This window comes from Lissotriton helveticus, chromosome 3_1 (assembly GCF_964261635.1).
Source record: "Lissotriton helveticus chromosome 3_1, aLisHel1.1, whole genome shotgun sequence".
In the NCBI taxonomy this organism is placed as follows: Eukaryota; Metazoa; Chordata; class Amphibia; order Caudata; family Salamandridae; genus Lissotriton; species Lissotriton helveticus.
In genome coordinates, this window is record NC_136061.1 from 455,209,324 (window position 1) to 455,281,412 (window position 72,089).

General features: G+C 45.1%; 1 protein-coding gene across 1 annotated transcript; it reads left to right on the forward strand.

Moving 5' to 3' along the window:
* Positions 1 to 18,681: 18,681 nt before the first annotated feature.
* LOC144824617 (gamma-crystallin M2-like) lies at positions 18,682 to 34,161 on the forward strand. The gene is made up of 3 exons (XM_078683671.1): positions 18,682 to 18,709; positions 20,539 to 20,781; positions 33,682 to 34,161. Exons 1-3 carry the CDS (start codon positions 18,701 to 18,703, stop codon positions 33,955 to 33,957), a joined length of 528 nt encoding a protein of 175 aa, XP_078539797.1. The 5' UTR covers positions 18,682 to 18,700; the 3' UTR covers positions 33,958 to 34,161.
* Positions 34,162 to 72,089: the final 37,928 nt, after the last annotated feature.

Here is a 72,089-nt window from a genome sequence, read left to right on the forward strand (position 1 = left end):
TTCCAATAAACTGTTGACTAGCAGGTAGCCCACTGTACGACCTGATTAATGAGTCATTATCACACTGTTGTTAACAGGCATAGGTGTCTCTGTCTGCAGAGGCACTGCTGGGCTCTCACTGTCTACACAGATTTGGGTGGTAGTAAATATGTCAGAAGCCTAAGCAAGCCAAGGAAAAAAAGTAGCGCACATTAGGATGCTCACACATCGGGACACCATGGAGTCTGCAGCCTGGCATCTGATTGAGCCCAGTTTTCTGCTCAGCTCGGCTGCCGAGCTATCCCTCAGTGCCAGGGATCCAGGAACTATATTCTGTACAAAGATGGCTACATTCAGAAGTATAGTCAAGGGGAAATTCTGTCCTACATTAATGGCAATATATTTCCGTCCTGTAATGACATGCAAACACAAGGTCTTGACATACTGCAGGCATATCGAATGGTGATTAAAACCATTGACTCCCTACAGCAACAGGGTCGGGATTTCAGCAGCATAAAGGATGCTAAAAATACATTCATCAATTAGGCAAACGAAAAATTGGTTCAGTGTGATAGCGAAATTTTGATTTAAGTTGACTTCCCAGAGGTTCGAGTACGCAGGAAGAAGATGATGCCCGGCGAAACTGCTACTGATGAACCCATCAGGTCAGCTACTGATAAATACAGGATAGAAGTTTATAATGCTGCAATGGACAAAGTAGTTACCAGCCTGCAAACTCGATTCACAACTCATGGCCAGTTGTTTGCAGATTTGGCATGCCTGGACCCCAGAAACTTGAGAGACATCCTCCAGAACTTTCCCCAAAATGCTCTTCAACAACTAAGTGGCTTGTTAACTAGATTTGATCCGGAAGCATCTGTTGAAAAACTGCAGCATAAGTAGCTTGATTTTGCATCTAAGTGGAGCAGACTAAAACTCAGTATTGAGGAAGACACAGTATCATCGAAGAAGTTGAAGATGAGCAAGACTTAAACACCCATTATCTTAACTTTGAGGATGAGATAGTACAGTACACTAATGTTGGACAAAAAAAGTGTAAGACTTGCAAGGACTGTATTGCTTGCTGCTATTGTTTATTATTGCGTTATAACCTGTACAGTAAAGCCTACACTTCTCTTTTTAATGCCTATAAGTTGGCATTGACTCTTTCCTCCTCTCAGGTGGCTTGTGAAAGATCTTTTTCTAAGCTCAAGTACATCTTGAATAAGCTGCATAGTTCTCTCTCTCAGTCACGTTTGGAAACCTTTATGCTTATGTCTGTGGAAAAAGACGCTTTAATGCGAATAAACAATGAGAAAATCATTCATCTTTTTGCCTCCAAAAGCAAATTGATGCAAGGGATGTTGACACTTTAAAATGTCAGCTCAAGTTACCACATTTCTAAGCTGAGCACTTCTAAAAAAATATTTTCTTTGATGGTTGCACTCTGGACATGAAAAGCATTTTACTTTTGCACGTTACCGTCAACAATTTGAGGGCCATTTATAAATATCAAACAATGCAGTGCAATAACCAGAGTTGACCTCCTTGCGTTAGCTCTGTTTGAGCCTGCTTTGCACCATGCACACACCTTTCTACCATAGTGAAAGGCTGTGAGCATTATGTCTAGCGTAGGTTTTGCACTGAAACAACACGTAATATCCATCCACTACAAAATCCTACGCTTAGGAAGAGTTTAAAATGTTTTCTGTACTTTATTTGTGCTGTACTTTAGAGCATACATGCATTCTTGGACAACCTCAAGAAGGCGTCAGCTTTTGTATTAAAGCCAGGTCTACCTTTGTTAGTAGGTAGGGCTTTACATCAAAACCCAAGGGTGGTTGCTTGGGGACTTGCTCCCACATCTCATCCGTGAAACACCCTCTTGACACAAATTAATGCAAAGTGCAATTAAATATAACACTTGTTTGAGAAGAAGTATGTTATTATGTTTTACAGTATATCATATTAAGGATTTGCTACTACAGGCAGGTCATGTTAACTGTTTACAATGTCAACATGCCCACAATCTTAATGTTCTGCACTGTTGCACTTTACATAAGATGCTTTATTTTAGTACTGTTTACAAAACTCAGGATATAAAAATAATTTAATGTTTGCACATTGTCTTGTACACTTTTTACTCTGAACCTTTGCACAATTGTTTGAAGATAATTGCGTTTTTAAATGTATTTATGCAATTTTATATGAAGAATAAATTGGTTATATTTAAATTCACGTTTCATGCTCGACATTTCATTTTTAGTGTTCTCTGTGGGAATGTCTGTGATTTATGACTGGGTATCCTGGTGCTCTATAAGGTAATCATTCACTATGCTTTAAAATGTAATACAATCTAATATGTAATGAAAAATGCAATGAAAAATGTAATGAAAAATACTTTGTTTTGGCCTTTCTGTCTCCCAAATTTTCTTGGGGGGGAGAAGTTCAACCCCCCAAACTCCCCCTAGTACTGGTTGCTCACTGTGCTTGCTCACTACACACCATGTGGGGGCAGGTCTCACTTTTACTTTGTTCTCTCTGATTCACTCCTTGTGTCTATTTTTGGTGCTCTCTGAAAGAATGTCTATGGGTACATCTGACTGGGTGGGTAACCTGATGTTCTTTAAGGTCATCATCTACTATTTACTGTTCTTTGAAAGTTGATAACATTTGAATATGTAATGAAAAATGTGCTGTAAAATTCACTATTTTGGTCTGTCGTTTTCCAAAATATTCTTGGGGTGAGACAACCCCAAGGAGCGGTCGGACTGCCTTACTACGCGCCGAACGGGGGCTGGTCTGGCAAAATTTGTCAGGGCTGCTTTCAGTTCCCAGTCGGGCCCTGGTAGACCTATCAGAAATTCCAACAACGCACTCGCACTTTAAGGATATTGTGAATAAGGTCATTAAGAAACTTTCCCCGACTGAAGAGAAAGCTGACTTTGCACATAGGAGCCATGCATGGATAACTCTGAGCAGCTACAAATCATTTGGGCCGCAACGTGGCTGACAGAGAATTGCGGGAAAACATGCAGGATATGCGGGTCGGAAACAAGGATATAGAACATCTTATTTGCTCCTGCATCAGTTTAAAAGAGGAAAGAGCAGGCCTCTTAAAAACCCATTTTATTGAACGAGGTATACGAACACGTAGACAGGTAGTACTTGCCTGCTTCTATCCAAAGGTCCAGCAACAAAATGGAAAGTTAGTTAAATTCCTGCTATTAGTAGCAGCAAAGCAAGCACCAGTGGCACCTTGAGGAAGCGTAAAAACAACAAAAGACCTTATTCCTACATAATTGTAACATGTGGCCTAGAGCATGATGTAAACTGTTCAGTTTTTTTTAAGATTACTCATTTGCATTTTTTAACACATAAGAGTTTTACCAGAGTGCTTTTTGAAAATGTTTAACTAGTCAAAAACTGTCTATCAGAGTGCACCTTTTGTAATGGTTTTAATTAATCAAAAACAATACATTCTCTACTTACTTACTTAGAGTCAACCCGCTTGGGGACAAAAATGTTTTTTTGTTGTTATTTTGGCGCATATCTGTTGAGGATCCATGGTTCTTGGCAAAAAAGATTTTAAAAACAAGCACTTTTTCCAGCCTTTGTTTTTTTTATACCCCCTGGGTGGGCCAGGTCCCAGGAGGGAGGAAATATATATATTGCGGGAAGAGGGCAGGCATGGGCCACCTCCTCGTTCCGATTTTGGTACAGGGGCCAAACCCCCAGGATCCCAGCCTTATAAATATTTGGGAGGGGCATGAAGCCCCCCCTCTTCAGGGCAATTTCAGCCCTGGGATCTTGTCCCCAAGGGGCCCAGCCATAATAGTAATGGGGAGGTAGACCATGCAGACCACCCTCACCAGGCTGATTTTGTCACCGGGGATCCCCTACCCGGGCCAGATGCAAATAGAAAGGGTAGGGACCTCCCTCCCAAAGCCATTTAGGGCCCTAAAGACCCCATCACCCATGGACGGCTCCTTCTACATCCTGGGGTGCCACCTCCGCGACATAGCAGTGTCCCTGCCAGCACTGGCTCGGGCCAAGAAACCTGTCTTTGCACTCCCTTGGCAGGAGTAATTGAAAAGCTCCAGCTAAGTGTGACCAAACACAAAGTCCTCTCTCAGCTGGCAGGAGCTTTAAAATGCTCCAGGCAATTGGAGGCGGACCTCAGATCTGTTTCCCTGCCTGCAGTGATGAGGGAAGGTAAACAGATCTGAATATTGCTCCCGCATACAGGGAGTAGCATTTTTAGCTGCTCCTTGTGGGTGGGATCAATGGTGGCTCCAGTGGATGTGAGGACCCGATTGGGGCTATGGGGCTCTCCCCGCAGCACCCAACGAGTATTCAGTGGGTGCCCTAGGTGGGCTCCAGGTCACTCAGCCTTTCTTGGCTGAACCTCGAGGATGGGGTCCCTGGAGTTGTAATCTGCCCAGTGAAGGAGGCCATGCAGCCCCCTTAAGTTATTGGCAAAAGGGTCAAGTTGGGGATAGGGTCTCTAGGACCAGAATAGGCCCTGGTGGGGGGCTGCGTGTCCCACCTCCTGCTCTATTATTTGACCACACCCCAGGAATAGGGCCCCCGTGGCCAGATTGGCCCAGGGAGGGGGGGTGCACGTCTTTTCCCCCTTTAAAAAGGTGGAATGCATGGGGAGGTTGCTGTCCCTAGCTCAAAATTGGCCCGGGAGAGAGGCTGTGTGCCCCGTCCCTGTTTACAATATGGCCAGGCCCTGGGAGATACGGTCCCCCGGGGCGAAAATCAGACCCTGGAAGGACGGATGTGTGCCTCCATCCCCAATAAATCCAGTTTTGGGTCCTAGAGATGGGGTCCCCGGTGCCAAAATTAGTCCGGTGAGAGGGGGCATGACCCACCCTCTCCCCAAAAAATTAGATGGAGTCTCTGGGGTCAAATTCCGCCCAGGGAGGGGTACGCGTGCCCTCCTCCCCACTAAATGTGCCAGGCCACAGGGGATGTGGTCTCAAGAAATAATCCTGGGAAGGGGGCAGTTTTGGTGGCCTTTGTGGAGTTCGCCACAGGGCCTAGCCGTGAGTTGCCTCAATTAATAATAACTCATGTCCTAGCTTAACTATAACTCACACCATTGCCATGCACTGCTAATGACTCCACATTTTATATCACTCATAACATCTTCTATGATATCATTGATAATATCACTGCAACATCTTCTGTAAAATTATTGATGCGAAAACTGTGCATGGGGCATGAATTATAGTCACGTTACGGTATAAGTTACACTTACTTGAAATAACTAACTATAAATGCTGAGTTTCTATGGTTTTGTGCGTGTAAAATCTGAACTTCACTATAATGCCCCTCTAACCTTTGGTTTTGCAGTGAATTTATACATTTTTTAAATTCTATTTCCTAACTAGAACGGCCCTTTAAGCGTTGTTTTTTTTAGTGAACATATATATATATATATTCAAAACAGAGTTCCCTCCAGGAAAGAAGGCCACACACGGCAGGTTAACTCCTTTAATCTGGGACAGCATCCGCAAACAGCCTGGCGCTCCTGACACATATAAAAGCCAAACGCGTTTCGGGCGTAGTCCCGCCCTTGATCACTGGCTGAGAGGAAATCAGTAGCTCTGTGGATGCTCCATGGCTATGCTTCGCCCTGGGCAGCACCTTCTTTCCTGGAGGGAACTCTGTTTTGAATATGTGCGGCCGCCCTAGCCGCTAGAAGGCCCCACTGCTTAACCAGCGGGATGACTGCACCGGTGACAAAGAGGTGCAGCTGATACGGCGGGTCCGGTCTGTGGATGCTTCATGGCTATGCTTCGCCCTGGGCAGCACCTAACACACCCACTGGGGTATATTGAAACATTTGGAGGTACTGTGGCGCCCACTGAGGTTTAATTTAAATAGTGAACTACAAAGACCAACATGCTCTGCACGTACGCCCACTGGGGCGGGGACATTAAAATGCGCGTAATTCACCAGAGCTACTGATTTCCTCTCAGCCAGTGATCAAGGGCGGGACTACGCCCGAAACGCGTTTGGCTTTTATATGTGTCAGGAGCGCCAGGCTGTTTGCGGATGTTTTGAATATATATATATATTCACTGAAAAAACCATAGGTTATAGACCATATATAGTTAGGAATTAGCATTTACAAAACCTTGAAAATTCACTGAAAAAACCATAGGTTATAGACCATATATCGTTAGGAATTAGCATTTAAAAAACCTTATTTTACCCACACAAAACCATTGAAATTCCATATATAGTTAGTTGCACTAACTATATATCGCGCACCCGCAATCCACTGCTGATGATGTCACATATTACATCATTCATGACATGGTCAGTGACATCACTGATGACATCACTGATGACATCTCAAATGACATCACTGATGACATGACTGATAACAACATCCAGTGATTTTTTGTTTCTGTACAGTTTAAATATGTCTTACATATTGAAGAATGAGTGGATGTGTAAGTGTCTGGACGAAGGATTTAGTAGGTGCATGACTGACTGTATGAGTGAGTGATTAAATGTGTCTCACTGAGTGCATGGGTTAGTGACTAAACTGTCTTAATTTGTGCATCATTATGTCTGTTGTTCTGTAAACTGCTGCATGTGTTCATCAGTAGCTATATGAGTAACTATATGGGTTATTGATTGATTGCCCAAGTATTTGTATGGGAGACTGAGTGTGTGTGTGGCTGGCTGGGACCTGTGTGACTCTGTGCAGATCAATGTGTACTTGTATCAATGATTGTATAAGAAGGTAAGTATGTGTTAGTATATGTTTGAAAATGTAAGGTGCTCTATGTTTAACTGTATAGACAAGAAAATGGAAGTGTCATTGATTCTTTACAGGACTGACTAGGTGTGTGAGTAACTCCATGGATGAGTGGCAGACTGTGAGTGTCTGTATAGGTGTATGAGTGCATATGATAGTGTTGTAAAGATGAGTGATTGTATGTATGAATGATTGTATGGGTGAATGAGTGAAGGTGTGTGTAGACGTAGGAATCAGTGAGTGCGTATGTAGTAACTAGTATTGGTGTGTCAATGGTTTCAAAAATTATACTCTGTATTTAACACTGGGTGAAACAGAGGTTATATTAAAATGTGAGGAGATGCATTGTATTGTCACATGAATGATATCATCAGTGATGTGGTCATTGATGTCAAATGAGATGTCATCAGTGATGTCATCAGTGATGTCATTTGAGATGTCATCAGTGATGTCATCAGTGATGTCACTGACCATGTCATGAATGATGTAAAATTTATAAAATTTATAAAACCTATGGTTTTTTCAGTGAATTTCAATGGTTTTTTAATAGCAAATATCATAAGCTGTCGAATGTCAAGTACGTGGTAAGTAAAAACATTTTCGTGTTTATGCACACTGATCTGCTTTGAATGCTGCCCCCCCCCTCATTTCTATTAGGAGTACTCTATCTTTGCAGATAGTGAAAGGTAGTTAACGCAGGCCTTTGCCCCCGTTGTAATACGTCGTGCCTGCTTCTCTCTCCATTTGATTGATTGTTATCCAAGCATTTACTGTTTTAGAATTGGTTCTCTTTGGTTCATTCTCTATTTACAAACAAACACAGAGTCGCAATACTCTGTTTAGTCTTTGCAGATAACGAAAAAAAGTGTAAAAAAACAAAAGGAATCGAGCAAAATCAGTAGACCACTAATGGGATCTCTTTTTGACCTCGCTAAAATAGAAACATTAAGAACAACCCCTCATGACAAATACGAAACTAGTGAGATGAACTGAACTCCACACCATGATGGCTGCAATACAGCTCGGCTCCGCCACCCACCCCGCCCAAAATAACGATAAAGAGCGGCTGCCATGATTGCTCGCGGAATGGCCAGGACGGAGCTACGAAATGGTGGTGCTCTCATGCTAACGCCAGCTTCAGTCTGAAACATCCAGAAACACTGTAGACTACCAATTCGATCAGTTCCGGTAGCGCCCCAATGTAACCCGGTAGAGAAGAACTAACCCTCCCCTCTTTGACTGATGGTTCTTGTTGCCTGTCCCTTCTGTTGTCATTTAACAGAACTATTTAGCCTGCTGAAAGGGGTTGTGTTCCGACCGCTGGTTGGTGGAGACATTTTGACTATATTCTGGACCTGCGTTGTCGCGTAATGCGTCATATGACGCGCCGCGTTAGCGCATCCGGAAGTCATCCGGGGCGCGACGCGCAGCGCGTAACGTAAGCATAACAGGTCATGTGACTTGTTAATAAAACTTTTCATTGGTTCATTTTACTTTTCTTATTCTAATGATGAAAGGCTTGGTCATATGACCTAAAAATTACGCTTTTTATTACTTCCGAACATTATTTTTTCTTAAATATATGTTATAATGTTCCAGGCTAATGTACTTTCCCGGAAAATTTACAACTGTCCTGCAAGTAAAATATATTCTTTTTTCGAGAAAAAGGGCGTTTCTTCGTCCCATGACGGAGCCGTTGAGCAAAAGAGGGTCGACCTGCTGTCTTAGTCGCCGATACGCCTGAATATGAGATTCTTATCGATCACTTTATGTTGCAGGAGTAGAAAACACAACAGCCCTTGACCATTTATCTTTACTGCGTTCCTGCGTATTATACCTTTTACCCTTCATGTGATTGGTCTGCTTTATTTCACTTGCCTTTTAATGATTCTAAAACAGTGACTATTATTAAAAACTTTACCAATGTATATACTACTACCATGTTTTCTTTTAAAAACCTTTATTGTGAAAATTTCATTATACAAATACGAGCCTATAACCACGTGGGCCGGCCACGGAGCAAACTGTAATCGTATATGATGAGTAGACATTTACACTGTAGAGGAACGTAACGGGAGGGCCATTAGGTTGCAAGAACTAAGGTGTCTAACAGTTGCGGAATCGGTGGACGTACATTTTATAATTAAAATACGACAGGGCCAGTTACAATAAAATTATCTAGATATACATTTGCGGGCAAGTACCATGCGTGACGTTAATTCGATCTTTCAATAGTACAGTAATCAATAACACATCAGAACTTAATATCAATAGGGATGTCGAAATACTCAATCAATTCTCGTCCCCACCCGCCATGTGCTTCAAAACTGCATACGTATCTCGTGATTTCAAGGTTCTGCAACCAGTACACAACAAGGAGTTACGAGTCCCATTTATTCCGGCGCCATTTTGGGCGAGAACGGGCAGGTCCAGGATATAGTCAAAATGTCTCTACCAACCATCGACTATGATGATGTTCATATGCTGTATTTATAGAGTAACACTCATCTGTCCACATGAAATTAATTTGCCACAATCTAAACATGTCATTTTAATCTTTGCAAAGTTCTTCTAAATATTTGGGACCGTTTCCCTTGCCTCTGATGCTGTCAGTGCCACTTCTTTGATGAATGTACTGGCAGGTCGGGGGTTCTCCTCCAAATCTCTCTTTTATGCAGCACTATAATTAATTGGTGCCACCTCTCCATATGACGATGCATGGTATAGTTACCATAACTATATTTTTTTTCGGTTCCTCTGGAGAGTACATCGTGGCAGATGAAGCGTATAACGTACCGGGCATTTACCTTTTTTTGCATGTAGAGGAAAGGAAAAAAAAATCGAGCGTCCGAGTTCTAAGGTGTCCCAGGGCCATTTTAGTGGACCAGGCCCAAATCCAAAGAACAGGCCGCCATTTTGAGAGTCCTGTTGCAGCCGCCTGTCGCTGTAGCATCAAGAGCGGCCAAAACTCAGCTGAATGGCTACTGAAACGGTAAAGGGGTGCCCCACTACAGCAGACGAGCCTCCACCTAGGAAGGCCCGTTCACGCCGCCTCCCCCCCCCTTCGGGCACCCCACGCCGTTATTCGGAGCAGTATTGTAGGATGGCCACACCAGTGCAGCAACTTGCTAGACACCACCTCGGTGGTAACCGAATCTCAGCGCCTTGTGGTGTCTTCTATTCAGAAAACATTGTTGTGCTGCCTTCGACCTATTCGCCGCAAGTGCGCACGCAACTCAGCTGCATAGCTTGCTAGACACCACCTCGGTGCTAACCGAATCTCAGCGCCTTGTGGTGTCTTCTATTCCAAAAATATTGTTGCGCTGCCTTTGGCCCCATTCGCACATCGGTCCGCTACTGCCGCCATCTCACAGGCCAACGGGGCGCCCCACGCCGACTTTCAGCATTGTAGGATGGCCACACCAGTGCACCTTACTAGACACCACCCCGGTGCCATCCGGATCTTGGCATCTCAGCGCCTTGTGGTGTCTTCTATTCAGAAAATATTGTTGCGCTGCCTTTGGCCCCATTCGCACATCGGTCCGCTACTGACGCCATCTCACAGGCTAATGGCTCGCCCCACGCCGAGTTTCAGCATTGTAGGATGGCCACACCAGTACAGCAACTTGCTAGACATCACCTCGGTGCCATCCGGATCTTGGCATCTCAGCGCCTTGTGGTGTCTTCTAGTCAGAAAATATTGTTGCGCTGCCTTTGGCCCCATTCGCACATCGGTCCGCTACTGACACCATCTCACAGGCCAACAGGGCGCCCCACGCCGACTTTTACCATTGTAGGATGGCCACACCAGTGCCACAACTTGCTAGACACCACCTCGGTGCCATCCGGATGTTGGCATCTCAGCGCCTTGTGGTGTCTTCTATTCCGAAAATATTGTTGCGCTGCCTTTGGCCCCATTCGCACATCGGTCCGCTACTGACGCCATCTCACAGGCCAACGGGGCGCCCCACGCCGACTTTCAACATTGTAGGATGGCCACACCAGTGCGGCAACTTACTAGACACCACCTCGGCGCCATCCGGATCTTGGCGCGTTGTGCTGCCTTCGGCCTATTCGCACATCGGTCCGCTACTGACGCGAACTCACAGGCCAACGGGGCGCCCCACGCCGACTTTCAGCATTGTAGGATGGCCACACCAGTGCTGCAACTTGCTGGACACCACCTCGGTGCCATCCGGATCTTGGCGCGTTGTGTTGCCTTCGGCCTATTCGCACATCGGTCCGCTACTGACGCCGCCTCACGTGCCAACGTATTTTCTCCGCATTTTATACCCTATGCCGCATAACAGGTCATGTGACTTGTTTATAAAACTTTTCATTGGTTCATTTTACTTTTGGTTTCCTAATGATGGAAGGCTTGATCATATGACCTAAAAATAACACTTTTCATTGGATGAAAACTTTTTTTTTTCCCAAACGATGAAAGCCCCACCTTGTTTCTGGATGTTTCAGACTGAAGCTGGCGTCAGCATGAAAGCACCACCATCTCGTGGCTCCGTCGTGGTCATTCCGCGAGCAATCATGGCAGCCGCTCCCCACCAGAAGCCTGCAGGAGTCGGGGGCCCCCAAAACCAAGACCTAGCAGACAGTCGTCCGATTTCCAAGGTGTCCCAGGGCCATTTCAGTGGACCAGGCCCAAAAAGAAAAGAGCCTGCCACCATTTTGAGAGTCCTATGGCAGCCTAGCTTAGCGCGAATATCTCCAAAAGTTGGTAATAGGAGATAGCGATGTTAGCGGCTGTTTCAAGTCGCTAACATCTTGGCATGCCCACTTTGCATGTCATTAGTGATAAATATCACTGACATGCAAAGTGGGGCCCAAGATGGTCGCTATCTCCTACTAGCGGTCGCTAACTGGTGTTAGCAACAGCTAGGTAATACAGAGATAATTTTATCTCCGCGAAGCGGAGCGCTGTTACAGATATATATCTTTTTTTGAACGTTAATTTCTCAAAATCCACTGAAGCACATATATTGAGACCTAGCAAAGGCACATCGAGCTACCAGTCCCTACAATTTTGCCAAGTTTCGTGCAAATCCATTCAGCCGTTCGATTATTATTATTATTTTTTTTTGGACCCGCGGGGCCCTTTTAAAACCTCCACATCAAACCTAGGGGGTCAGGGAGGATCTACTATGCCCCCTTATGGTCATTTGCCCCTTCGCTTTGGCCTCCTCTTGTCTCTCGATCCTACCGAGAGACAAGATGGCGGCCGCTACGGACTGTTTGGAATGTTTACAGACGCCGGAGAACCAATCAGCTTCGCAAAGCTCCGTTACGCGAAAAGTACGCGAAGCGGAGCGCTGTTACAGATATATATCTTTTTTTGAACGTTAATTTCTCAAAATCCACTGGAGCACATATATTGAGACCTAGCAAAGGCACATCGGGCTACCAGTCCCTACAATTTTGCCAAGTTTCGTGCAAATCCATTCAGCCGTTCGATTATTATTATTTTAATTTTTTTTGCCCCGCGGGGCCCTTTTAAAACCTCCACATCAAACCTAGAGGGTCAGGGAGGATCTACTATGCCCCCTTATGGTCATTTGCCCCTTCGCTTTGGCCTCCTCTTGTCTCTCGATCCTACCGAGAGACAAGATGGCGGCCGCTACGGACTGTTTGGAATGTTTACAGACGCCGGAGAACCAATCAGCTTCGCTTCACAAAGCTCCGTAACGCGTAAAGTCCGCGAACCGGAGCGCTGCCTGGTCCGCTGTTACAGATATATATCTTTTTTTGAACGTTAATTTCTCAAAATCCACTGGAGCACATATATTGAGACCTAGCAAAGGCACATCGGGCTACCAGTCCCTACAATTTTGCCAAGTTTCGTGCAAATCCATTCAGCCGTTCGGGCTAAAAGTGAGGCCAACCGCCCTATGGAAAACTCAATGTTAAAAACACGTTTTGGGACCCCCCTTTTTTCTCGGCCCCCCCTTGACGAACCCCCCCAAAATTTTCGGGGGCTGCTCAGAAACAAAATGTCCCATTTTCCTGAAAATTTCAGCCAATTCCGTCCACAAACGCCAAAGTTATTAGACATAGAATTTTCAAAAATCCCATAGAGAAAAAATCCTAACTATATATACCTACTGGCGACCGCCAGTAGGTAATATATAATTTTAATATATGTATATATGATATTAAAGTGCTAAATATTTATATTCCTACCTTCAATTCAATTTTTAGTCCCATGAAGTTATTATATTCCTAATATCATAGTATTTTGGCCAAAATATATATGACCCACGATATTTCGATTCAATATTTTGGTCAAACACCAAGAAAAGCAGTTGAGGAGGTAATGACCCACCTACTTACTGCGAATCTACTTCTTCTTCAACCCAGTACTACATGTTTCCATTCTTCCTCTCCCTGTGGGTGGTTTCGGTGTTGAGTGAGGTTTGGCAGAATTTGTTAAAATCAGAAAGTAGTGATATCAGACCAGGGGCGTAACACAAGCCCCCGCAGGCCCCGCGTTGCGGGGAGCCCCCCTCACTCCAGGGGCCCCATCACTTCATCATGAAGTGAAATGGTGCGCCTTGCACTTCATAAACTAATTGGTGCACACGGCACGCACGGGCCCCGGCCGGGCCTCAGAGGCTCTTCATTAATTACATGACGTGCACACCCTGTCGGCCGGCCGGGGCCCAGGGCTTCAGAGGCCTTCTGAGCCTATTTCATTAATTAAAAGGTGCATGGGCTCGGACAGGCCTCTTACAGTGGCAGTTCCTTTCTTCTTCTTTCCTGCTGTCATTTTTTTTATTTGTTATATTCCCCGTCTGTCAACCATCTCGTTAAAGGGCAGGGTGTGATCAGCGAGACTTTCAGATCCCACCTCTCCCTGTGACGAAATGTGAAAGGGGCTGGGTTTAAAAGAGGCTCCGGATATTTGCATTGCATCATCAGCTGTTAGCCTCAGCAGCAGTGCGCGCCACTCTCCAGAAAGCCACTGCCTTCCCCCCTTTAGATTTACTGGATGTTAGCGCTTCTGCAGTAACTTCATGCTTCAGTGAGGTATGGTTTGAAACAAGTGATTTGCAGGCCTCACAATGTTGTCCGTCTTTAAAGTGCTGCTGTGTATTGGACAAAAGTTAATAATTAAGAATCGTGCATGATTTGAAATAATTTTGAAATCTTGCCAAGACCCCAAATGGCAAAATGCATTGGTCATCCAATAGTTGGCCTCTTTGCAGAGCGCACAGAGCAATGGTCACGTATTCCGGTTGAAATTGTGCAAATATGTGTGAAGAAAATACAGTTGTCAAAAAATTAACGAAACAAAATTAAACAAAAATGCAGATTAATAAAAGAAGATGTGCCAGTGCCTTCTCTGCTGCCTGCCCAGCTACGAAGTCTGTGCCCAAAACTCACCTGAGCAGTAACGCTCCCCACTTCCCCCACGTGGAAACAAGGCGTAACTTACTGCTTTTATGCAGGCAGCAAAACACCACCCCCTCAGCAACTTAGTTGTACAAACTGTAAACCGCCATCGCTCATACAAGGCCGAACAAGCATTGAAGCGCCACTAAACAGAACCGAAGATGGTACTAAGGTGCCAAGAAGGGAACAGTGAGTGAAATTTTCTCAGGGCAAGAGGGTCTCAGAGGTTGTCGTTTGGCTGCTCTCAGCATTTACATCAGCGGCAGCACTGTGGCCTGCTTCATGTAATAATGAGTCTTTGCCATACAGAAATGCTGTGTATGAGTTTTCAAAGAACATAGCTGAAAAACAGAATCACTCAACATATTGCCACAAAAATGTACACGTATCAACTGCTGTTCTCTTTTACTTTATTAGTTACAGATAGGCCCACTGTCTATAAGCTTAAGAAGTTTGTTACATAGGTCTCTAGGTATCAAGCACCTCAAGGTTCAATACTAAATAAGATGGCTTCGGAATTTTTTGCAGCTACCCCATAGACCCGGTGTTTCCAAACTACTAGTCAGAGGTTTGAAACATAAAAACTGAAAAAAACGAATGCCCCTGTTTCGGATCCCTGCGTGTAACAACCTGCAGGTATCTGGTTTGTGTTCTGGTAATGTTTTCCACTGGGTTACTGTGTAAGATAGGTGAGTGTATTATGCACCAGCAGCAGCCACCAAAACAATTAAGAGGCTATTGTTCGTTATAAATGTTAATTAATAATGTAATGACACATAGCTTACAATACCATATACACAAAATGTCGTTTGATAGACGTTGTTTTACTCTATTATCTTGCACAGAGAATGCCCCAAACCTTGCCGTCCACAATTGCTCTTTGATACCACACTAATTTTCTTCACTTTTTCTTGACTTAATAACATTAATATATAGGTTTGTGTGTCGGCTTACTTGTGAAGTTACAGGGCACAGCGCATTTTTGCTGACTGGAGGTGAAGGTAATGCTGTCTCCAACTGGGTGCTTTTTAGTTAAATATGATACCTGGTCTAAGCCAGGGATGAGGGCTCAAGTGACGCTAGAAACTCCTGATTGTTTGTTTGTTGTCACAGCATTTTGAGCAGGGCTCCTTGGAGTAGGCCAGGGCATTGATAAGTCAGCCTCCAATCCTTCAGTTTCCACGCAGGCAGCCGATTGGCATATGAAAAGTGTAATGATTGTGCTGCAGTGTTTGCACAATTCTCCTTTGAACTAAATACATTTTAGTTCATTGACAGTACAAATAAGCACTGCAGTAATGAATATGACACTGGTTGGCATCTCTTGCCTGTACAGCCATTAGAAAATCCAAATCGCAAAGAAAATATTTCTAATGTCAAAGAGATGGTCTGACACCAGTCATTTTTGGAGAACACCTCCTGGAAGTATTTATTAGCACTACCAATGAACACATACTGGTTCGCAGACTAGATAATCGCTGTCCAGCTGTTATCACTATACTACCAGAAGTCATAAGCCTGTTCTTGTTCTTACTAGGTATTCAGCTCTATCTTTGCTTACTGAGGATTGGTGTTCACCCGGGACTGTTCCAATCCTTTTAATTCCTATATCAAGGTCCTCTCAACACCCCTCTGCTGGGAGGTTGATCTTTTCATTTGTTCATAACTGTTAATTGAAAATATATGTTTTTAATATTACTTCTGAATATCCTCTAATTTCATAATGGTATCTGCTTTATCGTAGCATGATGTGGTGAAGGAACTACCAAGTTACCTTTTCCCATGTTTGACTTCTTGTGCTGCACTTTGAGTGCTAAGAGTTTTCAATCCGTATGTAAACTTTAAAAGGAAAGTAGAAGTCCCGGAATACAACAGCTTTTCGCTAAAAAGCAGAGCCTTGATGTTGGTGTTACACTTGATCTCTTACATACATTTAAGAGAAGGGACTGCATTAATCTTACAGGTGGATAAGCTAAGGTGGAGTAGAGCCTGTGTCAGCCAAAGATCTATTTCTAGGAATCTAGCACATCTTTAGGCCCTACTTAAATGACTGCCCACATATGAGCTAGGCGGATGGGCAGGTGAGTTACAGCTTCCTAATCAATAGCCAACACTTTGTGGGAGCAGTGAACCTGAGTAGTGCATAGCATGTGCCTGCATCTCCAACCCTGGTTAGGGACAGCGAAGTAGGCGACCGGCTAGTCTCTGTGAAGGTTAGGGATGTACTTGTGGAAGAGTTGCATATTTCACATCATCTCTCACATAGCCAGTTGGAAACTTTTTGTTTGCCAGGTGGTAAGGGGTGGTCATTTGGGAGACTTGAAAGTCTTGACACTGGTAAAGAGTTGCTAAATGTAGGCTCAGTTCTCTCCAGAATAGCCGAGTTAAAAGCTCATTAATCTCTGGACTGACATATGAAATTCTGCATATCTCTGAACCTGGTCAGAAAAGGGTAGTTGCACAATTTGAAGACTTTAATAGTGTTATTTATTATCCTTATATGGAGCTCACAGGCCCCTATGTAATGGAGGATAACATTATATGCTTACGGGACGCTTAACTATTCAGGGATACACAGGTTGGAGATTCACAGGCATTTGTAATAGTTTGGGATTGGCAGAGGAAGCAAGCAGGCCACTTTCTTTGTTACGAGCGCCCAAATCTGTGACCCAGTAAGTGGTAATGAACTGGGAAACTGACCAGTCTCTGTTCTGGACATAATGATCAGGTGAGACTTTGGTAAATCTCTGGACAGGTTTCAAACAACCAAGGTATAGCCAGGTATGTGTGTATGTATATTCACATAGCACATTCTTAGCTAGGGAGCATTTGAATGCTGAACCACTCTTTCCTTCTCAAGCTTGGCCTGTGGTTTTCCAGGTATTAATTGTGAACCATACGGATAATGGCAATTTCTTATTCTTAGGATATGCAGTAGGCATATTTAAGGGCTTATAGCTTATTCAGAATGTGGCTGCGAAACTATCCTTAAAATGGCAGAGGATGCCTTCGGATTTCCTAGGATGGGATTCTCGTAATTGGTTATTGATTGTCAAGCGGGTCAGTTTCAAATCTTTGTATTTGGCCCATTGGGCTCTACATGGTAAGGGCCCGTGTTACATACAAAATAAGTTGATGTTTTTTATTCCAGCCAGAACCGTCCATTCGGCAATTTAGTTGGGAGGCAACTCCTCAGTAAAAGCTGTTCAACATTGGAACACGTTGCCCAGCTTTGCGGAAGATCCACAGCGGTTGTGTTAGTAAAGCTTAGAAACCTGGCTTTATAAACAACATGCCTGAACTGGTACTCTTATCTAATTGTAATTTGAATCTGCCGTTTATCTCAGCACCAGGATACAGTTTAGGTTTCAGTGCACTTTATAAGCTAACAATAATTACATTGTCGAGAGTGCAGGGATATGATTCATTATCATCCACAAAAAGCAGAATCTTACAATGGTGATTTCTATTGTTAAGCAGTGTAGCGTCCTTGAAAGGGCGAATCTTGAGGTCCTTTCAGGGTAGGGCCTTTCTGATGTTGATATTCCAATTCCTGGTAGCTTGGACAGGAAACGCCTACTTTTTGTTTTTAGTGTGTTTACAATTTGGTTCTAATATGACAATGTCCTGTCTCTAGCACAACACTGTGTGCCCCAGGTGTTTTTTTCTGACAATATAGAGGCATTTCATTTAAATGTTTTAGGTTTCAAATCAAAACATACTAGATTTCTGGGTGGTGGGTCAAAGTAGTGGGTGGTGGGCCGGGCCGCCGGGGGGTTGGGGGTCCCCCTCCATGTGCTTTGCAGGGGGGCCCCCTCAAGTTTCGTTACACCACTGTATCAGACATTATATTTACTTCCTGGTTGTGCTGGGGCGTTCCAAAGGAAGTGATTCACATTGGTGGACCCAGTGTTGAATTACCTTCATTTTACTTTATTTTACTTGGTGCAGGGTCTGTAGGGGGGGAAGCCTAGACTCAGAGTAATGAAAATGACTGATAAATACCTGGGTCAATTTCCCTGATGGGGCTGTGCTCTCATTTTAACTCAGTCCTCATCAGGAACAGAGTTACATCAAGTTAATTTTACACCACATTACCCAAATTCCAGAGTCCTCCTTTAACAGACAGAACTAAGCTTAAATCACCCTCACAGTTACATCACTCGAATCACTTCCTTAATGCACGAATGACAGAATTTACGCTCAGAGCGCAAAAAACAAAAACACATTTATTGAAAAATAAAATATTAGTTTTACCCGTGAGAGGTTGAACTGACTTAGTGTGGCTTTTCCAAAACTGTAGTTTTTACAATGCTAGCAGCACGTGTCTCCCAAAGCCAAACCAACAATGCCCGTATAGTAAAGAGAAAACTCTCGGCCGTAACCGGTGGAAAGCATAGACCATACATTCCCTTACTCAACACATTTTTTGTATGTTTGCAGATGCAGCAAACTGGTACACGCATGCAGTATAAAAGACCCTCTGACCAGAACACCCACACCAACGAGGTCTCACAACTATCGGAAACCAAGATGGGCAAGGTAAGATAACCGCCACTGTAAACGCCCCGCATTAGATTTTGCAAAATGTAAAATAAATAGTTAATTAAGTGCAGATCTTTATTTATGGGATACAAAATGCAAATATGCTTTCAAAATTGAATACATACTTCTCAAGATGGATATTTTTCTGTCTGATGTTTGAATTGCCGTTTATGGGCCCAGTGAAATCAAGAGGTGAAAAGGCAAGTTCAAAAATGGTCCCTTTCACAACGCTGTTTCCACCCTGAACAAACTGAGTCATTTTCAAGTGCAAAACCTACTTTGTGATTCCTAATACATGAATTTGCACTTTTAAATGGATTTAAACACAAGCAACGAATACCAGTACGTTATAAAGTGTGGGACTTTTTGTCTTGGAGAGCCTCAAAACGTGTGAGAAAAATCAAATCAATTTAAGATATTTCACTTGCACGCAGCTTACTGCCAGTTTCTGTGGCGTGTACACTGCTACAATCCTTTAGGGTATACAAAGAACTTTTTTTTCCAAATACAGCGTTCATTTCTCTCCCCCAAAGATTATTTTTCTAGAGCGCTGTATTTAATTAAAATAAAATAAGAGCCTCTGAGACTTGGAAACATCGGCTTATCTTAGAAAGTAAAATATGCATTATTTGTACTTATATAAAAAGTAAACTGCGCAAGACATGTTGATGAGTAAAGAAATACTATAGACACCATAGTTAGAGGCTCTTTTTGGGCCAAGTGCATTTTGCCCAATTACAAACAAATATAATGAAAGTTCATGAATTTTACAATAAACTAATATTTTACAAATACTAAACGGCCTAAGTAGGGCCCTGGTAAATTAAATAAATAGTCACATGAAAACTAGTACCTACTCACATTAAAAAGGTAATTTAGGATTTAACGGACCCGCTTTAGAGTTAGAGAAGTGTTTGTATGGTGGAGCCCTAGCTATCTCTGCAGTACGAACCCCATGACGAAGCATGCCCGCACTACTGATTGACACATGCTCACAGTACGTTTTCCTGCCAAGTATCACCGTGAAAGGCATGAAGGACCCGTAAAGGAAAAGACAAACTTGTCTCTCATGCAGAGAAATCTCTCTGCGCATCAGGGCATTTCTTGGGGGTTTGTTTGACGGAATGCCAAGTGGGCCACAACAGGGTGTCAGCCGGCTCAGCACTCGGCAAAGTGAAAGTGCTCCTGCAGCACTGGGGAATGCACTTTCATTCCATGCCAGGCAGTAGAGGGTCAGTGAGCTCCATGCCAGGCAGTAGAGGGACACTGGGCAAGGCAGGGTGGCTTCTGCTTGTGGGGGCAGAAGTCAGGGTTTAAGCAAAATCAGACTGCGCCAAGTATGCAGATTTTAATTTTGCCAAGTTTTTCTCCTGTGCCAATGCATAGACCATTAACCTTATGAGGGTTCACAATAAAGGTAATGTATTTCCTCTAGGAGGGGAGTTCCTATCAGTAGTTGTATATCCAACACACAGCTTTAGAAACCTTCACATACCCCTTTGAAAAGCAGCCCATCGCGGGGAACTTGATAAACTTTTAAGCTGGAAATTCATGTTATTACTTTAGCACCGCACATTGTATATAGTACGATGGCTTATATATGCATTTACACTTTCATAATCTCATATATGAAAGAACACTCTTACCAGGAAAGAAGAAGCAGGTGGGGGTCACTACCACTGTCAATGGATGTAAATAAACTGTTGGTGATATTGATAGCGATGGATTTGCTGATAAACCCTTCCTTGACATTGTCATGAAGATACCACAGCACTTTCCTACATGTTACCATTAAGCATTCTACAATTCAATTTTCTTTCTAACAGATCATCTTCTACGAGGACAGAAACTTCCAGGGCCGCTCCCATGAGTGCAGCTCCGACTGTCCAGAGCTGAACCCCTACTTCAGCCGCTGCAACTCCATCCGGGTGGAAAATGGCAACTGGATGCTATACGAGCACCCCAACTACAGGGGGCACCAGTACTTCCTGCGGAGGGGGGAGTACCCCGACTTCCAGCAGTGGATGGGGTACAATGATTCCATCAGATCCTGCCGCTTGGTTCCACAGGTACGTTTGGCTTCCTTTGTCCATACTCTTTTCAGAAGATCACTGGCCCCAGGTTTCGTAGGATGGAAAGTTATTTTTGAAATGCTCTTTCTGCAGCGGTCTCCATGATTTACTTGAAATGAAAACACACCCCCTTCACTCAAGAAGAGCCGTTGTTTTTCTCTTGGGTGTGCGGGGGGAGGAGGGGGGAACAAAACACATTTGTAAAAATGTATCTCTTACAATGTTAAACTACTATTATTGCTCTAAATTAAATCATATCCAAAGATTAACTTTGCCTGGAACTGAGATTTGTTGTTGAAAGATTTTTGTGCAAAAGAAGGATGTTTATTTATGTTTAATCGGAAGTAAAAGAATGGGGGCTCCTACGGGGTGTTCGTGGTTCGTGTCAATTCGTTTTTCCTGGGGGGCGGGCTCTCAGGAAGGGATGTACGGAGTGCGGTTGGCGTCTTCCACCTCTGCGGGGTCCCTTGTCGGATATTCCTCCGCCCCACTACCACTGTCTCCTTCTCAATACCAGATCGTTGAGCTGTCACTCCCTCAACATTTGGAATCTCTTGAGGGAAACAAATGCATCCTGTCTATTCCTCACTGAGACCTGGTTGGGGGAAGGCTCCGCTCCGGATTTGGCTAATGCCTTACCTCCTAATTATAATATCTTTAGGAGGGACAGAGCGACTGGTAGAGGAGGAGGTGTGGCTCTGATTGTAGACAATTGCTTTCTCTGTATGACCTTTCCTGTAAACAATATTCAGGGCTGTGAGTCCCTAGGTTTTACCCTCCACTTTTCTCCCTCTCAAGCTTGTACTGGGATCCTTCTTTATAGAACGCCAGGACCCCTTGGGTCTTTTTTTGATGACCTGCAAGTGGCACTTTCTGTGCCGTGTCTTAGATCAGAGCAGTGTATTCTGCTTGGTGATCTCAATCTGCACATGGACAACAACTTAGACCCTGAGGTTCTAAAACTTGTCGATATTACGGCTCCGTTAGGGCTGGTACCTTTCGTCCAGGGGCCGACTCACAATAAAGGTCATACTTTGGATCAGGTCTTTTCTACAAGACCAATAAATGTGTCTCCCCCGCAGCCTGTCCTGTGGTCAGATCATTTTTTAATCAACTTTGTGCTGCTCTCTACTGCTACATCTCGGACGAGGCCTTTAAAAAACATTGTGAGGACCTCTCGGCCTTTTCACTTGATCTCTGCCGACATGCTATCCGAAGCCCTCCTCAGTTTCCCTTGTCAGCTTTCTGGCAATCTGGAGGAGGATCTTGTTCTCTTCCAGAATTGGTTTTTGGCCAGATTGGAGGTGCTGGCTCCTGAGAAGAGGACTAAATCTACTGAGAGACGTAGTTCCGCTCCATGGTTTACTCCGCATCTGAAGGCCCTACGTCAGGAGTGTAAGAAGGCGGAAAGGGCCTGGCGACGAGCCTATGATCCAGCCGAGAGATTGCGATATAAAGTGGTGACAAGATCATACCACAGGCAAATCTGGGTGGGGAAAAAGGCGTTTTTGGAGCGTAGAATAGATGAGGCCGACAACGCGAGTAGAGAGATTTTTAGAATCGTAAAGGATTTTATTTCTCCTTCCCTAAACACTCCCTCTCACACGCACTCAGAAGCTTGGGTAAAGCAACTAGCCGAGTTTTTTGTTGATAAAATTAAATCCATTCAGGACTCCCTCCTTCCTGCCTGCCCTTTGCTAGATGTTAGCTGTCGGCCGTCCCTGCCTCCTTTTGATGGCATTGGTCCTTTTATGTGTGAATTTCCTCTTATGACCCTTACCAATTCTTTTGACCTTTTGTCCCGTTTGAAGTCGGGCTTGCCGCTGGACCCTTGTCCGGCGAAGTGTCTGGGGAGAGTGGCGTCAGTTCTTAACACCTTACTGAACCCACTTCTTAACTCCTCTCTGTCCACTGGTGTGGTCCCTCAGGCCTGGAAATGCGCTTTGATCCTACCGCTGATCAAAAAGCCAAACCTTGACCCTCTCATACATGCAAACTATAGGCCGATCTCTCTCCTCCCGGCGCTGGCGAAAGTAACCGAGAAGCATGTACACCGGTCGATCTGCAATTTTATCGAGGAGAACGACCGTCTTCACATGTCTCAATCTGGCTTCCGTGCGAATTTTAGCACGGAAACTGCCCTTCTCGAGGTTACCGACGCCATCAGGGAAGTTTTAGATTCTGGAGGCAAGGCCATGTTGGTTATGCTTGATTTGTCGGCGGCATTCGACACCGTCCCCCACGAAGGCCTCCTGACAAGACTCTGGGAAATTGGCCTGCGGGGGACGGTGTTGAGCTGGTTTAAATCTTTCCTGACCGGCCGCCGGCAAATGATCTGGGCGCCTCCTTTTTCTGCTGATATGCCGCCGCTAGAGGTGGGGGTGCCTCAGGGTGCCATTCTTAGCCCCATGCTGTTTAACATCTTTATGGCCCCTCTGGCGGCGGTTGCGGAATCCTTTGGCGCCCAGATCATATCCTATGCTGACGATACCCAGCTCCTGTTCACATGTGACAGAGGTGGGACTTTCGACGGCACACGTATTAGGGACTGTCTCGATGCTGTCTTCGAGTGGTTCCGATGTCAGGGTCTTAAATGCAACTCCGATAAATCGGAGTTGTTTTTTTTGGGCTGCACTCCTGATCCTAGCTGGAAGGCCTGGTGGCCTCAGGATATGTTTCCCCCGGACAATGCCTCTGTCAAGGCAAAAAACCTTGGAATTCTGATTGATTGTAACTTATCCTTTAGGCCCCATATCATCGGGCTCTCAGGGAAATGCTTTGGCATTCTCAGGATGCTTAGGAAATTTCTTCCTTTGCTGTCGCTTCACTACAAAAAAAACATCGTGCAGGCTCTTATAGGGTCGCGTCTGGACTATGTGAATGCCCTCTATTTGGGTCTACCCAAATATCTTTTGACCCGCCTGCAAGTGGTGCAGAATTCTGCGGCTCGAGCCATCTTTGGACTCCCGAGACGGGCCAATGCTGCTGAGTTACTAAAAGCTTTGCATTGGTTGCCCATCTCTAAGAGAATCCTATTTAAAAGCCTAACTCTGGTTTTTAAAGCCCTTCACGGTATCGGTCCTAAGTACATTGGGAAACGCTTTTCTTTTTACCTGCCTAGCAGGGCTTTACGATCTGCTTCTTTGGCCAAAGTGGCTGTGCCTGCCATTAAGCGTTCCAGAACTGGAGGCCGGGCTTTTCGATATCTGGCTTCGCGGGGCTGGAACGAGCTTCCTCTGGTTTTACGAAGGGCAAGTAATCTTCTTGCCTTCAGGAAGGAATTAAAGACTTGGCTCTTTTCTGTATAGGGGTTCTTTTGGTGCTTTTTCTCTTCTGTTTTTAGTTGTTGTGTTGTTTCTCTGCATAAGTTCTCTTCGCCAAAGCGCCGGGATGCTCTTCGGAGTAGCCGTGCGCTATAGAAGAAAATAAATAACATAACATAACATAACATAGCAGATAATGACCAAACAAGGACCAGTTTTCATATTATTTCAGAATGCATTACATCACTAAGAAGAGTGTGCCATAGTTGCAACAGAAAGGACATTTGGCAACCAAAATAAATATCATGGCTATGGCACATTGACAATGTCATGTCATTTTCCCACATTTTGGAGTAGGTGGCCCAGCACATGTACTTTCAGCTGACAGACTGTAGAAGACATAGGGGCAAATTTCCGAAAATCTCAAACAACGCATCGCAGGAGAGAAAAAAGATGCACTGCATTGTGTGAGAAGAACAGAGCAGGAGAGTGCCATATTTACAGAAATATGGCAATCTCCTCCCCTTTCCCTAGCGCCGGTATAGAAATTAGCTGAAATGCACCGCGCACACACTTTTGCTCCATGGCGCAAGGGTTTCTGCGTGAGTCTAGCACAGGTTTTGTACTTGAAGGATAGCCTTTCAGCACAAAATACTATCCACAGACTAACTTTAAACCTTTTCCCACTTTGTATGGTTGCTGTACAGTGCATCACACATACAAAGTCGGAAAAGGAAGGAGAAATGAAAGCATTGCTCCTTCACAGCACATATTTGGAATGGGTGCTATTTTCTCACGCTAAATCCTGTCTACTTTTTTAAGTAAATTGGGTTTAGCGTCAGGAACCTTGGTTGGTTGTATGGCAATGACCATGGTATGCCCCATTGGCGCTTATACTGCTTTGCACTACTTTCAGTTGTTTACAGCACTAAACAAGCGGCAGAAAGTAAATTAGTAAAAAAATATTTAGGGCCGATTTGAGTCACTTTTGTGAAGCAAACATGGTGTTAAATCTTAGTAGATAGACCCCATAGTCCACTAATCAAGGAAGGCCAACCTTTATTTGTGCAAAGCTGAAAATGCTGATGAGAGAGATAAAGATAGAGAGAGAAAAAGTGAGAGGGAGAGAGAGAATATGCTCCATCTGTTGGCCAGCTCTGCTGTGGCAGCCCAGGAGCTGCATGCCTATTACCCGGCCACCAGAATGAGGGATCGGGGATTCCCGCAGAAGCAGCAGTGCAGAATGTAATTATGTAATTATGTATGTATATGGCATTTCGATAGCGTGAATCTAGCCAAAAGGCAGTAGAGCTCTGTACTTTATTAAAGGTACGCATAAAGAGAATGAGTGGGAAAAGGCTGGGTTGTGGATGATTAATGCATTGTGATTTAGTGTTCTTTGAAGAGAGGAATCTCCAACTCATGCCTAAACAGGGGCAGTGGGGGTGCTATCCTGATGGATACTGGGATGTTGTTCCAGATCTTGGGTGCATAGATGCAAAAGGTAAGGATGAGGTCAAAATAAGAGCTTGAAAATAGAGGTGAGGATCAGGGGTATGTTAGGGTTGGACACCTCTCTGATAGCCAATATTCCCAGCCCTGACAGTTGTTAGTTCCTGCAGCTATACGTGCCTTGGCAAGCCTTAGCACGAACCATAGCTATTGGGTGGACTTTTGGAGATGAGGCTTTTCAAGGACGCATGACAAATTCACACATGACCTCCTTCTTTTAAATTTATTCAAAGTTTTATATAGCGCGAACAAGATCCTTACAGATATCAGAGCGCTTCACAAAGACAGGGTAGCTGCAGTAGGAATGAACAGAGATAATGGGAGCAGTATAATAGTCACTAACATGGTGGGATAATAATAACATACATAAAACAAATCAATATACAATCAGGTAAACAGGTAATATAAGACGGCAAGTCATTGATCCCACTACAGAGGTGTTCAGGTACACCTTGGGTGTGCGGATGGCTTATACCAATGTTTTAGTATAGAGAGAACACTGAGTGGGGGCATCGGGAGAGTGGATCAGTAAACCAACGTGTATCATATATTGGTCGGTAGTAAGAGAGTAGCATAGTAGTGTCCCCATCAAGTAGAAGCATAGTGCCAATGGACAAGGTGAACAGTGATACAAAGCAAAGCAGAGTCTCTGATCCAGCACCTATAAGGTTCAGGAGATCTTGGCCAGAAGGATGGTTTTCACCTCTTTCTTGAAGAGTACGGTGGAGGAGATAAGCCTGGTTTCAGGAGGGAGCGCATTCCAGATCCTGGGTGCCATACCTGAGAAGGAGCGCTTGTATGTTTTCTCTTTCCGGAATCTACGAGGTTTCAGGAGTAGATTTTTTGTACTTCTATTGGATCTCGAACCTCCTGATATGGACAACTTTTGAGCGAGGTAGTTGGGTGCATTGTGGTGCACGGCCGCGTGTGTCATAACTGCAATTTTTTGCTGTATTCTGGCTTCAAAAGGCAGCCATTTTAGAGACTTTAAGTCTGGGGATATATGCGAATGCTTTCTTGAGCCAGTAATGAGTCTCGCGGCAGCGTTCAGGGAGGCTCTTAAGGGTGCTGATGTGGATAGCGGGAGTCCGCTGAGGGCCACAATTCCGTAGTCTATTCGAGGGATGACTAAAGCTTGTACAGCGGTTTGGAAGTCTTCGGCAGGGAGGAAGGGTTTAATTTTCCTCAGTGTGTTGATTTGGAAATTAGCTGCTTTTGTGGCTTTGCTAACGTGCTGCTGCATGTTGAGCTTGGCGTCGAGTGTGATGCCTAGGGATTTCGCCGAATCCACGATGGTAGGATGGACATTGAGTGCTGTTAGGTTGTTGAGCCAGGTTTGGTGGTGGTAATTTTCGCTGGGGGTGAGATGAGTAGGAACTCAGTTTTCAGAGCATTTAGTTTGAGGTGATTATCGGCCAGCCAAGATTGAGTGTTAATAAGCGTGGAATTCAGATGTTTGATATCTTCCGGGGATTGTAGCTTTAGGTAAAGTTGTGTGTTGTCGGCGTACATATGGAATTGGACATTGGAGGCTTGGAGCAAGGTGGCGAGCGGTTCCATGACGAGGTTGAACAGTGTGGGGGAGAGGGAGGATCCTTGTGGAACACCTAGATCTGCAGGCACAGGTGTAGATAGCACATTGTCGATCTTGAACTTCTGAGACCGGTTGTGAAGGAAGGACGAGAACCATTTGAGAACAGTTCCCGATAGACCCATTCTAGTGCTTAGCAGCTCCAGCAAGTTCTCATGTTTGACCGTGTCAAATGCTGACGAGAGGTCAAGAAGGATGAGGAGGCAGGACTCATTGCGATCAAGAATTTGGAGGGCGTCATCAATAATGTGTGTCATAGCTGTTTCTGTGCTATGTTTCGCTCGGAAGCCTGATTGATGAGGGTTGAGGAGGTCAAATTGGTCAATGTGTTTTGTTAGTTGGAGTTGGACACATTTCTCCAGCAGTTTGGCCAGGGTGGGGATATTGGTGATGGGCCGGTAATTGTTTAGGTCGGACGGATCAGCTGTAGGTTTCTTGAGTATAGGCGTGACTTGCCCCACCTTGAGGGAGTCTGGAATGAGGCCTTGTTGCAGGGAGCTGTTAACGATTTTGGTCCAGAGAGGGAGAAGCAAGGGGATGAAGTCTTTTACAGCATTAGCAGGTAGCGGGTCTGTGATGTGATTAGAGGGCTTCAAGGTGCAGAGCAGTTTGTGTATTGCTTCTTCCGAATAGGTATCGAAGTACAGCCAAGATGCCTTGTTTTTAGGTTGAGTGTTAGCCATTCTGGTGTGGTTGGGGAATCGGCTTACATCCATGATGAGGTCATTTCTTATGTTGTCAGTCTTTAGCTTAAAGAAAGCAGAGAGGGCTTCACAGTGTGGGGCGTCGTTTGTTGTGCTGTTTGATTGTAAGGGTTGTGTCTTTGTATGGGTCTTGATTAGTTCGAACAGCTTTCTTGGCCTGTTTTTTGCTTGGTCCAACTGGTGGCTAAAGAAGTCCGACTTTGTGCGCTTTATTTTCCTGAAGTAGGCATTTCTCTTGTTCTTAAGCCTTTTGCGGTGTAGTGCTGAAGGGTCCGATCTCCAGGTGCGCTCTGCCATTCGCATAGTACGCCTGTCATCATTGAGTCTATCATCATACCAGGGGTTAGAAACTTTGGTGGAGACTCTCTTCAGTTGCAGTGGGGCGACTTCATTGACTATTGTGTTCAGAGAGTCAAGGTAGTGGTCGGTCAGTGATTGAACATCCGAGGCACCTGAAGGGGGAAGGAGGAGATTGCCGATGTGGGGAGGCAGGGTAGAGGGGTTAAGATTCTTCATGTCCCTTTTCCATGTTTTGGATTTGATTTGTTGAGCCGGGTTTGGGTTTAACTTTTTCATTGATAAAGAAGGTGATAATGTGGTGATCTGACCAGTCGCAGGGTAGAATCGCCTCCAGTTGTGTAGAATTCTCTTTGGCAATGATGAGATCGAGTATCGAACCTTTGTCGTGTGTTGGTCTATCGCATATTTGGGTGAGGTCAAGCGCATCAAGGAAAGTTTTGAGACTATTCACCACTGTGTCTTTCTGATCGTTCCAGTGGAGATTGAAATCACCCAGGTAGACTTGGGTGGTCTGCCGACCGGCATTGGAAGTGATCATGTCCATGAGTTGTTGGGTGAATATGAGATTGTCACCAGGCGGGTGATAGATGAGATGTAAAGCACAAACTTGTTTTCCCTCGCTGGAGATGTCGAGGCAGAGGAGTTCACAGGAGGAAAGGGAGGGGGAGGTGACTTTAGTAATGGAGAGGTTGCTCCTAAAAATGCATGCAATTCCCCCGCCTGTCTTGCCAGGAGACCTGTCCAGCCTAATGATGTGATAATTAGGGGGGACTAGTATGTCCATAATCGGGGTAGAGGCTTCAGTAAGCCACGTTTCCGTTAGAATGGCTAGGTCCAGATCCATAGCTGAGACGAGATCAGCGATGTCGGAGGAGTGTCCCTGGGCCGATCTGCAGTTGAGTAGGATGCATTTGAGTTTGGGAGAGAGAAGGGTGGTCGAACTTTCTAGTGTGAGGGGAACTTTTCTGAGGTTGTTAGGGACGGAACCTCTGTTGTTGAGTGTTGGGAGCCTCAGAGGGTTTGTGAGAATTGTGGGTATGGGGATGTGCGTGTTGGATATGAGTTTTACCGGACCTGAGCCATAAGAGCGAAGGAGAGAGCCTAGGTCGCGGTCCGACAATGGGTTGAGGACACGACGGGGGCGGTGGGAGTTATTGCGAACGGGGATAGTCGGCCAGCGCGGGTGTCGTCGGAGGCGAGGGTATGTAGGGAGGGTGCGTCGTTTGTAGGGTAGGGGGATGGTGGGAGGTAGACTGGGCTGTGAGGAGAGAAGGTCTTTGATTGCGTGGACATCTTTTTTGATTTGTAGAATATCCTCTTTGACTTGTTGGAGGGTAGATAAAGTCAGGTCAGGAGGTGCATTGGGGATGGGGTTAGTGGTGAGAGCCATTGGTGAATGGTTGAGTAGTGAGCTGGAAAGCGGGCAGGGTATCAAGGGGGGGGATATACTAGCGTTGTTGGAACGTTCTGCTGTGCTAATGAGTGGGATGGCATTCAAAGTGTGGGCGTGTTTGTGGGCGAGGGGTGTGGTTGAAGTAGGTGAAGTAGGCGGTGGGTGGGAGGCATAGGTAGTGACGTCAGTGGGAGACGGTGCCGGTGAGTGGAAGAGTGAGTGAAGGCTGAGGACAGTGGGGGAGACAAGAGGGTAGTGAGGGCTGAGAATAGGAGGTGGGAGAGAGGGGGATGTTAAGGTAAGGGAGGCGGTATGTTCTGTATCTTTTGTTAGGAGGGTGAGAGTGTCGTGGGTGGGAGTGGGGAGGGAGGTGGGGAGGGAGAGGAGTCCGCCGTAGGGGGGATGGGAGGGGGGGTGGATAAACTCCGAATGGTGGTGTGTTCAGATTTTGGCGTGTTGTGGACGAGAGTTGTTGTGTCAGGTGTGAGAGACTCGTGGGTGGGAGTGGGGAGGGAGCTGGGGAGGGAGAGGGGTCTGCCGTGGGGGGGATGGGGAGGGGGTGGTGTGTTCACATGGTGGCGTGTTGTGGGTGGGAGTTGTTATGTCAGGGGGGAGAGGGATGGAGGGGGTATGAGTGGGGATAAGTGGGGTCATGTTAGAGGGGCGGCTAGTATATGAGGTGGAGCGATTTGTGACTGTCCTTGGGGAGTGTGGGGCGTTAACAGCAGGTGGGCCATTTACTGGGGGGCTGGGGGTAGAGGTGTTGTAGGTAGGGGCTGCGACGTCAGGGGTGATAGTGCTGGTGGAGTTCTGGGTGGGGGTCCGCAGCTTGGAAAGGTGCTCTTTGAACTTAGGGAACAGGTTGTCTAGTAGTTCCAGGTTCTTGACCGTGGATTGAATTAGGACAATCCCGTTATTGTAGATAGTAATGGTAGTCCTGCCAGGGAAGAGGTGGGAAGGCGTGATAGTGAGAGTTAGGCCATGAGTTGTTTTCCTGGTGGTGGAGACGGTGAGTAGGGAAAGGAAAGTTTTTCTCCATTGGGCTCTGCGTGAGGTGTGGAAAATGATATCAGTATTCAGGGCTCCATTGCCCGGTGAGAAGTAGGTGTTAGTAAAGGGTGTTTCAGGGTGCGACCTCAAGAAGTTATGTTTAAAACGTTTAGTGGCTTTTTTTGGTGAGAGTGGAAGGGTAGTTAATTCTAAAAGTGTGCTTGCCGTTGAGCTCCATTTTAGAAATGCTGTGATGTTGGGTGTAGGAAATAGGATGACAATAAAAACTGTCAGCCGCTAGTTATAGGGCAAAGGGATGACACTAGCGAGTGACCAAAAGTATAAGAGGTAGAAGGCAGTGCAATCCATGAACAAACAGTGTGATGGTGCAGCTTACCTAATGCATCCTATATGCGAGGTAGCAGTCAGTTTACACCATGTACAAAATATGAGAGGTAGAACCGGTTAGGTGGAAACAAATTTACACATCAGAATGTACGAGGTAACAGCAGTGTAGTCTAGGTGTAGAAAGTGGCTGGGTGCAGCTTACATGACTAAGCAAAGTGAATGAGGTAGAAATAATCAGTGCAATATCGTGAAGTAGTTTACATCGAAGAACCAACAAATAAATGAGGTAGCAGCTTACCGCATATACAGTATAAAAATAGGGCTGAACTACTAATGAATTACTGAATCCAGTATATGTGCAAACAAATTACTGCAATAACAAATATGACACTTGAATATGAGGCAGCAATCGGTGCACTGTAGGTGGGTAAAAGTGAAGATGGGTGTATATTACATAAGATGTAGGATACCAATAGTAATAAAATACTGTAGTAAAAAGGCAGATACTTAAGCGCATCAAGAGCACCAGGTTACATAAAGTGTAAAATACAATAGTACTAAAATACCGCAGTAAAGGACAGACACTTAAGAACACAAAGATTTAAATACAGAGCTGTGTGGGGTCTTTGGTACCGATAGTAAATAATAGTCAGAAGGACTAGTCCATGATGGCTGCCAAGGAGAGCAAGAGTAGTTTAAAAATGGCCACCAAGTAGGGAGGATGAAGTCATTAGTCCTCTTTTAGTTGTTGCTGTTTTGATAGCAGGGCAGAGCAGTTTCACATTCAGTTCCGGCCGGCTCAGGGTCCTGCATACCAGGGGAGTCTTATCTCAGATTTGTTATCTAAAAAGGAGCTGCTGAGGGGCCTCGTGTGTTCAGGCGGGGATTGAGTGTTCAGTTTATGGCCCGGCCATTTTGAGGAAGAGAGATTTTTACAAAAAGAGTCAATAAGAAAATCGAGTGGGGCAAAAAAGAAACTAATCCAGCAGAAAGTATTGGGCACAGTAAATACCTTAATCAGCCTTCACTTTAGGATGTGATCTGCAAACCCAGCCGCTGGGGCAAATACGACCTTTTTTGCCAGCGTTTGCGTATCACGGTTGCAGTGGTGCCCAGATCGACAGGCTCACCTTCGAGCCGAAGGGGCAGTCTCCGCTCCCAAGTATTGCAACTGTGCAGCACATCCCATAAAGAAGCGTGAGCGCGCACAGGGTCGAGCAGATCAGGGCAGACCATTCCCGGGGCAAATCATTCCACCTTGCTTGATCTTGCATGATCTTGAAGCAAATCCATGGGATCTATTCCCAATTCAATGCCTCATTGCTTACCAGCTAGGTTTTCTCTATGCAAATACTAGTAAATGCATAGATATATGAAGTCATACAACTAGGAGTTTTCAGTCTGTGAACAGCTCTCCACTTCTGTAAATCTCTAATTGGTAAAATTTCTCCAGTGAGCTATTCCCCAACACAAATCTCACATCCCAAACAGAGTTAGTATAATTTTCCACAATCTAACATTGGTCAGCTCACAAACGCACACATTTGCGACCAGAGAAAAGTACCTAACCGAGGTGGCAAGGCTTGTGAGGTAAGTGCCTTCACTGTGCTCGATCCACCTCTCCATTTGTTACTGCATGCCACATCATCTTTAGAGTCATCTGAGGAACCTTGACTCTAAATGTCATCAGAAGGATTGGACTCTGACTTCTTTTTACTTAGTGTGAACTCTTAGGTTTGGGGAGGTATGGGGACAGGGAGTAGGAGTCCAGAGGCTCAGTCAGGTGGTTTCTCTACTGCTCATTGTGGTCCTCTACACATCTTTCTCTCTAGACCAACTCATGCCATATACACTCCAGAACATACCTCCTCCTAAAGGACTGAAAAGTCAGAAAAACAAACAAGTGATCAGGCACCCACACATTGCAAACCTCCAAATCTACATCACACTATTAGTTTAATAACAAGCAGCAACATTGTTCCTGAAACATAAATAATATCCGGGTGGTTGACCTTTCAGCATCTTCTGTGCCATCAGAAGTCCACCAATAAGGGCAGATGATTAATTTCAGTCCGACCCTGAAAGAGATTTCTGAGACTTTTGAAACCCAGACTAGGTAGACCTATAGCCCTGCAATTCTTCACAGATTGGCCTAAAAACACAAATGACGGGAAGGTATAAATATAAAAAACTAATAATAATTCTGAGCTTATAAAGCGCCTGGTTACACTAGCCAGTGTGTCCCCGCGCTGTGCCGCTGAGGAACCCGTCCTGGCCTGTTCCTGTGCGGTGCCCACTCCTGGGCACCACAAGGTGAAGCCAGGCATCCTAGCGGTAGGGCCGGTGTGAAAATTAAGCAAGCTATTGCCCAGAGTTGCAGAGTGGGACCCATGATTAGAGTAGGCACTGAGGCGAGAGAATTATCGGGTCCGAGGACATTGAGCCCAAGACCTTGCCACGACGGGAATTGAACCCTGGACCGGGCCAGACCTCTGTATCAGAGTCTGCCGCTCTAACCTGTGAGCCACACTTCTCCATATGAAAACATTCTCATATTATGGGTATTACTATAGCTCCAAATGTGCCATATTCAAAATCCTCTGGTCTTGGAGTAACGTTCCTCTATGTTCATGTTCTGGTTGTCTTTTTCATTTTTCTCTATTCTGTGAACCTGTAAAATTATACATTTCCTACAAGAAAGTTAATGCAGTGGACAATTCAAAGTGGCAAAGATTAACAGAATGCTGGCATCAGATATCTAACTATCACCTTTTTTTGCATTTTCCCTAATAATAGCATCGTGGCTCCTTCAAAATAAGGCTTTATGAACGTGAAAACTTTGGAGGCCAGATGATGGAGTTCTCTGAAGACTGTCCACATGTTTATGAGCAATTCCGTTATAATGACATTTACTCATGTAACGTACAGGATGGACACTGGGTCTTCTATGAAGAGCCCAACTATAGGGGACGTCAGTACTACTTAAGACCTGGAGAGTACAGGAGGTACAGTGACTGGGGAGCGTCAAGCCCAAGAGTTGGTTCTATCAGGCGTCTCAGGGACAACTACTAAATTTGTGCAGTTGTTACAATGGGAAACAGTGCATGCAACATAATTACATTTTGTAAAATGTATTTTTCCTGCCCTTTTGAATAAATGGCAGGATTATTATGAATAGTAAAGATCATATTACATTTTATGTAAAATATACGTCAGAATTTGAAATTAAATTTGACAACCTACCGCATAAGGACAATAAACAAAAGTTTTCCAAAATTTAAATTTCCTGTTATTTTCTTCTCATGTTTAAAACAAGTTCGAAATGTCTTTAATACAACCTAAAATGTACTTTTTGACTGTGCTCAAGTACATGAACAAGACATACTTTACATCATCACGTGTTTACATGGTGAGATATTATGGGATCGGATCACAAGCATTCTACTCCAAATGGAAAAAGACTACTGGAAGGCTTTAAAATGTAAATGAGCACCAAGATCATTGCTCCAAACCCTGATCTTATGGTGAATTCCCCTAGTCCCTGAGCCTCCAACTAAGGACCCTGGCCACTGACATCGATGTTCCTGATCTACATGGTCTACCACTATGCCAACATCCCTGAATCGCTTAGCTTAAGACCATAACCCTGACACCTAAGGCCCCAGCCCATGCCCTGGGCCTACAGCTAATGGCGTTGGCCCGTACTGCCCCAGACTCTTAAATATGGCTGCACTTCTAAAGCTTTTGCATCCCAGCATTTGTGACTGATTCCTCTTGATCTAGCAGACCATGGCCTTCATGGATTGTACCTCAATCCTCACCTCCATATGCCACATGAAAACCCTGACAATATCCATGGACTGTCAATGCTGGACCCATAACACTTACATTCATGCTTAGCTCCCAACACACAGACTAGTTCCAGACACTACAGGCACTATGCTTGTGAGTTCTTTCTCAATCTATCACAGAGTTAATAAAGCCACACATTCATCCTCCAATGAGCCTATCCTAAACTGCAGCATCCTGCCACCACATGCGGGCCAAAACTTACACATTCATCTTATCCCATCCCAAGGTATATACATTTCCCATTCTGTAGTCGAGTATAAAGTAAAATAGAGCCACATCCCTAAAAACAGGGATTTACAATAGTTCAGTCTTGATGTGATACATGCCTGGACAATTGTGGTACTGGTGCAAATTTAACAATTCAAAAGCTGTTCACTTTTAAGGACGTGTGCATGTGTCGGGCTACGGATGTTAAGGGGGAGACTCCGTAGGATGTTACTCAACTATGAGTAGTTTAATTATATTGAAGTATTGGGGTGTGTGAGCACTAACATTTTTACGTTTTTTTGGAAAGGAGAGTGTTATGAATTTTTTTTCTGTCCCTTCTACCTTGATGACGGCCATTGTAGGAGGGGGTACGGTGGAGAATTGTGCAAGTGATCACAACCCTAATACAATGTCCTATAAGTACCTAGTTATAACCTTAAGTTCAGAATCCCCCTGTGATTAGGACTGATGACAAGGGATGCAGTCATAAGTGGTGAGTTTGATTAGTAGCAATTTAAGTTTGTTTCATTGTTAATTGAACCTGTGGTACATGAGGAATTTGTTGACACATGTTCATCTGGGGTAAATTGTTAACAATTAGCAACTGACAGTGGCTCAACATCTGAGATTAATTAGTTTAATATTTGCAGAGCCACAAATACAAGCTTAAGGGGTGTCCTTAATAAAAAAAACCCTGGGGCAGAAAGGCCAAATATAAATCAGCACTAAAAAATAGGAAGGAGGAAATTAAAAGGGCCCCTGGGATAGACTTGCAATTGCGTCTTCTGATAGGGACTTTGGGGGCTTTTGGAAGAGTGTTAATTCTGGTGCCCCTCCCGTCCCTCATCAGAGCGATGAATGCTTAAGGTACAACCATCCCTACCTATAGGTGGGTGTCACATTTCAAATCCATTATGGGCTCCCTTCTATGGAACCCACGCTTAGCGTTCTATGGTCCTACAGTAACTTATTATCCATCTTGTTTTCTTTGGAAGAAGTCCATTTAGCTATCATGTCATGCCTTACAATTAAGGCCCTGGGCCTGGATGAGGCCTGGTGGATCTCTTTAGGGAAAGACCAGAATTGTGGGCCCCTATTATTGCTAATGTCCTTCATTATGCTGTTTGCTGTAAGCTACCTAGCTCTTGCCATTTTGCTATTATTGTACCAGTTTTTAAGAAGGGCAGTAGACCCATCTCCTTTTTGGATTCAACAGTTAAAATTGTTTTGAAGCCCATCATGAGCTGGCCTAAGAACAATGGCACTATAACAGTATGGGTGTAGGGAAGGCTTAGACACTTTTGAGCAAAGCTTGAATCTTATGTTACTATTTCAGAAATGCTGTAGTAGCCAAGGTTTGGGCTCTATATCTGGCATTCATGGACCTTAGCACAGCTTTCAATCGAGTTAAACTCTCATTGTTATGGGTTACCTTGGGGGATTTAGGTCTGACCCTGTAAATAATTCATTTCCTTGGAGCCCTTCATCCAGTTCTTACTGCTTTCGTTTTGTTACATCTCTTGCCGGAGAATGTTCAGACTCCTTCTGTCTGGAAAGAGGTATGAGGCAGGGCTGCATGCTTGCACCAATTTTGTGTTTGTTATATATTCATAAGTTGCATTATTATCTTATGTTGAATGGTTGTGATTTTCCAAAAATTTAAAATTCCCCAGTGACAGCTCATTCATATGCTGTTGATGCCATTCTAATCGTTCGGACTCCTGCTGTTCTTAAAAAACAAATTGATAATGTGTGCCCTTTATGGATAACACTGAGTTAGAAACACATTTTTCCAAGACACATTGGGGCATATTATCAAGGGGGTTTATCTCCGCTTTTTTGGCTTTAAAAGCCAAGAAAGCGGAGATAAAATTATCTCCCTATTACCTAGCTGTCTCTAACACCAGTTAGCGACAGCTAGTAGGAGATAGCGACCGTCTTGGGGCCCACTTTGCATGTCAGTGATATTTATCACTAATGACATGCAAAGTGGGCGTGCCAAGATGTTAGTGACTGGAAACAGTCGCTAACATCGCTATCTCCTATTACCAACTTTTGGAGATATTCGCGCTACGTGCGAATATCTCCAAAAACTAACACCTGCCCTGAGCAGTTCTTAGCCATGTTATCCAATGGGAGGTGGATAACATGGCTAAGAGCATTAGCTCGGTAATGCATGAATATCGCTGACTTTTCAGCGATATTCATGCATTGCGGCCGTTTTTTATCGCATTTGTGATAAACCTTGATAATAGCAAGGTTTATCTGCGATAATATCTGACGATGCTTAGCGTTAAAAAATTCGTTGCTAAGCATCGTTAGCGATAAATATCGCTTAACGTTGGTAATATGCCCCATTATTTGGCAGTTGGAAAGCAACAGTCAAAGATTAGACCCATTTTTATTAAGGGAAGACGGTTTGAAAGGATTTACAGCGTTCCTTATCCAGTATTACATTTGACTCACAATGTAAATGGAGACTCTGCCCGGCAAACAGGATCAATAGATTTTCAGGATGCCAAGAGTATTGGCTCTAAGCCTATTTCGACAATGATGGAAATATATAATCATAAGTGTCTGCCCGTGTTCACAAACAGGGCACCTATTTGGGGCCATGGCCTAATCGACTGTCTAAAAGTTGAAAAAAACAGGTTCTGTAGGAAACCAATGAGGTTACGGCCCTGCAATTCTCTCTTTATTATACACAAAGAGTTTGGGCTTAATTAGGTCGCGGAAGATCTTAGGTTGGCTCCAATAAGGGTCTGGCTATCGATATCGACCAATCATAAGGCCTGTCATAATAGGGAGATTATTGAGGACTCTTTGAACTGTGCCTATAGTCCTAATGTCCAATGTTTGGATTATGCCAGAAAGTTGACTGGATTTGTTCTGTGCACCAGAGAAAACAACCAATAGACATGGGTGAAGGAAAATTATTGGGGGAAAAGGGAAGAGTGAGAAGAGTGTGCAGAATTATTGAAACCTTCAGTTTGGGAATTTGTAATAATTCACAATGCTCCGTCAAATGGGTTGCCCCTTCATTGGGTAAATAATGTTTGGGAGAGAACTTTATTGATGTGATTTTGAACCTGCCGTATTAGGTCCCTGTTATCTTTTCCTTTGGGCCAATGTGATACATCATCTATTCTAGCTTGTTCTTGTGATGAGTTTTCAACTTAGTCTCTGATGAACTTTGGTTTTTTTTGTGCTCACTTACTAAGCATTTTCTGAGGTCCATTGAAACAGCAAGGTTTTATTCAATGTAGGCCAGCTCTTTATTTTCTACAGTCACTCCAGAATGCTGCAGTTTGCTGCACGGTAGGTAGTTTTTTGCAAAGCAGCTTTCTGCTACAGCAAAAGTATAATGTTCTGATATTTTGTTAACTGTTCATTATCTCCTTTTTATGGCTTTGTATATTTTAAATGTATGGTCATTTATGATGTGTTTTTAATTATATGACGTGTATATTTTTTATCAGTTTGCTCTATCTATTGTGCTTTTGTGGCAATTTGTTAATGGCCTAATAAAGCTTGATTGATTGTCCTTCAGAAATGTGGTAGAAACATGTTTCTCAAAACAAAGATTGATAGTGAATATAAGTTCCAAGTTACATGCAGCAGACACATACTATTGTATTTAAAATGAGAATAGACCCTCAAACTGTGCAGTGTGGCATGTTGGCAACTGGGAGGAATCACCCTTTCTTTCCGTGATCCATTCAAGCGTCCAGTCCTTCACAATTCATGTATTTCCTTTCTTCTGCTGAGGCAGTGGAGTCAAACAATTCCAAACAAAACTCTCTCCACCTCATCACATCCTACACTTTTGCTTGTTTAGAGTATCTCACAATTTTTCTTTCCTCTTCTTTGCCAAGTGAAACATCACAGTACCTGACCTCAGTTCACATCCGTCCTCTCCTTGTAGTGAGAGTCATTACCTTTCATACCAGCATCTATCAACAAGAACGCCAACTATCTGAACTGCTTGCTGGTCCATCAATTACACATCTGCATAAAACACATATTCCAACTCGATTTCACCATCTTCCTCCTTCATTCACTTCTCAATTCATGCCCACATATTTTGCCCATCAGATCCTGCCTTCATAGCTCCCACCTCCACACTGATACATCACCAACTGGATGCAAATTAACATTTATTTCATTTTCCCTATAGTTTGCTCAGATTTATCAGGTCTGTTCTCCACCATGCAGTTCAAATTCATAAGTCCTCTTTAATGAGATCATGCATTTAGTATTCAGTGCTTTACACCCCCAGTATGTTTCTGTTTCCACAGCTGCCTGACCACTTGAAGCTTGTAATAATAGGGAAGCTTATAAAGCGCCTGGTTACGCGCACCGGCGTGTCCCCGCGCTATGGTGTGATGGCTGCAACAGGATCCAAACAGGGGTGACGCACCAACTACTGAACATATAAGTAGGTTTTGAGTTTAGACCGGAACCTGGTCTCAGAGGGCTCAAGACGCAGTTCAAGCGGTAATTTATTCCAGTTAAGCGCTGCCAGATACCTAAACGATCTTCCCCCCATGCGCGCTTTTGCTACCTTGGGGATTTTCACCAATCCCGAGCCCGCAGATCTTAGGGCACGGGACGGTTTATAGCGCGCTATCAGGCTCTGCAGCGGCTGTGGCGCCCTGCCATTCAGAATGCGGTGGCAGGTACAGAGTGCTTTGTACTCCACTCTGCTCCTCACCGGGAGCCAGTGAAGAGTCTGAAGTGCCATTTTTGAAGGTGCTCTCTTGGGTAGCCTCAGGATCAGACGTGCCGCGGTATTCTGAAATACCTGAAGGCGACCGATGCTCTTCCCTGGTGCCCCCAGATACAGCAGATTCCCATAGTCCAATCTCGCGGTCACCAATGCATGCACCAGTGTCTTGCGCGCTTCAGTTGGTAGAAGCTCTAGAACTTTCCTCAGACTTTTCAAGACACCGAAGCAAACACCGACCACACGATTGATTTGGGATCCAAAGGTGAGGCCTGCGTCGAACCATACTCCCAGATTCCTGGCTTCTTGGCAAGGCGTCGGTGCTGGCCCTAGGCAGGGTGGCCACCACGCCGACGACCACGCCGACTGTCCTCCCCCCACTATGAGCACCTCCGTCTTGCCGCCGTTAAGTTTCAGACAATTAGTGGACATCCAGACAGCAAGATCTTGCATGCATGTTCTGAAATTGTCCGCGGCAAGACAGGGTGCGCCCAATAGGGAGATGACCAGCTGCGTGTTATCGGCGTAGGACACTATTCGTATGCCGTGGCTCTCAACAATAGTTGCAACAGGGGCAACATATAGGTTGAATAAAGTTGGGCTCAGGGGCGAGCCCTGGGGCACGCCCTGGCCCAAAGTGACCACTCTGGAATAACAGTCCCCCTGCCTGACTTGAAATCCACGATCTGCCAAGAAGGACTGGATCCATCTCAGCGCTGCACCTGATATTCCCCCTTTATTCATACACTGTAGCAAGATGGAATGTGCTACAGTGTCGAAGGCAGCGCTGAGATCCAACAGGATCAGGGCCATAGTTTGTCCCTCATCTGCACCCTGCCTCAAGGTCTCAGTTGCAATGAGTAGGGCCGACTCGGTTGAGTGGCGGGGCCTAAAGCCAAACTGAGTGGCATGGAGTAAATTCGCCTCCTCCACATATTGCATCAGCTGGAGATTCACAACCTTCTCAGCCACTTTGGACATATAGGGCAACAGAGATATAGGACGAAGATTTTCTAATGTCTCAAAACTGATGTTTGATTTTTTTCGGAGGGGGAGCACGACTCCTTGTTTCCAGCCACTAGGCAGCATACTGGTCCTAAAGGAGACATCCAAAATATGCCTTATATAGGGTTCCAGAGCCCCTAGACTATCCCCAAGCCGCCTGGGTGACACAGGGTCATGAGGAGAACCCGATTTCACCGATCTGCATATCCCAATTAGCTCTTCAGGAGAGGGGGTGAGGAAGCGGGTTAAGGCGCACCGGTCCTCTGCTCCCCCCGGTGCTTCGGCGGTCTCTGCCCCCGTGGTGGGTTGACCTGGGAAAGCTGAGTAAATCTTTGCAACCTTATCCGAGAAATTATCTGCTATACGGTTGCATGTTTCAACTGAGCAAATCTCCGGTCCTGCCGATGATTTTTTGGTCGCGAGGGACTTATAGATTCAGAAAAGCTCTTTAGCAGAGTTCTCTGCTTCCAAGATCCTCTCAGCGTAGAAGGCCGTTTTCGCCTTCTTAATCATCCTATGGTATATTCGCCCATTTGCCAGATAGGTCTCTCTAGCCTGACTATCGAAGGATGCCCTCCACTGCCTTTCCGCCCGTTTGCATTCTACTTTTGTCAGCCGCAATTCTTCATCGAACCACGGCGCCGTTCTCTTAGTGCGGCTACCGGCCGTGGTATGATAGAGCGGAGCAGTGCGGTCTAACGCCTCTGAGATGCATTTATTGAAATTGTTATTAGCCGTCTCAACATCCTCCCCACCTGGCTGACCACCTGCTAACAGTGCCTCGTTGAACCTTTCTCGGGAGAATTTAGCCCATTTCCTGCTCTGATAGTTCATGGGTGCCTGGTTAGGCCCTTTCGTGTCTGAGATATATATCGCAAACGGCACAAGGAGATGGTCCGTCCAGGGAATCAGCACTGCCGGAAATACCTCAACCTCCCCCCAATTCGCAAATATAGGGTCCAATAAATGGCCCTGTTGATGGGTGGGGGTCAATACTTTCAATTCCAGCTGCAAGGCCTGGATATCCCTGCGGAACTCCTCGACCCCTTTGTCTGCCGGGCAGTTCAGATGAATGTTGAGATCCCCCAACACCATGAACTTATCATTACGCAAAGCAGCCCTCCAACAGGCTCTCCGTAAACTTGGTATAGGGCCCAGGTGGTCTGTAAATAAGGTAACCTTTAACCGTAGTGCCCCCATCGATTTTTATGGTGAAAGTGCCTGCCTCGCTGTCCTGGACCGACATTGGCTCCATTTGACATCCCAGGTTCTGTTTAAAAATAATTGCAATCCCCCCTCCTCTCCCAAGAGGCCTATCTTGCTTCACCATCGAATAATTTTGAGGCATTGCCTCAATAATGTCCGAATCAGAGTATTTGTCCAACCACGTTTCTGTAAGGAACAGCAGGTCAAATTGCTTGTCCGTGAGCAGATCAAATACATCAAGCCTATGCTTACGCAATGACCTCACGTTCAGCAGACCACATGACAGATTGGCTTGCTTGCAATTGCCCTCTGAACCTGTTGTAAATCGAAACTGACAGCATCTACACCCAACATTTTCGCCCACATCTATACTATGTAGGCATGAGTTGGGGATATCTGTGCGGAGGCTAAGAAGTCGATCTCTGTTCCAGTAAGTTCTGCCTCCTGGGCCAGGGGTTATCGCCCTAGCCCGCGCCCGGCCGCGGACAGGCCCAGACAAGCTTAACTTAGGCGCAACTTCGGCGCGCCTTCGGCGCGCCCGCAGCGCTCGTCTGCTGCGCTGCCGGGAGGGCATCCGCCTTAAGTAGCCCGCAGCCTGTCTGCCTCCCAAACACTGGACCGCTACCCGGCCCCCTCGCGCACCGGAAGTGGCTGTCTCTCACCTCCACGCCCTCCGCAAAACGGTGCTAGCCACCTCGTCGGACCGGGACGTGAAGGAAGGGAGACGAGATCAGCCCCCTGTGTACGTCCACTAAAGATAAGTCTGGGAAGTGCGGGGAGAATTCAGAAACCGCGCTCTAGGTTCACAAGACGAGATGCCTAAGTCGCTGTCTCGTCGTCAGCCAGCCCACAAAGCTCCGTTAAAAAATTGCACAGTGCAGTAGATTAAAATCAACAGTAAACAGTGCAGAAATTAAAAATTATTCAAGCACGCTGGCGCCACATACAGCAGCAATGGGCCCTGCCACTGCCCTCTCACCACAACGCGGGCGGGACTCCAGTGCCTTAAGTAGCCCACAGCCTGTCTGCCTTCCAAACACTGGACCGCTACCCGGCCCCCTCGCGCACCGGAAGTGGCTGTAACCCCCAACAATGTGCAGAAAACTTTAAAAATCACACTCTCTCCCGAAACAGATCAGACTTGCCCTGATAGTAGCACTAGACTAGGCAAAGCATATCTACTACAACCTATTATCTCGCTCATTCACATCCAACTGCAACTGCTTAAAGCTGCTGGGATTGAGAGGGGCATGAGCACTTATTTTGTAACACAAGCAAGACCCCCCCCCATTTTTATTGTAAAACCACAGATGTCCACACCAAATTGAGTTCCCTTCTAGATATAACCTACCACCCTTAGTCCCTCCCTCTCTCCCCACTTTCCTCTCACTATTTCTCTTCAACTTCGCGATGACTGAGTATCACCCCACACTCTTTGCACCTAATAGTTTATCTAACTACTGGTAGGATTTCCTTTAGCATAAACATATTAGGCATAACCAACATCATCAGAAGTGCACTATAGTAATTACTAGTAGAGTGCACACATTAGAAACATCATGCCAACAGTATGCATACCACCATTACTGCAGATCCCCATTACAGCACTATACCTAGGGTGCAACCCAGATAAATGATTACCACTACTATCAGTGGCACCTGCGCTCCTGCTACCGGTCATACAGCACTTGTATTCCCATGCGTAGGCTTCTGGGCTACCTGCCCGCCTACCACAGGGAATACAGTGCTGTTGCAGATGTTCTTCCTCCAGCAGGGCTCTGGGGCCTCCGTCAAAGTTTACCCTGAGCTATCAAAAAACACAGTAATGCCCCCAGGTAGGTGGGTGTCAGAAAGGGGGAGGGGTGGATCAACCCCCTTGGGGGGGGTGACCTCACAGGTACCCCAAGTATGCCTTTGTCACCCTGTTTTGTCAAGGCAGCTGCCCACTACCATACGGGGAAGCTGCTGCTGCACCGGGCAAGCAGAGTGATGCCGACTCGGCTCCTCACCTGGCATCTCACCGGTCCAGCCCTAGTACGCAGACTGACCCGCACTCCCAGCAAGTCGGACTCCTCCGAGGTGTCCTGGACCATCTTCTGGGTCGAACATCATGGCTGCTGCACCCTTAGTGGCTTAGCTCCTAAGGCGGCCGGGACGCTTCCGTTGTCTCCACGTTGCAGGCAGACTCTAGCCCAGCCCACCACGGGCCAGATTAATTCCTCCTCTGGTGCAGGGCCTCCCTCACTGGTGAGGCAGGACGGGTTTCTCTTGCGGCTCCCTCGTTGCTACTGCAACTGTCTGGGGGTGCCGCATCCAGACTCCAGATACAGTGGCAGCTTTCCTCTTGGGCCCGATTCCTCTGTAGTGCAATTGCACTCCCCTGCGCCTGCCACACTTTAGAGAGAGAGCCCACGTCTCAGGGTCTGACAACAAATTCAGCCCCAACTATGCACTTCTGTTGGGTACTTACAGCACTTCTGAGCAGGGGGGCAATAAAGCGCTCCACATACTTTACGGCACACCTGGGGCTCAGGCAACCAAACCCCAGCATGCGCCAAACCCTGGTTAGGGCCTAGAACCCAAAGAAACAAAGCACTTGAGTCTGCCCAAACCGGGACACAGCAGCACTCCTGGAGGCGCACAGGGGACACGCTAGCAGGTCGCAGCAAGGCAGGGCATCACAAGGGTCTCAAAGCAAAGTGGTAGTCATTCTCTCAGTCCAATAGGCAGTAGATCAGCCCCCAGAATAGTCCAGTCCAAGGCGGTTCCTCCAGGCTGTCCAGCAGCCTGCCGGTCACACGTCCTTGCAGTGTCTTCTCTTCTTCAAGGGGTCAGTTACTCTGTACTTATAATACTAATGTCTTTGTTCTGGGTATCAGGAACCAATCTCGGAAGCCCTTGGAATGCGCTCTTCTTTCTGCTGAACACGCAGAGGCAGCTCAAGAGAAGGGGGTTTGGAAACAAACAATAAACTAAAATAAATTGTTAAAATAAAAAACTAAAATAAGGAAAGAAACAACTGGTGTGTGTTTGTGCTGGTGGAGAAGCAAACCTTGGGCCACAGAACAATCTGGGACATTTGTTCTAAAGCTAGGAATGAGTATGGAGACCAGCTCCTGCAACAGTAGTAAAAGACATCAAAAAGAACTAAAATAATCAATTACATAAATCATGCATAAACCACTGCATTGGGTCACAATAAAAGAGGTCTTTTAGAATGATTTGAATAAATCGGAATAAATCGGAACTGCACTCACACCATAGTGCCAACGAGGATTACACATAAGCACATCATACATTCTTATTTCAATGGGATTAAACATAATCTGTATACTTCAGCGGAAATAAGTCCAAGGCTTGAGATTGTTACCAAGACCTTCTTTCAGCGAGAAAAAACAGAGACTTAACAGGGTAACTATAAACACTGCAATAATAATACACACTTCTATTAGCAAGAACTATGCATGAATTACATAAATGATATAAGGAGGAAATTACCAAAATCCAGGCAAAGTAGCTTAAAGTAAGCTGAGTGGGAACAAGAGGGAACTGTGATATAGGAAACAAAGTTAGGAAGTCTCTGACTGCAAAGAGTTTCATGCACAGTTACCCAAGAGCTCCAGAAATGAGTCAGGAGTCAAAACAATGGAATTCTACTAAGCACAAGAGTGAAATGTAGCCTAAAAAGGATTTAGACATATCTGCGAGGAGCAGTAGCAAGGATGGAACAGGACTCGTCCGACCAGCACGTGCAGAGAAGAGCCGTCATGCCGCAGGATCTTCAACAGGAAACTCAATGCAAAGCACTGAGCCTGGGTGAGGGTAAATACTTTTCACCAGCATGATGTGTCATGTAGGCTGCTGAGTCATGGAGGTTGTTGAGTCATGGAGACTTGTTGAGTCACGAAGGTTGCTGAGTTATGGATGTTGTTAAGTCACAGAGGCTGCTGAGTCATAGAGGTTGCTGAGTCATGGAGGCTGCTGAGTCATGGAGGCTTTATTGAGTCACGGAGACTACAGAGTCATGGAGACTGCAGAGTCAAGGAGGTTGCTGAGTCGAGTGATGGCGTTGCCTGGGAAACAAAGATAAGGAAAACACCACCACATAGCAGAGCAGAGAATGAACAAAATATAAGTTAGCTTTTCTTCCTCAGGGAGCACAGGGAGTGAAAGAGGGGACGAGCTGAGGGCGAGAGGCATGTGTTGAGAACCTGCTAGGGGTCCCCACCCAACAGGCAGTTTTCCTAGGTAGGATGTAATTGAGTGAAATGCACCTAGCGCCCTAGGGCTCACCCTGATTAGTTCCCCCATTAGTGCTGGAGTGCGGAAGGGGGTGAGTAGTCCGATGGATCCCGACAGTACCCCCTTCCAAGGCCCAGTGACAGGGCCGGGTTTGTGGGAGATATGCTGATGGAAAGTACAGAATAGTCGGGGAGCATTGACATGAGATATTGGCTCCCAGGTGCATTCCTGTTGGCCATACCCCTTCCAAGCTACCAGGTAATATGAAGTGCCCCTGGTTCGGTGAGAATCTGAAATAGAACTTACTTCATGTTCTAAGTGACCCTCCACACTTACTGGAAGTGGTGGAGCTAGGTGAGGAGTGTTTGGATCAGTGGGTTTTAAAAGGGACACATGAAAGGTAAGGTGAATATTTAAGTGAGCCGGTAAAGCCAGGCATACTGCTGATTTCTGATATAGTTTTAGAATGGGGAATGGACTGATGTTTCTTGGTTGAAATTTATGAGGACCTTTTAAGCGTAAGTATTTGGTGGATAACCGCACTTGCTGGCCCACTTGGTAAGGAGGAGATAAACATCGATTTCTGTCCACGTACTGTTTGTACAATAGTTTTGCACCTGTCAGGTTATTTTTTAATTCTTCAAGAACCGGATGGTGTAAGGCGTGTTTTTGAGCTAAAGGCTTAGGAGAGAGTGCATGCTGTGTTAGTAACGGGGAATATCTGGGGTGATACCCATACAGAGCACAGAAATGTGAGAATCTTCTAGATTTATTTACTACAGTTTTATGGGCGAATTCTGCTAACCAAAGGTAATTGACCCATTGCTCTTGTTCGATAACATAATTTCGTAATAATTGTTCAATCTCTTGGTTGGTTCTTTCCGTTTGCCCATCAGATTACGGGTGATAGGCAGAAGAGAAGTCCACCGAAATGTTAAGTAATTTGCAAAATGCTCCCCAGAAGTACGAAACAAATTGCATCCCACAGTCGGAAATGATACGTGATGGTAAACCATGGAGCCGTACTATGTCTTGGAAAAACAGATTAGCTAGATAGGGGCATCAGGTATCCCTTTAGTTGGGAAGCAATGACACATTTTAGTTAACAGCTCGACTACCACCACGATCAATGTAAATCCTTGGTCTTGAGGTAGATCAACTATTAAATCTATAGATACTGAATGCCAAGGTGAAGGAGGTGTTGGAAGAGGATTAAACAACCCTGCAGGTTTTCGTCGTGGTTATTTAGTTTGTGCGCAAGTGTCCCATGTTTTCATGCACTGATGGCAATCAAAACGCATGTTTGGCCACCAATAATACCTTTCCAGTAATTCAGGTGTTTTCGTGATTCCATGATGACCAGAAATTGCAGAGTCAAGGCACCACCCAAGGCTTCATGTTGAAAAGCTGGTGTGGGTAGATAGAAGTGTTTTTGATGGCATAATATTTCCTCTACCACTTCTCTGTCGGGGTGTTCCTTTATCCATTTTTCTTGATCAAACTGAGCAGAGGCTTGTTGAATTTGTTCTAACCATGAAACATCTGTGATGTTGATGTTGTTCACAAAGTTTGTTTTATCCAATAAAAAAGGAGGTTCATTTGGTTCTCCCTTCTCTCAAGTGGGTCGGGAAAGAGCGTCAGCCTTTCCACTTTTGCCCAGGTCAAAATATGATCACGAAGGAGAAATCTGCAAAAAAACAACGACTAACGTAATTGCCGGGGTTTGAGCGCTTTGACTGATTTCATGAAGTTCCTGTGGTCCTTGTATACAGTGTCTGGATGTTTTGTGCCCATCAGATAATGTCTCCACTCCTGAAAAGCAGCCTTGACAGCCAATAGTTCTTTTACAAAAATGGTATAATTCTTTTCAGCCTCAGCATGTTTTCGGGAGAAAAAAGCCACTTGGTGGAGTTGTCCTGTGTCTGGGTATCCTTGAGATGATATAGAACCTAAAGCAATATTCGAGGCATCAGCTTCTGGATAGAAGGGTTGGTTTGAGTCAGGGTAGAAAAGAATAGGTGCAGACGTAAAGGCCTCTTTGACATGTTGAAAAGCCTGCTCTACTTCTGGGCTCCACCAGAATTTTTGACCTTTGCGAAGGAGAGTGGTGATGGGGGCAACCACTTTGGAGAAGTCTGTGATGAAGCGCCATTACAAATTGGCGAAGCCAAGAAAGCGTTGGATATCCTTCACGCAACTAACTGGGTGCTGGCCAATGGAGGTCGGCTTGTACCATGGTGGAATCCATAGCCAAACCTTCAGGTGAAATAACAAATCCCAAAATGTGCACTGTAGTGACATGAAAGGCACATTTTTCCATCTTGGCGAATAATTGATTTTTGCGTAATGCCTGTAATACTTTTCGCACATGTTCAATATGATTGGAAAGGGAGTGCAAAAAAATCAAAATGTCATAAATGTACACCTTTACAAAAATATCCAAAAACTCTTGTAGAACGCTGTTCAGCAATGCTGCAAGGCTGCCAGGGCCTTGCATAGACCAAATGGCCTCACCTGGTACTCAAAAAGGTTGAACTTGGTGCGAAAGGCCGTCTTTCACTCGTCACCTTTTCTCATCCGTACCAGATGATATTCTCCACGTAAATCCAGTTTGGGGAAGATGGTGGTGGATTGTACTTGATCCATCATGGAGGCGATGGTCACCTGGTTTAAGGCTCGATAGTCGATGCAATGACAGAGGTCCCGTTCCATCTTGGAGACGAAGAAAAGGGGAGAGGAGGCTGGTGATTTAGAATGGCGGATAAATCCATTAACCAGATATTTGTCAAGGTATATTTTTAAGAAGTCGTTCTCCTTTTCCATCAAGGTGTAAATACGGCTACAAGCAACCCGCGCCCCTGGTTCTAGATCGATTTGACAGTCACATTCCCAATGAGGGGAAAGAGTTTCTGCTTTTTATTCATTGAAAACATTGGCAAAGTCTTGATATTCATTTGGCAGACCGGTAAGTGTTGTGGCGATTACTTGATTTCGAGATGCTAAAGAGGTGGTGGTACAGGGTGCAGAAACTTGACCGATACAAAACTTAGAGCAGTACTCGGACAGAAAGGTGATGGTCAGCTTACACCAGCATATGGTGGGGTTATGTTTTACCAGTCATGGGATGCCTAAAATAACACCGTACTGGGGGGCATCTATTAAATCCAGTTGGCACTGTTCGTTATGCCCTGTGATTGGTTCCATTACCAAGGAGGTAGTGCTATGAGAAAGGGGCCCAGAGGATAATGGGGAACCGTCAACAGCACAGACTTGTTCAATGAGGTTTTTTTCTTGTCACAGGAATTCTGTGAGGGTGATCAAATCCCCAATCACAGAAGTTTTATGTGGCCCCTGAATCGATCATGAAAAACACATTTTAGAGGTGAAAATTGGGTCCAGGTAAGGATATATTTAAAGTGGCATGGGTGGTGGCAATCTGGTTGGTGTTGGTCACAGTACCATTTCAGAAATTTGGTGTTCTCCAATCTTTCTTAGGTTTCCTGGTGCAGTCTTTCACAAAGTGACCACTTAGACCACAATACAGGCAAAGGTTGTTGTGCCATCTTTTCTCCTTTTTGGTCCTGGAAAGGGGAGGTCAAACCAACCCGATCTGCATGGGTTCTCTGCTATCCATTATCACGTTGCAGAATAGTCTAGAGACTGTACGGGGCAACTGTGGGGTACTCTGTTCTCGGCATGTTACTTCTCCCCTCGTCGTTCCACCAACCCATGGTCTAATTGAAGACCCAGGTTTATGAGTGCATCGCAGTCTCGAGGGCAGTTGACCACCTGAGCCAGCATATCTTTCAGTTCATCACACAATCCTCTGTAGAATAATGATGCTCTTTTGTATTCCGGCCAGTGGGCCTCTACCACCAGTCTGTTAAATTGTGCGAGGTAAGCAAGGAGATCTCTATTCCCTTGGCGTAGATCCAGTAGTTTGTTGTCTACTGTCTGTGTGGAGGTTTGTCGGTCAAATATGCACCTCAGATCCTGCTCAAAGCGCTCAAAGGACTATAACACAGGATCATCAGTGGCCACAAGGGTTGTGGACCTGGATGCTGCATCCCCATATAGATATGAGAGGATGAAGGCTACTCTAGACTCGGGTGTTGGAAACGCAGCTGGTCTACATAAGAAATGTAATTTACATTCTGTAAGAAAAACATGTAATTTATGAGGATCCCCTTGATTGCGCTCAGGGGGTGTCAAACGAACTGCTATTTGTTGACATGCCTGTAAGTGAGAGGTATAAGTTCCACTCATAGGAAGGCGAGGTCCAGAGTCAGCTCTCCCATTCTGTACCCGATCTAACCTTTGGGACATCCCTATTATATGTGACCACGAGGTTTGGTTCTCCACTTACGCCAACTCTATCTGTTGTTGGAGATTCCTCAAGGTGTTGTTAAGAGCAGAAACGTCAAAAGAACTGGACGCCATGCTGCCTGGGCCGGTCAAAAAAAAAAATATATTTTTGTTTTTGGGGGCTTCGCATTGTATCAGGAACCAATCTGGGAAGATGAACATTGGAACGCGTTCTTCTCTCTGCTGGACACGTAGAGGCAGCTAGACCCCAACAATCCCCAGAAACCATCCGACGAACACTGAACCAGAGACACCAGTGCTCATCCGATAATCTCAATGGAAGGGGGTTTGGGAACAAATAATAAACTAAAATAAATAATTAAATAAAAAGCTCAAATAAGGAAAGAAACAACTGGTGAGCGTTTGTGCCGGAGGAAAAGCAAACTCTGTGTCACAGAACAATCTAAAGATAGAAATAAGTATGGAGACCAGCTCAGGCAACCAAACCTCAGCATGCCCCAATCCCTGGTTCAAGGCCTAGAGCCCAAAGAAACAAAGCGCTCGAGCCTGCCCAGACCAGGGACACAGCAGCACTCCCGGGAGTGCACAGGGAACACGCTAACAGGCAGGGATCAGCAAGGCAGGACATCACAAGGGTCTCAAAACAAAGTGGTAGTCGTCCTCTCAGCCCAATAGGCAGTAGATCAGCCCCCAGAATAGTCCACTCCCAAGGCAGTTCTTCCTGGCAGCCCTCCTGGCAGTCCAGTAACCTGCCAGTCACACATCAGTATGTTCTCTTCTTTCAAGGGGTCAAAGACAATGTACTTATAATACTCATGTCTTTGTTCTGGGTATCAGGAACCAATCTGGGAAGATGAACGTTGGAGTGCGTTTTTTTCGCAGAGGCAGCTGGACCCAAACAATCCCCAGAAACCATCCGACGAACACTGAACCAGAGACACCAGTGCTCATCCGGAGGACTGTGTTGCTGACCGGAGACTGTGGAGGCGCTGTTGAGCATACCTCGAGGAACGCGGAGAGCTACGAACTCGGCTCTGCCCGCCTTCCGCCACACGCCAAGCCGACCTTCTCCTTCTCTGCTCCCTCCCTCTCTACGAGAGTAGTGATACCCGCAGCAGAAGCGAAGGCGGAGGCGCCGTGGAGACGCCGTGGAAACGATCGGGAGGCTGCGGAGTCACAGGTGCTGCGGGGGAGGTGATCCGCAATCCACGAGCCTGAAGCCATAAAATCACAATTGGCAAGCAGCACGAAAGCTGTGGTCTCTTCCGAGCAGCAGAGTGGTGAGGTGAGGAGCTGCGAGGGAGGGGTCTCGGAGGAGGCGAGAGCCTAGGAACCCCCCGCAGGAGAACCATCAGAACCATCTACGCCTTCTGAACTTTCTGAGCCGCTAGAAACCGAGGTAGGTGAAGGAAACTCACCTACCTGCTGCACGTTACCCCCCGCCCTCCCTTGCCCCTCAAATCCTACGCAGCTCCTCCCAATCATCTATAGGTGTGTTGAGCTGCAGGCAATCGGCGAGGCGAACAGCGGCAGCACCAAGGAGGTGAAACAAGGGCTGGGGGGGCGCTGGGAGGGCGCTACTTGTCACCTTGCCATTTCTTCATTTTTTTCTGCCACTACTCATGATTGATGCATCTGGTCCAGGTCTTGTTTGTCTCCGAGCGCGAGGCGAGGCACGAGTGACTAAATGCACCTCTAAGCAAACCAAAGCTACAGTTAAGTTACAGGCTCACACCATTGGGATAGAACTCCATTAAACTCTATTAAATCCCTAGCATAAAAAAAAAAACAAGCGCTTTTCAACGCCAGAGAGAGTAGTCGCCACATACGCAACAACCCGCTGTTCCTCCCTGACGGCAGCTGCTCCAACCCAGAGGGGGTAGACAGGCTTGGGAGGCGGAGTGGGAATAGAGCGGAGGTGTTGAGGTGCTGCGCTTACAGAAACTAGGAATCATCAGGTTGTTAGTGAGAGTACGTAGGAGAACTGCAAAACCCTACACAAGCTCACAATCTCAAAAAATCTTAAAAGAGAAGAGGAGGTGCTGAGCGGAGTGGTCCTTGAGTGATCTTGTGCGATTCATGATGAGGTCTGGTCTCCAGCGTGGAGCCCCGCAAAAATCTAAACAAATCCAGTCGATTGAGGAGAAATCAGAAGTGATGGTAGAGATTGGAAAAGACCCAGCCGGACCTAGCCGGGATAAGGGAAATGGAGAACAGGAGGGAGACGTGTTAATTAATGGAAGAAGCGTCTATTCAGAGGAGAATCTGTTTATCCCAGCTGAGGAAAGGGCTTTATCCACTTCTTTAAGTAAAGACTATGTTCATATGAAGTCTACATGTGTGGCGCAGTCGTCTATAAAGAACTACTTCTTTAAGTACCATCAAATACAGTCAGATAAAGATATTCACAAAGAAAACCATAAAAGAAAGTTCTCTGAGAGGGACGAACCTAGCGGGGGGTTTAGTGAGTGCATATTGTCTTCTCCCCTGTCCTCCCCATTGTGTAAAAAAAGAAAAAGAAAGTTGCCCTGCTAATAATCTCACCCAAACTAAGCTGCCTGTAAAAGTGGATGTTGTATCGGCTAAGGAGGACAAGAAGATTTTAGTCGAAGAGGTTGTGACAGATAAAGCGCTGACATTCACACTCGCACCGTCATTCCATCCCTTAATTGTAGCAGGGCGGTTACAAGCTCAGGTGCAAATTCACGTCTGTGACACTACAGCGCAGGTGGGGCCTCGGCCAACTAACGATTCTCAAATTGCCAGTCAAGAGTCGGGTCTTGAGGGGTTGGATGTAGGGAGTGATTTGTCTCCGCTGAAGGCACTGAATGAAAATAAATATGATAGTGTGTTTGATAATACATATGTACAAGTAGCTGAAGCTGGAGATGGAGTTGAAGTTGGAATTCCAGCTTTCAAAGATGGATCCAGCGAATCCATTCTAGTTACAGAGGACTTACAACCTGTCCCAAATAGTTGTTCAATTAAATATGGTAATGTTAGCCTGATTAATTTGGATCAATCAAGTATAGCAATGGAGAATAGCTTTAATAGCCTCACTATTAATAAATCATTGATCGACCAAGATGTTGGTAGCTATGAGAAGACTTTTAGTACAAACGATCAATGTAGCTCAGACCTCAAAGAGAATATACCGTCATCATCTAAAGCTGAGGTCAACCAAAAAAACAGTGAGGTTAGCACAGAGCAGGGTTTATGGGATTGTCCAATACATACCATGGGCTCAATCACTAATGCGTTAAATTTCCACTCAGACAAATTGGATGTTCAGGTGGATATATTAAACACTCTAGCAACCCATGTGGTGGGTATTGACACAAAACTCTTGCATCTAACCAATCTCATTATGAAAGTTCAAGCGGATAAGGATACTTCATATATAACCTGCACCTGTGCACAGTTGATTGATAAGATCTCGGATCTGCCTTCAATAGTAAGTTCCATGGTGCAAGAAGTAAAATCGGTGTCGGGTAGAAATGGGCAAGGTGGGGATGAAATGACTGCACCATCTAATATTTTAGGCCGCGCGAGTGATGATGTAAAACCTCAATCTGTAAAAGATGCTAGTAATACACAAGCTCACACTGAAGTACCTCATTTAGATTCTTTAGAAGATAGCTTGGCAATAGAAGGGGGGAGCAGTGATGTTTCTGGTGATTTGATTTGATTTGAATAAAATTTATATCGCGCAGACAATAACCCGAAGGCATCAAGGCGCCTAACAAAACATATCATTAACATAGGCATGACACCGTTACAGGTAAGCCTGCACAAAGAATCAATGGTGGAATCAATGACTGAAGTAATTTGGAAAAGGCATGTTCGAAACAAAGCAAGGAAATAAGGGTTTCATCAAAACTGACAAATCTGTCAAAAAGGGCTAAGAAAAGGTTAAGGAAAACTCACAATAAAAAAGCATATGAACTACAAACTTTTAGTAAAGAAGTGAGTGTAGATCCTAATTCATTGAAAGTTAATGGATCTGAAATAAATTAATACTTTCCGATCTTTGGCCCCAATAAAAAATCAGGACTAATTGTAAATGTAAACCAATTATCGGAGTGTTGTTCAAAAAAACCAGGGGAGGTAGAGGGCACATCCGGTTCTGTCCCCATAGGGGAAGTTCCAATAATAACAAGGGAAAGATTATCCGATCAAATGATAAGTGTAAGGGCAGAAGTCCATAATTTGCAATCTGGGCAAATTAAGAATCCAGCTAAGTCTAACAGTCATTTAACAAACCTGAGTAATGAACGAGGGATTGAATTAAGTCGGATATCAAGTAATGAACTAGTGGTCGACCAAGGAGCTCAAAACAACATTGTTAATCAGATACCAGTAAATCACACTGACAAGCAAGGTGATAATAGAACCATTCAGGGGGCCATTTAGGGACACAAGAGCGATTAGTCAAGGAAGGCGAAGAAGTGAATTTGCTGACGGAAAGAGATGGGTCACCAGTTATGGAAAATACATGCCCCCCGGTTATTATGGAGAAAGAGAATATTGAGGGTTTAAACCTGTCGCCCGAAACAAGGAAAGTAGTCTTCAGCCCCCAATATATATCTAGAGGCCCGCACGATATTTTAAACTGTGGTAATATCTTGCAATTACTACGTGTAATTACAGATCTTAAAGATGTGGTAACTACGGATCTGGATGTAGTGGAATTTAAGAAAGAAAATGAATACCCCGATAAGGAGATAACAATTACAACTTGGCTAAACAAGAACATTTCTGACAAAATAATGGCGAATGTGAGCGTATTTGAGAAATGGGGTATTAAAGTTTGGCGACCACAAGAATCTTGTTATCCAATGGTGTTGATTCCAAACGAGCCGCTTGATATAATGCAGCAAAAAAGTGATGATAATAAAATATGTATGGCTAGTCAAAAACGAGATGATAGAAAAACAGCCAGAATAGAACAGGTTAGAGTTTTAAAAAAGGCATCAGGCGCATCTAAGGAATTAAACATAGCATACGGCATCAAGATAAGGAGTAGCCAGTCTGGTTTGCGAACCTGTGAAGCATTGAAGAAAGTCCCAGAGTTACAAGACGATTGGAGTTGGCTCCCAGGAATATTAACTAAGCAAAATCTTGAAAAAAAGGATTGATGCTGTTCAAACCCTCTGTCTCTTTGTTCCTGGAACACCAATGGCTTAAAATCGCTAATTGAAGATCAAGGGGTAATGGATTTCCTGAAAGCTTTTAGTATAATAATGTTGCAGGAAACCTGGTCGATGTCTAATGAACCCCTTATTGGCTATATTGAATACTGTAATAATGCAACGCATGAAGCCAATTCGGGTCACCCATGTGGTGGTCTTTCTATCTATATTTCTGCAAATCTTAAAGCAACTCACTTTGAAATTGACCTCCATGTAAAATGGCTCCAGTGTGTTAAACTAATAGCCAGTCATTCAATTATCTTATTAAATGTGTATTTAAGTTGCAAAAAGAAAGTTAGATCCTCTCAAATAATCCTGCTATGGGTAATGGTAAAAACTTCATATTGTGATTTTAATATGCACTTTGTTCCTTTTAATAGGCAGACTCTTGACTTACAACGGTTAGCTCAATGGACAGAAAACGAGTTAAAAAAATATAACCTAAAGATTTTGCAGGATTGGTATAATATTCCTACATTTATCAAAGCTGACTGTTCCTCTGTAATAGACTATACTATACTGTCTGAGAAGTTATATAATGTAGTAAAAAATTACGAGATTGTCCCAAGGATCGAAAGCGATCACAATCCACAAGTCATTCTCCTTGACATTGATCCGGAGTACCTGCCAGAAACTAGGACTTTGATAAAAGCTCCAACGGCCTTTAATCTTAAAAGGTTACCATGGAATGGAAAAACTGAGGATAAAATCTTGTGCGTTCTTGGCTGTTTAATTCAGGATACGCATTCTGCTTATGCTTAAGGGCAGTCTATGGTTGAGCTTTGGTCCTATCTGTGTGATAAATTAGTAGCTAAATTTGCTAGAGACGAGTCCTGTAAGGGTATAACACTAAATCCCAGGAGACCAGGATGGTATTCTTTCCACCTAGTATATCAAAAAAGAAAACTTAATAAAGAAATAAGATTACTTCACAGGAACAATAACAGGCTACCGTGTCTCAATATATTATGTAAAATCAGAGAGTTAAAACAGAGATACAAGAAGGAAATATGGATAGCAAAACAAGCCTATTACGAATCAACTTGGGCAAAAGTCCATCATGCATGTAAATCCAAAGATCTGCGGTTATTCTGGAGCATCATTAATGACATTGAGAATGGTAATAATAGAGGCAGCAGTGCTAATGTTGATGAAGTGGGTTGGGTGAGCTTTTATTTAGATAATGATAAATGTAGTAATAATAGTTTAGTTGATATGCATAAAGTAAAAGATACGGGAAGTGGGGGTGGCATCTCTCCTCCTCAATGTAGAGTGGATATGGAACCCTGGTCGCTCGACAAAGTAAAAAAAGCGATAAAAAGGATCAAATCTAACGGAGCACCGGGTCCAAATGGTATCCCGAATGCAATATTTAAGGCTGAATTGAGTAATTGGCCGGAGTTATTAATGCTTTTATTTAATGAAATTCTTAAATCAGGTTTCCTTCCGTTATCTTGGCACTGGAGTATCATACAGCCGATTTACAAAAGTGGCCCGCAGGATAATCCGGCTAACTACCTTTTAATTACACTCACTGATGTAGAGGCAAAACTATTTGCTAGTTGCTTGCTGGATGAGTTACTTGGGCCTCACAGGAGGAGCTGATTCCTAAATTTCAAACTGGGTTTAGAAGGGGCGAATCAACCCATACGAATTTGATTTTATTAACGTTATTAGGTGAGAGAGCCAAAACTAGGAAGCAAAGATTATATGTTTGTTTTATTGATTTAAAAGCCGCTTTTGATTCTGTGCCACGAAATATTCTTTGGGGGAAGCTACGGAATTGGGGTATTCCAGAGTCTCTATTAAAAATGATTATACTGTTATACTCTAACACCTGGGTGCAAATCAAAATAGGCGATGGTAAACATATGACCCAACGTTTAGCTACGAATGTGGGACTAAAACAAGGCTGTGTTTTAGCTCCTTGCCTTTTTAATCTTTTTATGGCTGATTTACCAGCCCATTTTAAAAATATAAATTCACATTCGCCTTTTATTCATGGTCAGGAAATCAAATATATGCAATATGCAGATGATACAATTTTAATGAGCCAAACAGAAATAGGATTAAAGAGGTTAATTAACTCTTTTAACGGTTATGTTACACAAAATGGTCTGACAATTAATATAAAAAAGACAAAGATAATGACTATGGGATTAAAGAGGTTAATTAACTCTTTTAACGGTTATGTTACACAAAATGGTCTGACAATTAATATAAAAAAGACAAAGATAATGACTATGGGAAAAGGGAAGCCTAGGAGTAAAGAGTGCAATATTAACGGTATGGTGATTGAAAATGTGAAATTATACAAATACCTTGGAATCACGTTTGACGACGGTCTGATTTTTAGACAACATTTTAACAATCTTGAAGCTAGGGGTTGCTCTCTTGCATTTGCTTTTAGAAAATTAAGAGACAAACTATTATGCCCCAACTACGACCATCTGATAAAGGTGATGCGAGCAAAATTAATGCCATCTTTGGAATATTGCTCAATTATCTTTAGGGGCAAAGACGCGATAGTGCTCGACGATATAGAAATTAGAATATATAAAACTGTTTTTAAAATCCCCAAATATATTAGTCGAGCAAACATAAGACTGGAATTTGGTTTGAAAAACCAATCTCTGGCGCGTCAATCTACATTCTTGAACTCTTTTAATATTAGTGCGTTCGGAGGAAGGATCATTGGCAAAGTTATGCTGGCTTGAAATCTCAGAAGGGGAATATTAAAAAAATTGGCAGCTGTATTTTAATGAATGTATAAGTAACTTTGACTGCTCTAATTTGGCTGATGAAATGAGGAGCAGGATAGTTTAAAAAAAAGAAATGAATCAAATGGCCGCATTATTAACGACTATAGCGGACAAGGAGGAATTAAGGAAAAGAAGTCATTTCTGGACAGTTGCTAACTCTTTCGGTAGGCTGTCACCTCAATCTTACTTGTCTTATCATTTAAAACCTAGGCTTAAGAATAAATGTATGTATTTAAGGCTGGGAAGATATCCGACAAAGGATTGTATACCAAAATAGGAAAATCAATGGTCATCGAGCATTTGCAGGCTTTGTAGTCAAAGGGAGGAAACATTAACACACATAGTAACCTTATTCCCAGTTTTGGCAGAGGCTCGGAAATTGATCCTAAAACCAATTTTTAATAAACTAGGAATTAGAACATGCAGGCTAGCGATTATTACCTGTTTGAGTGGGGCGAATATAAAACTTATTTATCACTTTGTTAAGTTCATCATTATTGCTGAGAAGAAACTCAAAGACGAAGAACAAGTAAATAACCATTTTTCGTGATATAAAATACTTAAAGAAACCTATTTAAGAATTGTTTGAATCAAAATGTATGCCAGTTGAAGGGTCTATTAGTATAATTTACTACAGTTATGCACACTGCACTTTATTATAGCTTGCAAATGGAAAACAGCAAAAAAAGTATTTATACTTGTATTTCCTACTGCTAACACCTGTCACTTTAGTTAGATGCTGCTATAATAGTGATTGCTGCTAATATATTGTACTTTAGTAAATACCTGTATTTTAATCACTGTGTAAACATTTTAATGTTATTATGGAATTGACTGTATTAATGCCTTTTTAGATGATCACTTTAAGATGATAATAACTTTGTGCTTAGTTTATGTTTGTTTATGTTGGTTGTTTTTATCTATCTTTGTTTGTAATGATTTTAATTAATCAACAAATAAATAAAATACTACTACTACAGTGCTCATCCGATAATCTCAAGGGATGGGAGTTTGGGAACAAACAATAAACTAAAATAAATAGTTAAAATAAAATGCTAAAATAAGGAAAGAAATAACTGGTGTGCGTTCGTGCCAGTGGAGAAGCAAACTCTGGGTCACAGAACAATCTTGGGCATCTGTTCTAAAGCTAGGAATGTGTATGGATACCAGCTCCTGCAGCAGAAGTAAAAGACAGCAAAAATAACACAAATATTCAATGACATAAATCATGCATAACAGTCTGCATTGGGTCATGATAAAAGAGGTGTTTTAGAATGATTAGAATAAATCTGAACCGCACTCACACCATATGGTGCCAAAAATAAATACACACTCACACAATATTGCACCAAAGATAAATACACACTTACACAATATTGTGCCAACGAAGATTACACATAAGCACACCATACATTCTTATTTCAATGAGATAAGACATAATCTGTATCCTTCAGCTAAAATAAGTCTAAGGCTTGAGAGCGTTACCAAGATCTTCTTTCAGCGAGAAAAACAGAGACATAACAGGGTAACTATAAACATGGCAATAATAATATACACTTCTATCAGCAAGCACTATGCATGCAAAGTAACATAAAGTAAGCTAAGCGGGACCAAGAGGGAACTGTGATATAGGAACTGAAGTCAGGAAGTCTCTGACTGCGAAGAGTTTCATGCGCAGTTACCCAAGATCTTCCCGATAACCAGAAAGGAGCCAGGAGTGAAAACAATGGTATTCTACTGAGCACAAGAGTGAAATGTAGCCCAAAAAGGATTTAGACATATCTCCGAGTAGCAGCAGCAAGGATGGAACAGGACTTTTCCGACCAGCACCTGCAGAGAAGAGCCGTCATGCCACAGGATCTTCAACAGGACACTCATTGCAAAGCACTGAAGACGAACCTGGGTGAGGGTTAAATACCTTTCGCCAGGCTGATGAGTTATGTAGGCTGCTGAGTCATGGAGGTTGCTGAGTCATAGAGACTTGTTGAGTCATGGAGGTTGCGGAATCATGGAGGCTGCTGAGTCATGGAAGTTGCTGAGTCATAGAGGCTGCTGAGTCATGGAGGTTGCTGAGTCATGGAGGCAAAAGGAAAAGATTAAGCATGGGCGCAAAATCCGTTCCGCTCGCGGATTTTTCGGATTTTTGGTAAATCCGCAATCCGCGAACTCTCGTGGATGTAGCGAAAATACGCAAATCCGTGCGCGGCGGATTTTTTGCTTGTGTTCGCACTGCTCGCGGTCCGCGGCGCGGGCAGCAACAATCTCGCACTCGCGAAATTACAAAAATTACAATTGGGGAGGGGTGAAGGAAGTGGCCCAGTCTCCAACTTCCTGTTCCTGTCCAGCAAGCTCCTCCCATTGCTTAGTCCATTTCCTGGCCACTTTGAATTCGATCTTGACTGGGAAGGATTACTTTTTGTGGATGCTGCTAGAGATTTGGCTTTGAGGCTTTTTGGATTACTTTTGGATTCGAAATTTGTTTTCCCAAGTAAGTTGATAAGTTGATGTTGTTTGTTTGTGGTGATTTTTGTGTGTGTTTTTCGACTTTCTGGGGTGGGGTTGGGGGCTGGCTATGTTGGTGGGAGGCCATTTTGAGGCATGATCCTGCAGGTCCTGGCCATGTGGATGGGGTCAAGCGGCCATTTTGAAGTCAGGCAGTGTGCTTTGTGCCCTAGGGGGCCTACCCAGTCTGCTCTGATTTTTTTCATTATGCCCAGGTGAAAATCGGATTTTTTAAAAAAAATTTGCCTGTGTTCGCACTGCTCGCGTCCCGCGCAGCAACAATCTCGCACTCGCGAAATTGTAAAAATTACAATTCTGCCCATGAGTTGAAAACTACCAGGCTTAGTTATGGGTGCATGCATGATACAACTGTTTTGTTGAATTTTAACATGATTCTGGCCAGGGCATGGATGGCATTGGATTGTGGTGATATTTGTACGTTTTACGACTTTTTGGGGTGGTGTTGGGGGCTTGCTATGTGGGTGGGGGCCATTTTATTGCCTGGTCCCGTGTGGGTGGGGGTCTAGGGGCCATTTTTAAGGCAGTTTGTGTGCTTTAGGCCATAGGCCTGCACCCAGTGTGCTGTGATTTTATCATGCCCAGGGGGCCCAGAATCGGTCTGTTCGCGGATTTTGCTGGTTTTTCGCCACGTTCGCGTCGTGAAGCAACAACCTCGCACTCGCGAAATTGCAAAAATTGCAATTCTGCACCAGAAAACCACCAACAGGCAGCATAAACCTTCTGAAACTTGATGGATGGCATTGGATTGTGGTGATTTGATTGGTGTTGTGTTTTTTGACTTTTTGGAGTAGGGGTTGGGGGCTGGCTATGTTGGTGGGGGCCATTTTGAGGCATGGTCCTGGCCATGTGGATGGGGGTCAAGCGGCCATTTTGAAGGCAGGCAGTGAGCTTTGTGCCATAGGCCTGCACCCATTTTGCCTTGCTTTCACCCATTGTGCCCAGGGGGAGTCAGTGGTACATGAAACTATAACCCTCTCTGTGTGTGCTCTCTTGGATCAATGTTAAAATCCTGTTTCCCAAAAATTTAGCAATTCCTAATTTTGAAATTTCCATATTGTGTGGTGTGCACGTGTGTATTCATAAATGCCTACTTGCAAACTATTTATTGAAGCGCTACATATGCAACATATATTTACTGATGTTCCTCTGTCTTTGTTTGCTTTTAGGTGCACAAAGTCAATAACTCCGCATCATCGTTGAGCATCAGTGCCAGGAAGAAGTCCTGCTGCGGCCTGTTGTTCCGACATCTGAAGAAGATGGCTCGAAAAAGAGGTGCCCGTAGCTGCTCTTGCAAGAAAGATGTCTCTACTAAGGAGAAGAAGAAGCAAGTGGCACCACTTACCAAGGAGACTGGTTGCTCCACCACTAAATTTTTGTGGAAAAAAGAAAGGCCCACCATGAGTGCTGCACAGGTAGCCTGTTTAGTGGTTCAATCACCAACGACCAGTGATGTTGGCTCATCGCAAGAAAGTAGCAGCACACCATCAACACAGGTTGTAACTCATCTCACAAGTACTATTCAACAACCAAAGCAGCAACAACAACTGCATGGGCTACTAGTACAAGCACAAGTACATGCGCAAGGAGCTGGCCGAGAAGGAGCTGGCCGAGACGGAGCTGGCCGGGAAGGAGCTGGCCGAGAAGGAGCTGGCCGAGAAGGAGCTGGCCGAGAAGGAGAAGGCCGAGAAGGAGAAGACCGAGAAGGAGAAGGCCGAAAAGGAGAGGTCCATGGAGAGTTGCAAGTAGAGGTCAGTGAAGAGGCCCATGTAGCGGCGCATGGAGCGGTGCAAGTGCCCACAATGGTTGTTCTTCCAGAAGTAGGGGCACAGGAGGAAATTGACTTTGGAGCCGGGGTATCATGTCAGGAAGACGAAGGCATTCCTCCTGATGATTCATTTTCTCCGAGCTCCCCACCAAGGAAAAGATCAAGGAGTGTGTGTAGAAGTTCCTCTTCAAGCCCCGCTCCAACAGATGATGATCTGGATCTAGATTGGCAACCATCTCCGACGTCTGAGAGGGAGGCACACCATGAGCTGCGAAAGATATCAAATGTTAAAAGGAAGGGCCCCGGAAAGCTCATACTTATGGATCCGAACGTCGGACTTGATGAAGTGGTGCATTCTGATGTTGTTGAACAGGATGACAGCAATGACCTAGTCATCACACACGTCATTCCAGCCACACTGGCCATGCAGCAGACAGACATTTATACCCTATCCCGACGTCATGCTGAGCGTGACCCTGGCGACATGGCACTGGTAGCACCACCAACGCAGTCAAGTAGTACAACAAGTTCAACAAAACCTACAGCTCCCATATTTTCTCCCCAGAGGGGGACTCCATCCAGCTCGACTCCCTCAAGTAGGGTTGCTGCAATAATTGCACAACCCAGTAGATGTCTGCAAGACTCATCCACCACTGCTTCATCTGGCATTGGCAGTATCATCTCGTGCGGCAAAACCAGAAGTTTCCAGTCCCCAGTTTGGAACTTTTTTAGTGTCCATGCAAAGTATGATAACATAGCCGTTTGTTGCATTTGTAAGACTAGAGTTAGCCATGGTAGGACTGGTACCAACTATGGAACCGGAGGCCAGATAGGTCATCTTCAAAGAAGGCACGCTGTCGAATGGTTTGCGCACCTAGCAAACATCAAGGGAAAGCAAACCCAAAGGGCAAGTGGCCAAAATATACCCATAGTAGGTGTTTCATCTGAAGATGACGGGGAGGTAGAAGAAGCGTCAGACATTTGTCCGGTTGCACCCAGTACCCCTGGCAGCACCACACCCTCCGGAACACATAGGAGGCACACTGAGAGTCTGGGAGACACACCAATGCGGAAAATGTCAACACTGAGCAGAAGTGGGTCGAAGAAGGCATCAGCATCATCCAGTAAATTTGTCCAGCGCACCATTTCAGCCATGTTCTCCTCAGATGCGCAATTTCAACGCAACCACCCAACTGTACGCCTGTATAACACTAAGCTGGCTAAAATGCTAGTGGTGGACCTTCTCCCTTTTTCGTTTATCGAAGGTGTGGGTTTCCTTGAACTCGTGGCAACACTGGCCCCTAAATGGAAGGTTCCTAGCCGGTTCTATTTTGCCAGGGTTGCTGTTCCAGCACTACATAAAGAGGTGCTTGAGTTGGTTGGGGCAGCTTTGCAGAAGAGTGCTGTTCACACTATACACCTGACAACAGACATGTGGACCAGTTGCCAAGCCCTTGATTACATGTGCATCACTGCACACTGGGTCTCTTTTTCAGGGGTTGCAAAACAGATAAATGCAGGTGGTGACTTGGTCGAGATTTTTAAGGGTGCTCGTAAACATGCAACATTAGCCATGTTTGGCATGGAAAAAAGTCATACTGCAGCCAACATTTTGGATGACTTTAACAAAAAGGTCTCGCAATGGCTGCCCCCAAGAAATTGCAAGGTTGGTTATGTTTCAACTGATAATGGCAGCAATGTAGTTAAGGCCATGGAGAACGGTTACTATTTCAGAGTGCCGTGTTTGGCGCACTGTATGAACCTTGTCGTGCAAAAGTTCTTGAAAAAAGAACTTGCAGTCGACAAAATACTGACCATCTGCAGAAGAATATGCACACATTTCAACCATTCTTTTAAGGCCCGGAAGGAGCTGAGGCGCCAGCAAAATGTACGTAGAAGCCAGTGAAAGCACTTATCCAGGAGGTGGCAACACGTTGGAACTCAACCTTCTACATGCTTGAGCGTCTGCATGAGCTGTTTCCAGTAGTCAATGAGTATTTCTACAACCTGGGTGGTGATACGACAGAAATGATGCTAGCGGTGGAGCAATGGCAGCTAGTTAAAAGCCTGACAGACATGCTTCGTCCTTTTGAGGTCTTCACGCGTGACGTCAGCAGGGAGGACTGTTCTTTGAGCAAAGCTATCCCATTGTTGCTGAAGCTCGAGCACCAAGTCAAGGTGGTGTCTTCAGAATTAAAAGATGCTGGAAAGAATGAAGCATATGAGTTGGCGCAGAGATTATTACAACGCCTAGTTAGCAATAAACGGCTTGTAAATATCAAGAAACAACAGCACTACATTTGTGCTACTATTCTGGATCCACGTTACAAAAAGCCATTGTTTGGCAAAGTAATAATTCCTTTTGAAACATCAGATGTTACAGAGTACAAAGGTTGGCTAGCTCAGTCAGCCATTCGTTTTGAAAGAGAGCGGAAGGAAACTGTAGGAGAACTTGAAGACAGTACTACTAGTGAATCAGCAGGCCATCAGGCGTCCCAAAAAAACACTTCTGCATCTGTGCCTGTGGCAGAAGTGAGTGACTTTTCCTCTGAGCCGTTAACCACACCAGCAACCGTATCATCTGCACCAGGCCCAGGCGATATGTCTGAAGCGGATTGGCTAAGTGAGCTAGGGTTTCCTTGTCCCAGAAAGGACACAGAAGTGCAAAGTACAGGAATCCGGGAGAACATTGTTTCAATGGTGCAGGCCTATCTGGATGACTCAACAGCGGTCAATATTACTGAGGACCCATTGGCGTATTGGCATGGGAAAAGAAACATATGGCGAGAGCTCACCAACCTGGCTATCAATTACTTGTCTTGCCCACTCGCAAGCGTGTCTTCAGAACGTGTTTTTAGTTCTGCTGGTGGCATTGTGACTTGCAAAAGGTCCCGCCTCTTGCCCGCAAATGTGGAGCGGCTCACCATGATAAAGATGAACCAGCACTTCATACCACCAGATTACAAAGTACGAGAATGCACGCAGGAAGAAGACGAGGACACCGACCTACCTGGGAAAGTTCTCCTCAGTTACCAGAAGTACTACCGACTCAATTTGCAGAGTTTGAGGACGAGCTCTGCTTCCCTGACAGCGAGTTCTGAAAATGAGTCAATGATTCATTAACTTTAACATTAGTCCTTATTCACTTTTATTCCTGTGTGTCTGTCTTTCTTTTTTTAGCAAGTGCTTGATCACATTCACAACAAAACTGTAATCACCCCATCACAAGCAACAACAAGCCCATCAGCAGAACTGTCTTGATTTTGATGCCGCAGCATTCCTCAGGTTCACAACAGTTAGTTGACAAGAACTCAGTCCTGGTCGTCTATCCTCCTCCTCCAGACTCACCCTATCCATTTCCCGTAATGCTGATGCCTGGAATCTGCACAATGAAGAAACTTACGTTGACGAGTCCCCTAAAGAGGGACTGTCTGGAAGTAGTGAGTCCTCATTTAAATACATTTTGCTAAGTGTGACTTTTTTGCGTTTGGGTTTACGGGTCTTGGCTGGGCCATTGCTGGCAAGGTCTATTAAGGGATGAAATTGGTTAGGCATTTACTTTGGAAAACATTTGGCCTATTACACGTGAACGTTTAGGCGTTATTATTGCTCGCTTGCCTATCTTAGGGGTGCTGTCTGTGGGGCTTCTAGGATTTTGGGGTCTGTGAGCACCGCTGCCATATTTCTAATGTTGATTGCTTTTGTTTTGCAGAAAATCCACGCCGGGAAACTCCAGTTGGGGCCCTGCTGCAGAACGCTTTAGGACACTGTGAATTCCAGGTGGAGCCAGCCCTCAAACACAAATTACAGGTAAGATAAGCGTTTGGATGGGAGGTAGTATAAATGGAGTATTAGGAGAGGCGAGAGAGTGACAGTGGTACTAGTAGTAAAGTCCTAGGACTCCTCAATTAACAAACTCTGTGACAGGCATTTACTTTGGAAAACATTTGGCCAATTACAAGTGAACCAACACGATGACAGTGTTCAGTAAAACGAACTTACTGCAAAACCACCACCCACCAGGCTCAAAAGTAGTAAAAAAAAAGATATGCTCAGATAAAGTTTGAAAAAGTATATTTTTATATCCCTAACAAAATACTCTCCCGCAAGACCCTCCCTAACCCCAACAAACAAATAGTCCCTCAAAAGTCCCCAAAAAACCCAACTCCCAATTCCCACCCCCCAAAAGTCTCTAAAAAAGGGGCAAGGGACACTCTAGGGATGCATGGTGTTGTTAACTTTGGCCTCCAGGGCATCATGCCTTAGGGCCAGGGCATCGTATTGCTCCCGGAGGGTGGCGTGATCTAAACGGAGGCCCTCCACCAAATTTTGGTACTCTTTCCATTTCCGGACCTCCGCCTCCAGGTCCGACACTCTGCGGATTGCTCGGCGCAAGCGAGCCTTTACAGTACTGTGAGGTGCAGCCTTTGCTGCTCGTCGGTGGTGTCTGCCAGCACGGCTCCGTTTGGCTGGAGCACTGCGCTGACCGGCAGAACGTGGGGTCACGGAGGAGGATGCAGATGTCACATTGGAAGTACTGGACTGCGTGTCGTCCCCCTCCAGTTCCACCAGCCGCCGATATTGGGCAACAGTTGCATCCAGCCTCTGTTGCCGGGCCAGTACAGCCTGCATACTCCTTGTTGGTTTTGTTTTAGTATGACCAACTATATGAAGAAACAAAGACATAATCTGTAACCAATGCTCTTTAAGAATATGATTAACACAAAATGATTCAGCAGGAAGTTGTGTCACAGTACAACTAGCAACTAGCCAGCGCAGTACAAAAGAAACTATTCAGGCCAATATCATGGGCGTCCGCAGGGATGGGCAAGAGAGGGCGCGATTGCCCCCCCCCTGGATTGCAGGTCCATCCAGTGCTGGCCCAGTGACAAATTACAATATGGTAATTACAGCAGGCTGGGACCGACAGACAGATAGAGGCAGAGACAGAGAGAGAGGAAGACAGAAGGAGAGAGAGAGAGAGGGAGGGAGCCAGAGGGTGACAGAGGGAGGATGAGGGAGGGAGACAGAGAGAGAGAGAGGGGGAGAGAGAAAGAAAGATGTGTGTAATGTGTATGCCAGGTCTGGTGGCTCAGTGAACGAAGGCATCCGCTGCAGGGGTATGATTTCAATTTCATGGTCATATTTTTTTTTGTTGCTCTAGATACACCCCCCTCCCCCACCGACCCTGCCCCCTTCGGTGCGGCCCTTGGCCACAAACCACACTATCAATCATGTCAGGAGTAGGACTCAGGAGATGGTGATGATGTTGCACCCCCCCCCTGGAAACATTTCATAGTATGTTCGTAGTTCATCCAGTGACCGTCTACTCTCTGTAGATACACATCATATGCTATCTAAGAGTCAGATAGTACCATGATCCAGCTTACCTGTACCCGCCACCACCACTGTCTCCTTCCTCACAGTCTGTACTTCTTGGTCCTCTTGCGCCGCCTCCTCCCCAGAGTGGTCCTCGGACTCCGAGTCGATCACTATTACCACATCAGAGCTGGCCCCGCCACCAGATGTTCCACCTACAAATTAGATTTAAGAATGTTAGATTACACCACTCACTAGTATTTGGTCTAAGTATGAATGAAGAATGTGAAAACAACAGAAAAAGTAATTGACTGTCTACTCTAGTCTAAAGTAAAAATGTCCCTCCTTCCAGGGAAGGCTGTTGTCTTGCTGCATTTTTTTGACATAATTGATAAATGCTTGCTTAATTTTAACACACACCATTTTTCTCTGAACAGACAGAAACTGGACTTCTAAGGACAAGAGCAACATCAACTTCAAACCAGGTGAAAGCTCGGCTCGACCACAAGAAATGTGTTCCATTACTCATCAACTCAGCACCAAGCACTTTTCCGTTTCCAACTAACTTTATTTTAATATATGTGTTTACTTAAACTTTTAATAAAGCTTTTAAACTTGAATAGACTCTGTGGTTTTTGGTCCTCCAGACTAGAGTGACTGAGCGAAAGGTTTTGCAATTTTTGCAAGGAGGAGTCCGTGCCGCTGACACTACCAGGTTTATACAGTGTGCCAAACACGCCACTCTGAAATATTATTACTCTGGTCTTTGGTGTCCATAGTTCGGTTTGTGGAGAATTGTCCCTGCAACAGTAGTATTATTGATTTTGCTCCTATCTAAACACTATTTCGAAAAAATTAAATTAGGAACGCTTGGACAACAATAGGTCCTCTATATTTAAATGAAAACTTACTGGGGCCAGCAAAGGAGCACTCGCCGCCCTGGCCTGCATCCTCCTCCTTTGGAGCCACTGCATCCGCTTTTTCTGTCCGCTTGCCCCTGGGCGGACCTGACGTACAACATGAAAGAATGAACAGAAAACATTGATGATTGCTGCTTGTCGATGTCCTTGTCAACCAAATCAAACATTTAGAAAGAACAAGAACCAACTATTTCAGCCAAAAAGAGGGCTACAAAGGAAGGACTGCACCTGAGCCTCTACTTTAGGGGCAGATTTACCAGCCCCTTACAGCTCTTTTGCTCCGTTCTTGCGTCACTTTTGTGACGCAGCGCCACAACAAGAGAGGCGCCATGGTGTGGCGTATATTAACAACGTGACGCATATGGGAAATGCATCCCATTCTAAAGCCCTGCGCCATAAGGGAGCGTTCCAGCGCAAGGGAGGGCGTTCCTGCGCAGGAACGCATGCTAAAAGTGGCTATGGGGAATATATAAAATTTCAATCAGTCATTTAGGACAATGATGCGTCACTGAAACCCTGCGCCTGCATGAAGCAGACTTACGGCTTGACGCAGCATTGCTGGAGCTGCGCCATCGTTGCAACGCAACTCCATCAATGAGCCGCCTTTACGGCACCGATGCGTAACGCTTCGGTGACGTTTTGGGACCATGGTGTGCCGCATTGTAAATACGGCGCACCATGGGTGGTGCTGGCGTGCCGCACACTTTGCAGGGATGCGCAGGTAATTGCTAATCTGACACTTAGGGGCATACTTACGAGTTCTGAGCTGGACACCTCCAGATGTGCACCAGAACAAATGCGTAACGCAAAACTAACCTTGCGTCACGGCAGATGCGCCGCAATTACAATGCGGCAAACCCTGGCGCAAGGGTAGGCAGATGCGTGACGCATCTCGTGACGAAAGAGGGGCGCATCTCTAGAGTCGCGTCGCAGGCGCGATGCAACTATAGCAATGCTCAGGGCTGCCCAATACTCAACATACCGCATCAGTCCTTACGCCTGCTTCAAGCAAGCAGGCATAAAGAATTGACGTAGCAGCGTCGCGGAAGTGCCTGCGTTAAATCTTGTAGATTTCACGCAGGCACTTTTGCGAGGCGCACAGCTGCCTGACCGCCACCCCCCACCCCCCCCCCGCTCCGCCACCCCCTGCGTGGGAACGCACCCATTGTGGCGCAGGCCCAGGCCTTAACGTGGCGCATCTCCTTAGATGCATCTCGTTGTACATGACTCGCAGGGATGCGCCACGTTTACGTCGCTGTGCGTCAGGTAAGGCAGCGTAAACGTGGCGCAAGGGGCTTGTAAATCTGCCCCTTTGTGTCTAGCATTACGCAGTTCTGTAAAGTACACTCATACATTACTCAGCCCAATTAAATGAACACAAAATAGAAAACAAATAAGCAGTGGCACCGCCACAGAGAAGGAGAACAGTGCACCTGAAATGCACAGAAGATTTTGAAATATTAATTTACCTCTCCTATCAATGTAATCAGCAGCATTATTGCTCTTTGTAAAAAAGTTAAAGCAAACATTTGCAATATAACACAGTCACACAGAGCAGGAGAAAAAACAGAGTAGTGAGTGATGAAAAAATTGCTACTACTACTCACCAAGCCCGGGGACCTCCACTCCCAGCAGGTCTAGCAGGTCGCGCTCCCGGTCCAGGATATCGGTCCAGCGGTGGGTCACTTGATTGTAGGTGCGCTGGACCCCCGTGATGTCAAAAAGGGCCCGGCACACCTGCCCCCACCGCTTCCGTCGCTCCTGGCTGTTGGTATAACCAGCAGCAATCCTGCCGCCTGCCGCGATGGTCCTGGGGAGACGGCGCTGCACATAAAAAACGAGTGAGCCCACCTCCTCAGGGCTGAAGATCTCCCTGGGCACCACCATTTCCGCCCTCAAACGGCCACACGGGAGCCGGGCACGGGCTGCGGTGCCCGTCTTGGGCAGCTTGACAGCTGTCTTCACCATGTTCTGGGCAGGTGTTAGCAGTAAGGAGAAAAAATGAAAAAGAATAAGAGTAGGGAAGAAGGAAATAAAAGTTTAAAAAAGTAGTTGAAAAGTAAACAAAAGTAGCCTAAAACACAAAAATATAGACCTAGAAAACTAGAGGGATAGAAAAAAAGTTAAATAGATCAAAAAAATATTAAAACAAGCAAAGGATGGCAGAGATATACAGAGGATAGAAACACCATGCCCAGACACATAGGAATGAATGAAAAACAAGATGGCGGCCCGAACACGTGCGTGTAAGTAAGTTCGCACGCGATTTCTCTCGCGAACTCGTGCGAACTTGCATTCGCAAGGCGCTCATTGCGCGAGATTACACATAGCGGGCGGAAACGGAAATACGTCACGCAAACAAAATGGCGGCGCCCATACTCAACCTTGGGGTAACTCGCATGAGTTCGCGGCTTCCACGGTCGATTTCGCACGACGCCGCGCCTCGCGAATAGGGCGAAATTACCGAAAAACGAGTTTTGCAAAAGCAAAACCAACGAGCAGGTGCAAAAGTTCGAGCTCATCATTTGTAACCATTTACCTGTAGTGCTTCCTGAAGGGGCCCTCCAGAATCCGGTTGCCTACTTGCAACTATTGTGTGACCGTGCTCTGACAGTCACAGAATAGTTACAAGTATGCCATTGCATCCTGTTATTGCAACAAAAAGGAAAGGGAGCAGACAAGCAGGTGCCAGCCTTCATTAATGTCAGTTGGGGCAGGGCAGGTGTTGTTGTTTGCAAAACTTAAAGCCCTTAGGAGGTGTGCTTGGCTTTGCCACAATAATGTACACTCACTGGTCAATCAGAGGGTGCTGTGATGACACCGAGGGTGGCATGGGTGTGCCAGCCAGAGGGTGGCATGGGTGAACCAGAGTGCCAGTGTTGACAGAGGATGGCAGTGCTTTGCTTTGCCCCAATAATGTACACTGGTGAACCAGAGGGTGCTGTGATGACACGGAGGGTGACATGGGTGAGCCAGAGGGTGGCATGGGTGACCAAAGAGAGCGCCAGTGGTGACAGAGGGTGGCAGTGATGAAGAAAGCCTTGCAAACAGGCTGGGCACGTAGAAACAACAAGTTCGCAAAACTGGCGACCCGACAAGTAAGTTCGCAATTTGCGAAATTGTACAAAACCCTCGCGAACTTGCAGAAACCCGTGCGAA

Coding starts and splice junctions, on each gene's coding strand:
- LOC144824617 (XM_078683671.1), top strand. Junction 20,782..33,681: donor CCTGCCGCTTGGTTCCACAG/GTACGTTTGGCT, acceptor CCCTAATAATAG/CATCGTGGCTCCTTCAAAAT.